Below are 72,089 nucleotides of genomic sequence, written 5' to 3'. Positions count from 1 at the left end.
TTGTGATTCGTGCTAACGTTTGAGAACCACTCCATAAAGGTTATGAATGAAGACATGATTTGGGTGGCTAAAAATCAGTACAAGAACAGAAAGACACAAGGAACCATAATACAAGTAAAATTCTGATTAATGCAATGAAAGAGATCAATAAAGCGCAAAGAGGAAATAATGGAAGGAAAGATTAATTTAGAGTGGTCACTCTGGGAATTTGAGCAGGGCTTTAAAGAACGGGTAGACAGGCGAAAATGAGGTAAAGTGGTGGGCAGGAGGAGGTGAAGAGTGTCATGAAAGTAGCTCTATTGTGCTGGAGTGCAGGAGGATTGAAAGATATGAGGGATATCAGACTGAGGACATGAACTGGAGCCAAGCGGAGGGGGAGAATGTATTCTGTGCACAATTGGGAAGTTTTTAACAATGTTTCCAGAGAGAGGATAACAAGTTTTAACAATGTTTCCAGAGAGAGGATACAGGGTCATAGCTTTGGAAAGAGAAATCTGATGGCAGCCTGGAGAATGGGATGGCAGGGGAGAGAGTGATGGCAGGCAGTTAGGCTCAAAGCCCGAAGCACCCTCCCTGGCCAGAGCCTGTGCTGAGCCCCTTAGAGAAATTGACCTCACACTGTATGTGGGTCTGCGTATTAGGCGTGTAGAATATATACATATAAAAAGTACCTATAAATAATCTCTTCATCTTCTACTACATGGTCCTTTTCAGTTTTCCTTTTAAGAGTGATTAATTTCTGGCCAAAGTGTCTCACGCCTGTGATTCCAGAACTTTTGGAGTCTAAGGTGGGAGGATCGCTTGAGCCCAGGAGTTCGAGACCAGCCTGGGCTCGAACATGGTAAAACTCCATCCCTACAAAAATTAGCAAGGTGTGGTAGCATGCGCCTGTTGTATTAGTCAGTTCTCATGCTGCTAATAAAGATATACCCAAGACTAGGTAATTTATGAAGAAAAGTGGTTTAATTGTGTCACAGTTTCACACGGTTGGGGAGGCCTCACAATCACGGCGGAAGGCAAAAGAGGAGCAAAGTCACGTCTTACATGGTGGCAGGCAAGAGATAGCATGTGCACGGGAACTCCCCTTTATAAAACCATCAGCTCTCATGAGACTTATTCACTACCATGAGAACATCATGGGAAATACCCACCCCTATGATTCAATTATCTCCCACCAGGTCCCTCTCACAGTAAGTGTGAATTATGTGAGCTACAATTCAAGATGAGATTTTGGGTGGGGACACAGCCAAACCATATCACCTGTGGTCCCAGCTACTCAGGGGACTGAGATGGGAGTATCGCTTGGGCCCAGGAGGTAGAGTCCACAGTGAGCTGTAATTGCACCACTGAATTCCAAAAAAAAAAAAAAAAATGAGTGATTTATTTCTAATTGTGAAACTCATGCATCTTGATTAGAAATTCATAAAATTTAGAGAACTTTAAAGATGATAATAGAAATCACTTAAACTTAGACTATTGTTAGCACTCTGATGCAAATCATTTGAAAGATGTGTATGCGTATATGATATATGTATCCCTCTATATGGATCAGACCTTGATACAACTGTTTTTCTTCTTATTCATTGAACATAGTAGGCACTTTTCCATGTAATCAAAATTATCTGAAAGCAGCAATTTTGATGGGTACATAGTGTTCTAGCTCATGGGTATTCTGTAGTTTATATAATACTTCAATGGCCATCCTTCTGCACCCAGCCTTGCCTACAATTCTACATCTGTAGTCATCTCAACAGGTAGATTCCTGCGGATGGAATAAGGCTCAGATCCTAAGAATATATCCTAACCTATTCCAATTTCGTATCATGAGATTGGCCCCTAGGAATGATGCACTATTTCACCCTTTAACTAATGTTTATGAATATATCAAGCTTACCATGACCTCACCAGTGTTAAGCATCATTTAATTTATCTTGATGTATGATTTTTATAGCAATATAATACTGTTAGGACTAATAATAGCACAACACTGGCACTGCCTTTTTAGCATAGCCTGAGAGTGATTTGGCTGACATTTTTAGAATTTAACTAATCCCCCTCAAAACCACTTTTCTGATACAGCCATTGTGAGTCTGTGGGTACCAACTCATGCTGTCAGTAGCTATCAATAAATATCGCAAACTATGAGAGAGTGCAGAGTGAAATGTCTTGGAGACCAAAGGAAAATCCCATGAGAACCAGAAGACAACAAATAAATCTGGCTTCTGGACCTTCAGCAGATTCATTTATTAATTCATCCATTTTAGTAATATACAAGGTGATAAATTTGGAATAACATAAAGGGCTTCATTGATTATGAACAGAACATTGGGTGTGGGTGCAGACAGGATTTTCTTAATGCATGGGAGGTTAAGAATGATCGCTTTTGATGTTAATTGGAAGAATTCTCTATAGGGTAGGTGCTCTCTTGACAAATGAGTTCTCAGTTAATTTCAGGGCATGGTAAGTGAGTGGTACACTCTTTAAGAACAAGTTTTCCTCTCATTTATCAATACTGTGCCCTATAATGCTATATTTAAAATTGCTTTCACTTATGATTACATTCTTATAAAAGTAAATTCAGAGTGAGGTCAAGAATATAACCACTTTGTTTTTAATTAGTAAGGAATAGTTTACAACAACAGAAAACTTGTTATTTCTCTGTGTGTTGAACCGAGAAATTCCTACTAATACACAATTCAGCTCACAGCATCAGCCCTGGAAGGTCTTCTTCACCATTCACAGATTGAATTAGTCAGGATGTTCTCTCTGCTTCTGCAATCCCTTTCATCTGTCTCTGTTATGTCACTAATTGTGTTGCCCTGGAATCAGCTGGTGCCATGTTGCTCTCTCCAACTGAACTGTGAGGCCCTGAAGTCAAAAGTCATGATTCTGTCCATCTCTAGCACACAGGACAGTGCCCATTCTCAATATTTTCTTGCTGAATAAATAGATTAATGAACAGGGACAGCAGTAGTGTGTCTGAAATTTATTCCTTCCAGTGGGTTTTTGGTCTCACTGACTTCAAGAATGAAGTCGTGGACCTTCCAGATGAGTGTTACTGCTCTTAAAGATGGTGGGTCCGGAGTTTGTTTCTTCAGATGTTCAGATGTGTCCGGAGTTTCTTCCTTCTGATGGGTTCCTGGTCTCGCTGACTTCAGGAGTGAAGCTGCAAACCTTCACAGTGAGTGTTACAGCTCTTAAAGGTGGTGCATCTGGAGTTGTTTCTTCCTTCCGGTGGGTTCATGATCTCACTGACTTCAGGAATGAAACCACAGACCCTCGCAGTGAGTGTTACAGCTCATAAAGGCAGTGCAGAGCCAAAGAGTGAGCAACAGCAAGATTTATTGTAAAGAGCGAAAGAACAACGCTTCCACAGCGTGGAAGGCGACCTGAGCAGGTTGCTGCTGCTGGCTTGGGTGGCCAGCTTTTATTCCCTTATTTAGCCCCACCCATGTCCTGCTGATTGGTCCATTTTACAGAGTGCTGATCAGTCCATTTTACAGAGTTCTGACTGGTGTGTTTACAAACCTTTAGCTAGACACAGAGCGCTGATTGGTGCGTTTTTACAGCGTGCTGATTGGTGCATTTACAAACCTTTAGCTAGACACAGAGGGCTGATTGGTGCATTTTTACAGAGTGCTGATTGGTACATTTACAAACCTTTAGCTCAACACAGAGCGCTGATCAGTGCGTTTTTACAGAGTGCTGATTGGTGCGTTTATAATCCTCTAGATAGAAAAGTTCTCGAAGTCTCCACCCAACCCTGAAGCCCAGCTGGCTTCACCTCTCAGTAGCAATGAAGTAGAGGCACACAGAGTCCACTTGGCTTTTAAAAAATCTAAGCAAAAGGACAGTGAAGCTGTGAAGTTAGATGAGAATGGTGGGAAACAAGGAGTGTTTTATTCAAAGTCAGTGGAAATTTATTTCAAGTAAACATAGGAAAGTTAAGAAGAAAGGTGTGTAGAGACTGTCAATTGCCCACCCCAAAACATTTTGGACTTTCTTCCTTTCTAATATAACTCCCATTTATTGAAACAGCACTATGTCCTGATCTTTTGAACTCCATTTCTCTGCCTCCCTTGTACATCAGGGTGGTCATGCGACACTACTCTGCTCAATTCAATGTCAGCAAAGATTATTACATGTTGCTTTCAGGAATGCTCCCCTTAAAGGGTGGCAGTTTCAGTTGGCAGATGCCCTTTGGTTCTGTGATCATCCTCTTCCTTTCTGCCTGAAATGCAGAAGCTGTAGCTAGAGCTCCAGCAACTATCTTGAGAACATAGGAATGAGCATCACAGAGAATGAGCACACACCCTTGCTTCGGTCTATCTAGCTTATAAGTGTGAAAAACATTGTGAGATAAAATTGACAGGCCTTACAATGAAGCTGGGGTATTTTCTGGATCTAGAGGTCAAACAAGAGTGTAGAGACAAAGATAATGCTGAAGTTTTGAGGTTTTAACACCAGGAGGTTTATTTCCATATACAAACAAAATGGCTGAGACAAAGGGGAAGGGATAGGAGAGCTGGCTTACAGAGACAATTGAAGAGTTTTGGCTTTATATACTGAGCTTGAGGAAATCCAGGTGAAGATAACAAGCTTAGGAGAAAAATCATGGTGGCCCAGCTCTTTGGATAGAGGAGATAACTGGAGTAGCAAGAATGGATGGGTTTGCTTAAAGATAAAGGATCAGGCAAAGAGAAGATGATAATGAACAGAACCCTGAGCATGCACCTTAAAGCAACAGAATAGTATTCATCAGAATTCAGAAGAAAACGAAATACAAGAAGAGTGCAGGAGACAGCAAGTCCTAGGATTTTCAACATGGTCAATGGTGCAGAATGGCAAAGGAGAAGAATCAAGTTGACCCTTGGGCAGGTAAAGGGGCCTGTGAAAAATATGGTTTCTGTACCTGGGAGTGGAAAGAGCTGGAGATTCAAAACCCATGAGGAAGTGTTCCCAAGGAGAGTAAGACTTCAAGGATTTTTACTATAAAGGGAGGAAGAGAAATTACCATGTAACTAATACCATAAAAAGGTAGCAGGCTAGTCACTGCCCCCAGAGCAGCCTGAAAACAATTTTTTCATTGGCTGAACAATATGACATTTTAATATTTAATCAAATCTAATAGTTACTAAGTTTCTACATTTAATGTGAATGGGGAATATAAAATAAGCTCCAGATTGCTGGTAGTAAATCTTTGTTTTTAAGACAAGCATCCTGGCCAGACACGGTGGCTTGTGCCTGTAATCCCAGCACTTTTGGAAGCTGAGGTAGGAGGATCAGCTGAGGTGGGAGTTTGAGACCAGCCTGGGCAACATATTGGGACCCTGTTTTTATTTTTAAAAAATTAAAATTAGCCAAGTGTGACGGTATATGCCTGTGGTCTCAGCTATTCAGGAGGCTGAGGTGGGAGAATTGCTTGAGTCCAGAAGGTGGAGGCTGCAGTGAGCCAAGGTCATTCTGCTGCACTCCAGCCTGAGCAACAAAGCAAAACCAATGCTGTCCCAGAAAAGAGAAGGGAAGGGGAGGGGAGGGGAGGGGAGGGGGAAAAACATTCTGTGAAATCACTAAGTCCCTAATATAAGAAGGTTTGTAAACAATATATTGCTATTTTATAATTAAGAGCCCATGGGTTTAATGTTTTAATTCCACAATGATTTTATTATGGCCTTTGCATTTATTTATACCTTTTAACCTTCCTCTCTTAATGGGTGAAAATTGGATGCTAAAAATTGCCAAGGTCAGCATTGCTTCATACTTGGCATTGGCCCAGCAAGCGTTTTCCACCTTCTCCCCTAGATCCTTATATTTAGCCAGATTTACTTGGATCTGACCAAGTAGGCTACTCCAGGCTCATACTGGCACCTCTCCTAAGTCAACTCACCCACTGATTCTATAGCATATACAACTTCATGGAAGGAAGGTTCAGAGAGAACTCGAGGATCTATCCACATTCTCATATGTCTGTATTTGGACTGGCACCGAGAATTATGAGTATATAAAATCACCATGATCATCATTTATACATGTATTAATAGCGAACAATTTTTCTACCATTAACTGTGTGCCAAATATTTTATACACATTACTTGATTTCATTCTGCAACAACACTAACCCCATTTCACAGATTATAAAATTGATTGTCAAAGATTTTTAGTGACCCATATAAGGCCACAGAGCTAGAAAACAGAGGGGCAGAAATTTGAACCTAGATGTGTTGCATTGCAAAGTTCAAATTTCCAATCACTGGGATTTATTGACTTTCATATTATCATGGACACTTCAATTTTAGAAGTAGTTTTATAATTTTGCTCCTCATAATGACCCAATTAAAATGGGTATAATTAGTTTTCATTTGTATTATTAATTTTACTCACAGGTAACAACTGAGACTCAGAAATATGCCCTAGACATTCAGCTAGTCATGAACCAAGTCAACATTCAAGCCCAGATATCCCACTCCAAATTCTAATCCCCTTCTTTTAACTACTTTACACTAGAATGTAAAATATGTTTATTAAGTCTAGTCTCTGCTGTGGTGGTCAGACACCTATACTACAACCATTTGGATTGATTATTTTCTTTGTTCTTAGTTATCTATTTTAAAAACACCATCCTCCAAAGGTTTCTAAAATCCTGTAATCCATATTAGAGATGGATCCACCAGATCATTTGGAACAAGGCTTTGGGGTCGATCATTTTTAGAACCAAAAGCAGAGCAAACCATTTTTGGTTTACTATTTTGAGGTTCTGAAATGTTCAGTTGCGTTTGTTCCCTTTGGTCTGCAGCCAGGAACAGAGGCAGAAGGGCTCAAATACCAAATGAAAGGGTGTTCTCACAGTGTTTCTGGCCAGGACCACAGTGGAAATATCGGAAAGCTCACGAGCAAAAGCTGTTCTTCTGAGATTTTTATCTCAGAAACCTGTAAAAGCAAGATTCTTGCAAAAATATATATATTTTTTTCCTCTAGGTAGTTATCTGAAGCAAATTCTTACTGTGAACTCTGCCAGACCTGACTTTCCACATCACATCTCTCCATCCCTACCCATGATGTCTATTCATCCATCCCAAGACCATGTGTCTATGTCTGTGTCCTCTTCTGCTTGAATGACTAGGTGATTCTTTTACAAATACACCTCAGAGGTACACTTTGCTATTTTGCTTTTCATTCCCAGAAGGACACATTAGAAGCCATTTATTCTACTTTCTTTAAGAGTACAGACCAGGCAAATGAGGTCACCAAAAAATCTACATGATTATATTCAACTTCCCAAAAGCTCTTAAATTGTTGACTTAAGAGAAATAGTGCTATCCTCAAGACTCCTCAAATTTTTTACTGCATCCATATCCATTTCTACCACCTATTTTTGATTATTAGATTAATATAGCTTGAAGCATAGCATTTCTAAATTTTATCACATTCCACAGGTTTCAAGGGTAAAGTAGGAGCTCTCAAAATGTAATTGTCTTCCCTTTATTTAACAGCCATGGACTTGTGAATTTCTACTCTTTATGCATGAATTTTATTTCTAAATTAATAGTTTATTTTTTTCTAGATCATTTGTGTCCTACCCTCATAACTACTTCAGTTAAAGTAAAAACTACAGTATGTAAATAGAATCATGCTCAATATGAGAGTCCATTTAAACTAGCAGTTCAAGAAAAGAGCAGACATCCTTCAAGATGACCAGAAAGGCTGGGTCTCAGTCAGACCAAAAACAAGCAGGAAATTCCTTGAGGGAGGTTATAGAAAGGTAGGACATTAGTTAGAGATTGTAAACAGGAGTGTTCACTAAAGCATGTTCCATCGAACATCAATAAATAATTGCCACTTGAAGAAAGAATTGGGTAGTTAAATAACTTTGAGAAACACTGAGTTCAACGAACTTAGCCAGTTCCTTTTTGTCAGGTTCTTTCAGAAACTTTAAGGAGCTAATGGTCCCATTAACAGTCTGGAAGGGAGTATAATGTGCAGCTGCCAAATATGATTGATGGTACACAGTTTTTCCACAGACCATCTCATGGGGTTATTGCTCCTTAGAATTCACTTTGGGGAGCTCTGAACTAGAACAACCATGGCCCATTGGAAGAAAAATAAGTGACCCTTTTCTGAGCATTGCACTGGTGTCTTAAGTATATCATTGTATTTAGTCTTCACAACAGTCCTGTACACTGAATAGAAAATGTTGTTTCTATTTTACAAATGAGGACACTCAAGTGCGAGGGATTTATTAGTAGTTATTGACCCCTGCTGATTTTAAGCAATATGGAAACCAATCTCTGACCTACTGAGCTAAAATTTCAGGAGGATGATCCAGGTGTATATGTGCATATATAACACTCAACAGAGGTTTTTGTCATATAGCAGTGTTTGGGGAACTATTGGAAGAAACTATTTCCCCATGGCCTTGTAATTTTTTTTTTTTTTTTTTTTTTTTTTTTTTTTTTTTTTTTTGAGACAGTCTTTCTCTGTCTCCCAGGCTGGAGTGCAGTGGCGCGATCTCGGCTCACTGCAACCTCCACCTCCCAGGTTCAAGTGATTCTGGTGCGTCAGCCTCCCGAGTAGCTGGGATTACAGGTGTGAGCCGAGACTTTGAATTCTATCTTCTGACTCCCAACTGCAGTGTTCTTTTTACTATAATATGCCACCCATGAATGATTCTCTGCTGCTGGATGTCTCTAGATAAAAATCTGGAAATTGTCAGAAGATACACACTGGCTGATTGGTACCCTTTCACCTTCACTGTTCAAGGTGGAACAGTGATCTCTAAGATAGCAGGTAAACAACACAACTCTTTAGAAATAAAAGTCAACACATTAAATTGCACATACTTCTCGTGAAACCACCTAGAGACATATGTCTTATAAGCATTGCATAAGGTATTGTCAGATTTGAATGCTTTCCTTACCATGATCAAATGGAGGCATTGTTGCATTTCTCCAGAGAATTATATATGGATTTCGAATGTTGGGTGACTGGTCCTTAAAAATCTAAATTAAACTATGTTCTCAAATATAAAATAAGCCCTTTTCTTTGGTCTCTCTAAAATCCATGAAAACTTTCCTTTTCACATACAATGGTGAGTTTTCCAGATCTGCCTGCCTGCCCTTTCATTCTGATTGTGAATGTTCCGGTTCAACTCCCATTTCTGCAATAAAACTGCTTGTTAAAAAAAAAAAATTGTCAGCAACTATTAACCCCTTTGCTTCTGCTTCCTGTGGTCACAGATAGCAACTGGACAGACTCCTGATCTGAACACTGAGTTTGTCCAATTAAAGTGCCTCAGGTACTAATTCATAGGGGGTAGAGGGTATATTATTTTGTTTCTAAAGCAATATTTCTATCCTGCAGACATTTTACATTAATCTCCTTAGGCTACTTACTCTTTCCTGGTGTCTCTGTTAATAAGAAAACTTAGGCAGGTCTTGACCAGATAGAATGCCACCTCGTTTAGGCCACTCAATGGTAGATGAACACACTTCTCAGTTATTCCCTGAACTTTGGAATGAAGCAAGCAAACACCCAAACCTTGAAAAAATGTCTCCCTTTGCTCTCAAATGGACTAAGAAAATTACTTAGAAAGGAGCAAAGGAAAATTCAAAGAGAAATGAGCTTGTGCTGTTATATTTACAGGCAAAATGGCTGTTTTGGGATACATTGTGCATCTTTTGGTAATACACAGAGTACTCACTCAGTTGAGCCTAATGGCTCTTCGAAAGCCATTAAGGTGTACTAAGTAAATACATCTTTTTTGGTATGTGTGCTCATTTGAAAAACACTTTATTTTACTTAGAATGCATTCTTTCATGTCAGAAGCTACTGCCCCAGAAGTGGCCCCCTGTTTGGGTTGGGCAGTTTACTGAATAGGGAAGGGAGGTAAAGCCTTGTGGAAGAGGGTTTCTGCTGCACCTGGGAAAGCTCTGGTTAGCAGCTGATGTTCGTTTTCAAAAAATGCAAATAAATGCTTTGGAGGTGATTCACATCATCTAAGAGCTGCAAGCAATTCCTGAAGAGAAGGAGCTAAGAATATTCTTGAGTTAAGAAAAACCCCTTCATGACATCAAATATCAAATGCCTCATCAATATGGGAGAGGAAAACTTTTGAGATGGTGTGTCGGTGGGCAGGGGGGTGTTTACTGTTAACCAACAAATGGGGAAGGAGAACCACATTACATGGTTTTAGTGAACCAAATAAGAATAATTGTTTAACTAGAGATTATTTGTCAAACCTACTTATTCTCTCAATGAGGGACAGGAAATCTGGAGTGCTAAATTGACTTGCCCACTATCCCAGAGCTACTAAGGAGCAAAGTGAAAGCTTATTTCTGTCTTATCATCCCCATGGTCACTCCATGGTAGGCCTTCTGCATGTACCAGGAGAAGTGGTCAATGCAGCTCCCTTTAACAAAATTTCACCAAGGTATACGAAAACCCACAGTCAGCCCTGTTCTTAAGAGACCCACAGTTTGATTTCATTGAATGCCTAAACTTGGACCATAACCCTCATTCATATCCATGTATTCCCTATCTTGGATGGTGGCACTACGTCAGGTACCATACTCCAGAACTGAGAGTCAGCCTGGATTCTCTCTCTTCCTTCTGCACCTGAGCTCACCCCTATCTGCTACCAACCACCCAGCTCTCCCACTGTTCTGCGTCCCAGTGAACCTCACCTCCTTCAAGCCCTTACAACCTGGCCCTGGACCACAGACTACGTTACCCATTTCCTAATGGGCTTTACCACCCTACTTGTTATTCTTCACACAGGTTTGAGCAGAGGCATTTCAGCTGTGCCCAAGCCATCGTTTGTCCTTCTGCATAAAGCTTAAGCAATTTGACCTGGGAAAGAAAACACCCATGACCTGGCCACTGCTTGCCTCTCCAATGGCATCACTCTCATTACCCACTACCGCTGGCTCTGTGCAGCATAACATTGATTGCTGGTACTTTCTTACCTCCCACCCACCCACACACACACACTCCACACACATACACACACCATGTGGCTTCATCTCCCTATGATTTTCCTGCCTCACTGCCTGGAATGCACTCTTACTCTAGTCTCCCCCACCTAGTCCACCTAGATAACTTCAACTCATTCCCTAAGGCTTGACATACATACCATCACCACCACTTCTGCTGGAAAACTTCCTGTGTCATCTGACACCCCACACTCACCGATGAGGTGATCCTCCCCATTGTTCCCATAAGGCACTTCATCCTACATTTCTGTGTTTAGTTCTCTGCATGTGATCTTCACCATGGAAGAGGGTGAAGTAACTCTTTGAAATTCAGAATCATGTTTTATTTATCTTTGTATTCTAAATGCCTATCATGGGGCCAAGAGTTTAATGGTGCTCGGACTTTGTTGAATAAATGGAGAAATAAAGCATTCATATCCCAGATAATTCCATTTTCCAAAAGTATGGTACAGTATGGAATCTCATTTTAATGTAAGTGTAAAAATTTCAACCTTTGATTTCTTTATTTTTAGGAATTGCAAGCATGTACATTTTTACTTAGTTGACACATAATATCAAAGGATATTAAGCATTTTAAGTGGGACTCTTAATAATACTGTATTGGCCTCTAGTTGCAAATAAGCTAATCTTTTCTAATTTGAAGTATTATCAGAATGAAGGATGAAGGCAGTGGAAGTAAACTATCTTTTTTTTTTTTAATGGAGTCTTGCTCTGTCACCCAGACTGGAATGCAATGGCGCGATGAGCTTGGCTCACTGCAACCTCCACCTCCAGGTTTCAAGCAATTCTCCTGCCTCAGCCACCTGAGTAGCTGAGATTACAGGAGCCTGCCACCACACCTGGCTAATTTTGTATTTTTCGTAGAGACAGGGTTTCACCATGTTGGCCAGGCCAGTCTTGAACTCTTGACCTCAGGCGATCCACCCGCCTCGGCCTCCCAAAGTGCTGGGATTACAGGTGTGAGCCACCACACCTGGCCAGAAAACCATCTTATCTTGAGTACCCACTACTTGCTAGGAGTTATAATCTCTACTTTTCAGGTAAAGAAATACAGTTACATAGAGGTCAAATAACTTAAATATAGCAGAGTCAGGATTAGAACTCAGATCCATCTGAATCAAAATCTATGTCCCTCTGACTGCACCAAGTTACCTCATGCAAGAATACCATCATATTACATTTAGATTTTATACAACTCATCTAAGAATGCATGAAGAATTTTTAAATGTTTAATACGTGAGAGATTCACAACTTTGCTTATAAAGTATTATATTGAAGTGAATTTCATTATTTTAAATAGCTTGTGTTTGATTTCTTTAGAGAAAAGAAACAAATAATCAAAATAAAGATATAAAAATCCTTGGCTCTGAGCATTGCTCACCCCTTTAAAGGCTACACACCATGGCCTCTGGCTCACAGAAAGCCCAAATGAATTCTATTTTCCCTTCTCCCTCATCCAGCAGAGCACAGCTTTGCAATCCTCCTTCCATTATTACCCCTTATTTCTTTTACCAACCCCATCTCATTTTAAAATATCATTTTTATGAAGGGTAATGTTACATGGTAGAAAACTGTAAAAAATTAATGGATAGAGTTGGTATGAGGAAAATGCATTATTTCAATAGTTTTATTACTTTTGCCCATTACGCATTTACAAGTCTTGTTGTTTATACGGGTATGTTTTATAGATGGCTCTATTCAAAACATATTACTTTAACACTTTGATCATTGAGAAATTTAAATCAACAGTCGGCTTGCTTTTCCAGAGGAAGAACTCTTTTGAAATATTTACCTAGATTGTTGTTAATATTCTTATTCTTTTGTAAAAAAAAATTATTAGAACCTCTCACAGAGGGTCATATAAAAATTATCTTAAGGTTGAACAAATGTCATTAGCCCATTCATTTAGCTCCTGAAAGCTCAACAACAAATATCTATTAGAACATCTATTGTTTTCAAATTCCTGGGCTCAAGAGATCCCCCCGCCTTGGCCTCCCAACATGCTGCGATTACAGTTATGAGCCACCGTGCCCAGCCACATCTATTGTTCTCAGTATTTTATTTTGTTTGTCACTGACTCAAGTGCCTAGAACAGTGCCTGGTGCTGGTATGTGCTTTCAAAATACATGTCCAGTGAGAAAATGCTGTCTAGTAATCTGACCTGTTATCTAGTGATATCTTTTTCTGTGTTCACATTTTCATTCTATCACTTAGACAATCAGTTAAACTCTGACTAAATGAAGCAAAAGACCTGGAAGGATATGGAGCAGCTCAGAGAACCCAAAATCTGGATACTCAGATCATGACAGAACAAAGATGAAAACCAGATAGCTTCAGAGCTCCAGGTAGCAGGAATGAATAAATAGCCTCTTCAAGGTTCTGCTCACGGGAAGAATCTGTTCCAAGCATATTCCCGCTTTTGTGTCTCACCACTCAGAATTCAGCTTCCCAGAAGGGAAAGCCTGAGTGGCTGAGCTTGAGCTATTCCCCCTGCTTAAGACTGGAAGGTGGATAGGGATTGTACTTGGCAAAGCACCACATAAACCATGTAGACTGAGACCAAGAAGGGATGCCTCCTCGAGAATATCCAGGTATTCCTCTTGAATGACAAACAAAATTGACAAATATCCACCAAGTCTCTGACAGCATTTGGATGGATTCGAATTGCATCTTCTAACAAAGTGATGAAATTCTTATGCGTTAATTTTGCATGCTGAGGTCTCAAATTTCATTTTCTATATAAAATAGCCAGCAGTTTTATACAATATTATCTAATTGCATGCTTCCTCTCCCATTCTATTTCCCATGCCCACTCAGTCCAAAGAAATAGAAAACTGAATAATAAATTAAATACAAAGAGTGAGTTAATAGTAAGGGAGTCTGAAGAAGTTGATTTTGGATGAGTAAAACCTTAAAATCATTATATTGTAAGCCTAAGGTATAAAATTATCAACTATACTAATACTAATTAATAAACAATGATGTTTATGAGAGTCTTTTTTAAATGGGTGGGTCTCCATAAAGAAAATCTACATGACAGATCTTATGCTCAGGTAAACACAAAAATGGGCAAATTGTTTGAAGAACCCATAAAATGAGATTTAAGGCAAACTGAGAAAAACACTTCAGTGGGAGGGATGAAGGAAGAAAGCAGTTGGTTCCTTCTCCTTCATGGTCCAAAATGTTGCTCTTGATACTTCCTCTAACAAGCTATTCTCTCTCTCTTTCACCAGCCAATTCAAATGTCACCTACTCTTAAGACATTTCCTTTAATATATTCCTCATTTCAGTCAGCCAAGCCTTCTGTCCTATTCCTATAGTATTTTCTAAATGCAAGTATTGCAGCTTTATTTCATTGGCTTTTTCTCTTAATCTGCCATATTAGTACATTATATTTATTGAGGATTTATTGTGTGCTAGACATATAAGTGTTTTATCACACTTAGAAGTATTATAATAAGTAGGCCAGGCACTGTGGCTCATGCCTGTAATACCAGCACTTGGGGACGCCAAGGTGGGAGGATCACTTGAGGTCAGGAGTTCAAGACCAGCCTGGTCAACAAGGTGAAAACCCATCTCTACTAAAAATACAAAAACTATTAGCTGGGCATGGTGCTGGGTGCCTGTAATCCCAGCTACTCAGCAGGCTGAGGCGGGAGAATTGCTTGAGTCCAGGAGGCAGAGGTTGCAGTGAGCCGAGATTGCTCCTCTGCACTCCAGCTGGGGTAACAGAGCAAGACTCCATCTCAAAAAAAAAGAAAAAAAGAAGTATTATAAGTAAAACTATGTTTTATGTCTGTATTTATAAATATCATAAATATTTTGTATTTTATAGTTAATTTTAAGTATTATATTATCACCCCAACAACCCTTTGTAGTTGGTCTTCTGGTTGTCTTTATTTTATAGACCAGAGAGATTAAGTGCAATCATGAGTCACTTAATGATTGGGAAACATTCTGAGACAGGCATTGTTACGTGATTTTGTTGTCATTGTGTGAACATCAAAAAGTATAGTTATACAAACCTAGATGGCATAGCCTACAATACACCTAGGCTACGTGATATGGCTTACTGCATCTAGGCTACAAATCTATACAGGCTAATATTTGTACATATTTGTGCAGATTTGTACACAAACCTGTACAAATATTTCTGTACTGAATGACGTAACCTATGGTCACACCATGCTATTTGTGTATCTAAACATACCTAAACATATAAAAGGTATGGTAAAAATATGGTACCATTATAACCTAAAGGGACCACTGTCTTTTTTTTTTTCTTTTTGTTTTGTTTGGCTTTGTTTTGTTTTTGAGACGGAGTCTCACTCTTGTCACCTGGGCTGGAGTGCAGTGGTGTGATCTTGGCTCACTGCAACCTCTGCCTCCCAGGTTTAAGTGATTCTCCTGCCTCAGCCTCCCAAGCAGGGGAGATTGCAGGTGCCTGCCACCACGCCCAGGTAATGTTTTTTGTATTTTCAGTAGAGCCCTGGGGTTTCACCATGTTGGCCAGGCTGATCTCCAACTCCCGACCTCAGATGATCCGCATATAATCTTCAACTGCCAGGTGCAGTGGCTCACACCTGTAATCTCAGCACTTTAGGAGGCCAGGGCCAGAGGATCACTACAGCCTAAGAGTTCAAGACTCATCTAGGCAACATAGGGAGACCTTGTCTCTACAAAAAATAAAATAAAAAAGTTAGCCAGGTGTGGTGATGCATATTTGTGGTCCCAGCTACTCGAGGGGCTGAGGTGGGAGAACCACTTGAGCCTGGGAGGTTGAGGCTGCAGAGAGCTGTGATGCACTCCAGCCTAGAAGTCAGAGTGAGACCTTGTCTGGAAAATAAAAACAGAAAGATGATCCTCAGTGTTAATAGTTCCCAACCTGCTGATGTCTTTAACTCAGTCAGCCTCCTCTTTACCCTCCTGTTTACTCACAGAGCCACAGCAAGCACATTACCTAGGCAGAAAATATTAATGTAGATGCAAGCCTCAGGAGAACATTTTCCTGGGTTTCCACTGCTATCTCATGAGTTCCAAACTTATGGCCAGCCCTACTCAGCTTGTTGGATTATCTTGAAATCCCAAGACTCCCCCATTTCTTTCACAGAAAAATGCAGTAAAATACTATTTTATTTTATTTTTTAATCTACATTTTATTCTTTCAACCAAAATAATATTTTAACAGAAGTGGTATAATAGTCAGTACAATCTCTACCAGTCATTAGCCATGTTCTTGGTTGAATTTCTAAAACTGAAACTGGACTGTAAGTGCCTTGAGGGCAGGACCCAAGAACCATTTTTCTTTGTCTTTGTGTTCCTTCTGAGCCTAGCACAAGGGCACAAGATATTTTAAGGAGCCTATCGGATAAAGCCATTTGAGCTACATTTTGATGCAAATGAAATATCAAACAGTTTGGGGGCTTTTTATAAAAACTATTAAGTCACAAGTGCAACGGTCAACATCAACTCTACTGTATCTGGTAATCACAGATGTACCACCTCAGGCTCCTTAGAAAGGGCCATCAGTCAGACTGGGTGTTGTGGCTCATGCCTGTAATTCCAGCACTTTGGGAGGCCGAGGCAGGTGGATCACTTGAGGTCACGAGTTTGAGACCAGCCTGGCCAACATGGTGAAACCTCATCTCTACTAAAAATACAAAAAAAAAAAAAAAAAGCTGGGCATGATGGTGGGCACCTGTAATCCCAGCTACTCAGGAGGCTGAGGCGGGAGAATAGCTTGAGCCTGCAAGGCAGAAGTTGCAGTTAGCTAAGATCGCACCACTGCACTATAGCCTGGACAACAGAGCTGGGACTCTGTCTCAAAAAAAAAAAAAAAAAAAAAGAAAGAAAGAAAGGGCCATGAGTCATCAGGAGACACGTGCTTGCTCATTCTCTGATACTTCACTGGTATCTTGAAAAGCGTGCATCCCAGATTCACAAATGTCATCCTTAAAGTTAAAATGCCCCTTATGCTTGGCATATCATAATCCCCAGGGAGAAAGGGGACCCACTTTGAAAAGCAGATAGATCATTACAGAATTAAAAATAAAAATAAAAAATGTTTTTCTGAATGCAAACTACAAAAATTCAAGCTCGATTTTATTTTTTTGGTTACAACAGATGATTCTACAAATTGTCAGGGATAGGGAGAAAGCTTGAGATTTTTGTTTCCCCAAAGAAAGCTGGATTCAAAAGTAGTTGAGAAATCCTGATATAGAAGATGGGTAACTGCTTTCTATAGACTTTGGAGTTATTTAGCCTTCCTCAATTGGTTTGTAATTGAGTAGCATGCCCCATAGAAGTTAAATTCTAAATGTACTATTGAATTGACCCTTGAAAATCCCTTAAACCAGCAGTAGCATATAGGATGTGTGGACATGTGCATCATGGAGAAGAGTACTGTGTTGTATACAACTGAGAACCACCACCCATGCAGCAAGATGCTCTCATCACCAGTAGGGAAGGATGGGCAATGTTGCTAAGAGTAGCTGATGGTATAGAAGATCCAAACCCTCATCCAATACTTCTCACTCCCAGGAAAAGAGCAGAAACTTATGCGATAAAATGGAGAGTAGAATTATTAACTACCCTAGTTAATTTTTTACATATACATATAGATGTATATGTGTGTATATTTGCCAAGGGCAAATATGTGAATTTTCTGAAGTTAAGCTCAGGATGCAATTCCAGTGTATATGCAGGAGGGGAAGGAGCTAGAAGGATAGTTGAACCCAATTATGATCCCTTGTCTCACTTTCTATCAACATTTAAGATCTTCAATTAAATTTATATCTCCTCTGTCAGTTGTATAAATATAAAGCCCCTTTACAATGAAGGTGGTCAAGAGAACTAATTGTCCTATAAAGATATTGTCCTTCTTAATAGACTTTATGAAATCATTGTATTTTTCCAATGCAAGCTTATTTTCCAATACACCCACATAAAATCCAATCAATATGGATCCTATTAAAACTGAAAACTATCCAAAAAATTATCCAAAATCAAGATAAGTGTTAGGGACAGACCAAGGCTCAAAAATGCAGCTAAGATCAGGACTCTCCACTGTACACATTACTCGTGATTTTTGTTTTTAAGGAGCAACTGTATATTTCGAGTGGGTCAGCCACATGTCAGTGTCACTTAGTATGTGCTCAATAAATACTTGTCAAATAAAGGTTTGACAGATCAGATCTCTTCAAGAATGCTTTAAACTTGACTGCAAATTTAATGCAAGAGTCCATTTGCAATCTAGATGCTATTGTTTTAAGAACTTCAATGATATTTTTTATCTCCATAACTTACCAATATTGAAAAAAAGTATCTCAAATAAGAAGTTTTAATTTTAGCCTTCTGCAAATTGAGCAAGAAATACTATTGCTCATTGCACTATAATACATCAAAAAATAGAGTTATTTGACATGACATATCCTCTTTCACCATGATGACCTCCCACCTTTACTGTGGTACTGTCATTTTTAGGTGACACCTGCTTTGCTTGCAACCAACAGCTCTGTGTGTGCCATGCTGCAGCAGATGGCTTGAGGCATGATGTGTTAATGGCAGTGATTACTTTATGAATAGTGACAGCTGATCAGAGACATAATAAAACAATAGTGGCTGCCATCCTGGAAAAGGTGCTAAATAGGGGTGACATGCTTAGTGAGGACTATTCCTCTCTCTTGAAACTCATTATCAATTCCAAAGGGACACAGGGGCCAGCCAGGCAATGGCAGGCTCAGACACATTAGAGAGAACCGAACCAGCACAAAGATTTCCCTCTGAGTTAATTGGAGTTGGGGAGGGTGTACAGCTTTTAATGTGCAAGCCATTTGGGTAAATGTGAATGTGTCTTCCCGATTTTACTCCTCATACACTATCTTCTGAGATTGTGGCCTGATACTCACCACTTTTAAGAAGTCTGGTTCCTATCACTCTTCTTCATGGATCACAGCCTTGAGCCAGGGTAGAAATCATCATGTTAGACTATGAGGAAATCAACTTGTGTGTCTTGTGAAATTATATTTCTAAGGACAAGTGGTTTTCTGAACAAATTTCTAACTGGAATTCATAACTCTAGGAAAAGTTAATAGTGAAGGGAATCACAGCCAGGTTTCCGTTAAGGGTTATTCATTCATTCCACAAACTGGACACTGGAGAATGAAGCAAATAAAGTGAAGGCCTCACCTTCAAGGGTGAATTATCTCATAAGAAAGACATATGTAAGCAGTTATAATCCAGAGTGACGAGTTATGATTATCTTCCATATTGAGTATAAGATTAGTCTGAGGTTTGAGAAAACAATGATATTTTACGTATATGTATTTTATGTGTGTGTGTGCGTGTGTGTGTGTGTATATATATATATATAGAGAGAGAGAGAGAGAGTGTCTCGCTCAGTAGCCCAGGCTGGAGGGCAGTGGTGTGATCTTGGCTCACTGCAACCTCCACCTCCCGGGGTTCAGGCAATTGTCCTACCTCAGCTTCCAAAGTAGCTGGGACTACAGGCACGTGCCATCATGCCTAGCTAAATTTTGTAGTTTTAATAGAGATGGGATTTCACCATGTTGGAACAGGCTGGTCTTAAACTCCTGACCTCAAGTGATCCACCCACCTTGGCCTCCCAAAGTGCTGGGATTACAGGCGTGAGCCACCATACGTGGCCTAAATGTACATAAAATTACCTAATAAAATAAACCTTCAATATTCCATTGAGTTTACCCAATCCTTGTGATTTATCCTAGATTACCAAGATACCTACTTAAACTACAGAGCCTTTTACTAATTCAAAGGAACATGAGGTCTTCTGTGGTTCATCTGTTCTGTTGAAGCTTCTGGTAGGTCTTGCTCTTGTTTTTAGTTATTTACTCACGTGCAAAAACCTAATATACATGAGGGCATCTAAATAACCTAAAGCAAAAAATACTGTACACAAATATTTTCCACTGTCTTTGATGAGGAGGGATGAGAAGAAACATTCAAATGGATTTAAAGGCATATCTTCTCTGCAGAATAAGTAAGTATGCCCATCTCCATTGGGCTCCCCTGAGCTCATGATCCACAGCCTGGAAAGGCCAGCTAGTATCATGTGAAATGAATAGGCATCTCTTCCATATGTGCAATCTGCCACCAGTATTCTCTTTATAAGTCTCAGGACCAAAACTAAATGAGAATATTGCAATGACTTCATCCCGCCCATTACAGTATCTCCCTAGAGTGACTATTAGAGAATTACTGTATTATGTCTGCCCTGGAGACATTGGAAGGTCCTGATATAATTCAGTGATTTTACTTAACCCAGTAATTAGTTTACACAGTTTTATGAAGATTTTACTGCTTTAAAGATGACAGTTTTTCTTCTCACAATTAGTTCTGATAGCCAGTCACTTCATTTTATGGTTTGTGAGAGACTGGATATATTGGTTAAAAGATCTTCATTTAAGAATATGGAAAAACATCTCCTTTTACTAACTGAATATGGTTTGGTACATTCTCCCTTTTTTGTTAATTTTCTTTTTTTTTTTTTTTTTTTTGGCCCATATACCATGTGGGATTGTTTACAAGGCAAAGGAAAATGTAGTGGTTTTTTTTGTTTTTAAATGTAGTCTAGATGTATAGCTGACTCTTATTAAGAATAATAGGAGTCTTGCATATAAAATGCAGGAAAGTGATTTAATAACTTCCAAGGCTTTGAAAACGTTACACACACACATCTGTAACAAGTGACAAAAACACCCTGGACCGTTAATTCAGTGACTAAATTATTAGTTGTGCACCTTCTATGTTCCTCACACTGTCCTAGGCATTGAGGCACAGCAGGGAAAACAAAACAAATGTCCTTCCTTCTTGAAATGGGTGTTCTAGAGGAGGGAAGAAAACAATGAACAAAAATAAATAAATACAAATAGAGGAAAGAATGATGAAGGGATCAAGGAAAGCTGGGAGAGAGAGTACAATTGGGAAGAGATCTGAAACAGGTGAGGGAAGAAGCCGTGCAAAACATGGAGAGGAATGTTCCAGAAAGAGGGACTAGCTTGTGTGAAGGCCCCGCAGTGAAAAACTGCTGAAGAGCTCCAGGCAATGCGGTCCTAGCATGGTGAATAAATACCTAAGATTGCCTTGCAACCTGGTTTCATTGATTTATTGATATTAATAAATGAGAGTACCAAGCGGCTGGTCCCAGGGAACTCCTGCATCACTTCAGCTACATATATGAGCGTGTGTAAAATTTCTCAGACACAGCAATGAAAAAGACACCGATAGGAAAAATGGCCGGGCCCGGTGGCTTCCACCTGTAATCCTAGCACTTCGGACAGCCAAGGCAGAAGGATCACTTGAACTGAGAAGTTTGAAACCATCCTGGGCAACATGGCAACCTGTCTCCACTAAAAATACAAAAATTAGCCAGGCATGGTGGGGTGTTCCTGCAGTCCCAGCTACTCAGGAAGCTGAAGTGAGAGGATCATCTGAACCCAGTAGGTGAAGATTGCAGTGAGCCCAGATCCTGCCGCTGCACTCCAGCTCGGGTGACAGAGCAGGACCTTGTCTCAAAACAGTAAATAAATAAATAGCATATTTTTACATGGTTCCTTAGGTACACAAGTGTAGCTACTTTACCTCATCTTTTTTTTTTTGGTCTGGATTCTCCATCTTCTTCTGTTGGCTATTCTTCCACCAAGACAAAAAAGTAGCAGAACTGAAAGGATACTGCTTTGGCTTGTTGACACCCACTTCTGACTCTGGGATTAAACTGAGTTTGCTTACTAAGAACCCTTCCTGACCATCAAGCAATGCAGTTCCAGGATCAGAGGTCATCCTCTTCCAATCTTTGACTTCCACCCGGAGTTGTAGATAACCCTTCAGGAAAACATGTGGTGAAAGTAGTTTTGCTCTGTGAGCCAACAGAAAATTGGCCCTTGAGATGACTTTTAACGGGATTTTGTAAGCCATGAGCAGAACAGCATGGGTTCCAACCAGGCATGGAATTCAGAGTTGTAATAGAAAACATTTATTTGGCTTCAGCTAAACATCCTAACACATGTTAGCATTTGCTGCCAATATGCTTCCTAATTAAGAACAACATAAAATCATAGGAAATCCTGCATCCTGTCTTCATGCACTTCTCATGTATCTTTAGTGCCCTGGCCTTCTTTCTCAAGCACATACACACTCACACACAATACAGGTTGATTCAAAAGTCCTGTTTGGCCAACCATGAACTGTACTGTCATTAACAAGATTAATGTACATTCCAGAAGGTACCACCAAGCGTTTTTTCTTCCTTCTTAAACAAATGCTGCTATTAAAAACTAATTTTTAAAACGCTACTAAGGCATCCCCCAAATAAAGGACCAGCAACATTTCATTGGTAAAGTATTATCTGTAACTGATGTGAAACTTCAAAGAATATATGTGTGTGTGTAGAAGATATATATATATATCTTCTCTCTAGGATTGCCTAAACTATTGGCCGTGTTTGGATGAACAGATTCAACATGATAAAATATACAAACATGACCAACAGTCCTCCTTTAAGATGAAGGACAGACTAGGATCCGGTTTTCCTCTTAGTTCCCCTCCTTTAATCCATGCTAATTTCATCTGAAAATATTTAAAGATATACCTGTGAGTGCTGAATTATCACCCCCTCATGACTAACAAATGAACATTACATGATTACTGCACAGGTGAAAATGTATTTGATACTTCTGATTATGGCTAGAATTGTACGAGTTAATCTTAGAATCCCCTGATTTCTCAGTGATCCTACATAGCCAAACTAATTGCTTCTATTCTCCACCATCAGGCAGAAATTATTAAAAAAAAAAAAAAAAAAAAAAAAAGCAGAGGGAAACCAATCACTCAGGCACATTGTATGTTAAGTTTCTCCCGCTAGTTCCATCTGATTTTTTTTTTCATGCACTGGAATAGACTCTTAAACAACACGTAGAAATAAAACCTGGGTCTGAAAAGTTATCTTCAAACATTTTCCTTAAGCCTGTTTAATGATTTTCAGAACTATTAATTTTTTTCAAATGAAATGCACATGCTCTGTTGCTTCTTTCCTGAGCATGGCTTTTCATTCCCCCTCATCTTTTTCCCCCTTCCAAATCTATTTATTGCTTGTTGTTCTTGGCTCTTTCTCACTTTCCATTTTTCATGATTAGTTCTTTATGATCGTGTGTTTCCTTTTCTTCTCCCCGCCGTGGCTGCCAGCCCAGTTGTTCTCTCCGGGCCCTCGAGTTTCCCTTCGCTAATGAAACAAGAGCTGCCTCCCTCCCTGGCTTTTGCCATCCAGCTGTTTCCTTTTTAAAATATAAACTCATCTTTATTCAGTGAAGTTCCTGGGCAAACCTGACTCCTTTTGCAGAAGAGTTGATAATAACCTGAGGGATTAAAAAGGTTTTAATAGGAACACATATCTGGAAAACTTGGGAGTGGGTGGAAGGAGGGTAAATAGAAAATGAAATTCATTTTTGAAAGATTCTGGGGAAAAAAGAACAACAACAACAACAAACATTTTCCTTAATGTTTTAATCCTCCTCGGCAGCTCATGGTGGCAGCCTGGCCTTGAGCATTCTCCTGGAAGTCCATCCACCCCTTCCCGGCAACTTTCACCTCCTACCTTGTCTGCTTAACATTTCTTGGCCTCTGTGAAAGTAGCCTAGCTAACACCACAAACCTGGATTGTATATGATTAGGTGGTGAAAGGGTGCCAACCTGAAGTGCAGCCTGCCAAGTCAAGTCAATTTACTGTGATGCTTTGACTGTGCAAGCAGGTCTTAATCCCTCTTTAATCTCCCGTGTGCCCTTGACATCATGGAAATTACTGGCAAAGCTAATGTCATCAGATGAACCCTGGTAACTCTTTCAGAGAAGGTTCCCTGAACAAAATAACCTGTTTACTTCTTAGGCTTTCAAATCCCCCAAATATTTCAAGAAAAAATGAATTAGCCCACAGCTATCATCTTACCAAAACAGAGTGGCTAATTCTTGCTCAGTATTACAACTGATAAGACCTCATGTGACTTGGAATTTATAGTCTACCCAAGCATCAGTTGAGTGTGTTATAGTTAAGAATTGATTGATTAGATAAAGGGGTTTCCTAGTAGCTCTGGCTGCTCTGACTTTTAGGGAAAGTTTTTCCTTTAAATCTGAGAATCCCTTCCTTTTCTGAAAACAGTTGTTCTGATATAAAATTTCCAATGGAATCATTTTTCACCAGAAAACTAAAGAAACAAAAGCAAAAAGAAAACAAACAGAAAGGAAACAAGAAAAAGAAATTTAAAAAGCATATATCGGGTGATATAATCTCACCTGAAAACAATTATCAAGCAAGATAAAAATCAGCATCTCCATTGGACAGAAATGGGATTATAATAACCTGATATATGGTAGTTCTTCACCGTTTACAAAACACTTTCCTACATATATAGAGAGAGAAAAAGAATGTATCTCTCTGTAATATATATCTAACATATATACTATAGAAAATAGAAATATATAGAATATAAATATAGAGAGAAAATAGAAAATATATAGAAAGAATATAGATGATTAGATAGATAGATAGATAGATAGACAGATAGCAGGGAGACAGAAAGTTAGAGTTCTTTGATGACAAGCCTCAAATGTCCCAAAATAAAGATTTTCTTAGAACTCAGCTCAAATCAGAATGTGTATCCTGGCTACTTGCAGCATGAGGGTTCCCTACTATGGGGATTTCTCAGAAGGTTCTCCTGTCTTAGAAGGAAAAGAGCCTGAGAGGAGAGATCTGATCTTGACTACCATATTTTATTCTCCAATCAACTCTGATAAAAATAATTCCAGAATCTCCTCAATAAGGAAGAGCCACACCCACTTCCTGTCCTTATGCATGGTTTCAGACCTAGTGTCTATGAGCCCAAGAAGAATCCCTGAGTCCTACCAGGAAAGGAAGGCAGGAAGATCTTGGGTCCTGAAAAATGAAATGCACTTTGTTTTGATATGAATACATGCCCCACCATGCATGCCAACTGATATCATAGCTCAGAATTCTTCCTGACCCCTGGTTTCCGTTGCCTGGCTGACCTTTCAACATCCCCTGTGCCTGCTGTTTCCCTCCCTGGCTCGGACTCACAACACATCTCATTGCCACCATTGGACTCTGAGACATTGTCCCCAAGGTAGATCCCAACCTCTGGATTCTGTTTGTCCCTCTGCCCTCCAGAGAAATATTGGCCTGAGGTTCCTTGTGGCCTTACCTGTCCACAGTTCCTCCCAATCTCGTCATCAGGCCAGGAGCAGGGCAAGATATGAGTCCCAGGGACTGTGTGCTCACAGCAGCTGTGCCCAAAGATTAAGCTATGAGAAGTCAGGCAGGCTGGGAAAAGTGAACTGCTAACCTCTCTAGTTGCACTCCAAACTTTGACCTCTGTAAATCCAACCAAGAAAAGTATGGTGAGAGCTCTAAAACTTGCTTCCAGCAACTCCTCCTTGGAATTTATCAAGGGAAATGAATTTAACCAAAAGGTACTTCTCAGTCGTCTCTGTGTCATCAATGACAATATTTGATTTTCTGTTTTTAGGTTGAGAATAATCTTTAAATACACTAATGTGTAATTTAAGATTGATCTTCCCAAAGTTAAAAAAAAAAATGTCACTACTCATTGTTGCCAGGTCATTCTTCTTTATTAGCAACAAGAAAAAAATAGAGAAGGGCTTGATACATTAACACAGGTGGATTTACCATGAAGCTAATGAAGCTTGAGCTTCGACTCCTATGCAGATCCAATGTCTTGGGAGGGACCCTAGCAAATTTTATTTCACTTTTATTACATATATATACACACACACACACACACACACACACACACACTCTCTCTCTTATATATTTTTAAAAGCCCTAAAAATTGTGTAATCTTCAGGCTCCACAAAACCTGGACCCCACCCCCAAGTAAATCACGCATTTGTGCCAAGTGAAGGTTAAATGATGTTCCAGCATGCTGTGAGGACCAATGCAGTAGTTTAAAGAGAAGTGTTAAGGAATTGTCTTATACATTACGAGGAAATATAGGCTTACTAAAATCAAAACATCATCAGCATACCTGTTGGAACAACATTAATACTGTGAGTGGCAATTAAATGTTAGCAAACCATATCCATCACGTTAAGTCAATGTTGTTAATATGAATGCTGAGTTTGTCATTTTGTTTGAAATCAATTTGTAAATTTGTTTTGGATTTGCAATTGTATAAAAACCATAAATTTTAGGAATATATGCCTGCTTTCAAGTTTGTATATGCTCTAGGAATATTGGACTATGAAGTCATTTAAATTCAGGAAAAGGAAAGAAGGAAGGAAGGAAGGGAGTGAGGGAGAAAGGGAGGGAGGAAGGAAGGAAAGAAAGAAAATAATTCAATCAAGAAACCCCCTATGACAATGACTTTGTAGCCCAAGGATGCAAGATTTCTAAGCCACCTCTAGGTCTAACTTTCCAAATCTGGCCTAATCTGTCTTCAATGCACTATGCACCCAATTGTGTGTACAGAGCACTATGCTTGAGTCTGTGAAAATTGGTTTATTATTTTCTTTAGCTGCCAAGAAAGATGAGAGTGAGAACACACATTCTCAAGGTAAAAACACACATATCTAAATAAAAATAATCTCATTTATGTAATCATTACAAATGTTTATAGCATTTCAGATAATATGTGAAGGCTGGTAAGGTGCTCAAGATTATGTTTTTCTTTAAGATTAAACTAACTTTGGGAATTTTTGCCACATTAGTGCCAGAAAATGTTTCATCCTCCGTATTCCAGTTGGCATGCTCTTGAACCAACTCCCTCTGCAGTTTAACTTCAGAACTACTCTGGGGAAACTAACTAATTTTTAATATTGGGCTAAGCAAAACATAATTAGGAAGGCAAATTTCTTGCAGGAGGGGGTGTGAAGTCACACGGGATATTCCTAAGCCAATTTATATGATTTTGCAGCAACCATTGTTTGAGTTTTCCACCGTATCTCTCGCCTTTACAGGTAATCATGAGTTGCTTGTAATTAAATAATCTCAGGTAACTGATAGCAAGACCATCCCCCTGAGAACTGCTTCTCAGGTCTTGTAATAAGGCTAGATTTTTATATTCACTACCATTTTTGCTGCTCTGCTTCAAACACGAGCAGATATAAGAACTTCTCTCTTTTTGATCTGGTAGGGAGAAATATTCTGATTTATATCTATAACTACCTCTGAACTCAACAGCTGAATTTTGCTTTCTTGACTACTTTATCCCATCCCTAAATGAACGGGCCCAGAAATGAAAGGGCGTTGGGCTATTATCGATTCAAAGAATATTAGAACTCTAGAGGACCTGAGCAATGATCTTGTCCAGCTGGGTCCCAAAGAGGTTCAATAAGATTGTAAGTATCCCTTTGTTTACTTTGAGAACAACCTTGTTAGGCCCTCCATACCCAAATGTTTATTTCTAAATTTGATTTTCCTAAAAATTATTGAATACCTTATTTATTTAAGGTATTAAACTAACAACTATATCATTCAAGGAAATATACTTCTTATTCATATACTGTTGATTTTTTCAGAAAGAATATTTATCAATCTTCCCAGAGATGCAATTCTTGATTCCTACCTATCTCAATAAGGGAATAGGTGTGAAAAAGAAAAATGACGATGCACTAAAATGTCCTGCAATTTTAAACTCCACTCATAGAAGAAGAATTTTGTGTTGAGATTTGGTCAAATTACTTACCCTCTTGTAAGTCAATAATTTCCATTTGGGATCATTGGCTGACATCTACCTGTTTACCCAGGATTTAAATTCAAAGATGCAAAATCAAATAGGCCTTAGGTTTACCATACAAAATAAGAAAAAAATGATCACTGAGAGCTAGTTACATGACACTCAATTCTATCCTGCTGTTTTGTTTCCTGACACAGGTCTATCTCGCTGATCTCTGCCCCACATCCATAACCCCGTATCTAGGACATAAGCAGAGCCAAATCTGCAGGAATTATTATAAATAAAAGGAGTTTTGAGTTTTCTTTTTTAAAAAAAAAAGAAAAGAAAAGAAAAAAGAGTAAAGCTACAGTTCCAGGAAATCTGAATGTAAATTACAGTGTAAATGAGTTTCTCATTATTCCTTTTTTAAGGATAGCACTCCACTTAAATTGTAGATTTAGATGTAGATGTTTTACACACACACACACACACACACACACACACACACACACACACGTATATGAGTACGGACATTGTGGGAGGGGGGTGTATTTCATGCCTTTCTCCTAGAAGGTCAAAGTGCTGTAACATAAGAATTTTAAAATCATAAAATGCCGGTGCAGCAGGGAAGAGTATAGGAGGCATAGTGTATAAGCAACTAAAAGCGGGGAGAGAAAGAGAACAAGATTCAAATCTGTTTCAACCACTTAGCAACTATGTGATTTTGGGCAAGACCCTGTTGTTATTTGCTGCCGAAAGATAATAAATGACACAGAGTTTATTATTGCTATCACCATATGAGTTAACTTGGAGTTATTCAGGCTTTGTCTGTGCCACTTCAAAATAAAGGTTTGCGATGTGCAACAGGTGGTCAGGCAATAGCCTGTTCTATCTTCATGGTACTTTGCAACTGTTTTGAAAATTTTTTTTCTAAACAGACTCTTTTCTAAGGCCTATATTATCATCTCCTTAACCCACCCTCCCCCGAACCCCCTCTCTACACACACAATTCACCATTTAATTGCCTTGTTGCTTTAGCTTCCTGGAGACACAGCCACAGAGTTAAATATAGCTCTGTCCTTCCCAACAAGCAATCCTTTAAAGGAGCTAAATTGCCTTGCTTTTTCACTTCTTACCAAAACTTGATCTCAAGCTTTATAAAAGAGAAAAACTAAAGGCCTTCTACCATAGAATGTTTAGCAATTGACAGGTTGTCCATTGCTTGAGAGGTTTTGTGTACTGCCACTTAATCCTTGTTTCAGTTACAACCCCTGTAGGGAAATTTGAGTCCTGTACACGAGTTCTTCATTTATTTCTGAGCCAAGATAATTCTAGGATTACCATTTAGAAAATTGGGAGAACAGACTTTTGCACAGTTACCAGGCAGACGGTATTGAAAAAAAGGGGCATGTAGACTACCTTTTTGGTGACAAGGTTAGGGATAGGTATTGTGGTTAAATCCCATTAGCAAGAACATTACACTCATTAAGTGAATGCCAGAATGTGAACCAGGAAGCCTTCCTCTTCCCCACCCTGCCCCGCCCCCATTTCTTCTTCTCCTCCTAATGGCATGCCCCTTCAACACCGGGGATTCCCTGCCCAGGAAATGCCTCTCCAGAGTAAATCACAGAGTACTCCCATGCCAAGTCCCTCCAAAGCCAGAGCGCCCTGCCTAGGACACATGCCATTCTCCAAAAATCTACCAGTAGACACGATTCATAAGCCGTCTCTCTCTTATTTCTTGGGTGACCTTTAGGGTTCAGAAAGTATTCCTTTGTGTTAAAGCAAACACAAACTATTCTGCCAGCATAGTTCAAGAATTTAAAGATTCTATTAATCTGATGTCTTAATTGTTATTGAGAAGAGGAAACAGGAGTGCCTTTGTTTCCCGAATGACCACATGCTTCTAAAAAGTGGCCCACAGTGTTGGAGTTTGCATCTCAAGTTGCAGGCAGCTCTGTATGAAGTGGAACTTCAGTGTAACTAATTCCCAGACATTAAAAGGGGTAGGGAAAGAACAGAAAGCTGGACAAACCCGAAGCGGGCTGCAGCAGGGCAAACTGAAGGAGCCCTGCTCCTGGACCTCCCTGCATTCCAAAGACCAGTTTAAAATAATGATGATAAATGTGGATTTCACTACACAACATATGCATGTAAGAAACCTGCACTTGTACCCCCTAAATCTGTACAAATAAAAATAAAATTTCAAAGAAATCCAGATAGAGGGATTGCTAATAAATACTACCTCGGAACAGCAGTTCATGAGACATTTCACAGTATCCTCTCTCACTTTGGATATTCACATGAAAAAAATACATTTTATTTGATAGGTCAAAATGGGAAAGATAAATAATTAAATGTGTCTTTCAAAACTAAAGGTGCTAAGCAGGACATACCAAATAGAAAAACACACACTCACGCAATGCTGAACAACAACATGCAATCAAAGGAGAAAGAAAAAAACTCACATGGATGAGAATATAAAAATCATTGTTATTCAATAATAGCATTCTGTGTGCCTACTCTGTGCAAGGCATTGAGAGTTCAGGCATAGGAAAAAGAAGTAAGATTTAGCTCCTGTCTCCCAAGCATTTACCTTCTATTAGGAAAGAATAAATCAAGTATAGAAATATCTATGATACAGGCTGAATACGATAAATGCCCCAAGAGGAAGAGCACATCTAGCTTGGCTGAGAAAGAGGTATATGGAACTAAAAATAGCTCCATGGACAGGGTAGCATTTGAAATGGACCTCAAAAAAACAGTAAAAAAAAAAAAAAAAAAAAAAAAAAAAAAAAAAAAAAAAAAAAGATTTTAGAGGAAAATAAGCAATATTCTGTATTAAGCATAGGATATTTAGGAGTTTAGTGGAAGATAAACAAAAAGACACTGTGGGTGGCTTGAAAAAAGAGTGGTTTACCCTGGATTCAGGAGAAAACTAGTTACTGACTGTTTTTGAGCCCTGAAATAATGTGATCAGAGATGATTATTATGAAGAAGAATACAGTGGTATGCAAAGCTACGTAGGATTATTTTTTGGAGCAGGGACCCTGGTTTAAGGAGGAGCCACTCACTCATTCCTTCATTCAACAGAAATTAATTGAATACTTACTGTGTGCCAATCCACAGTCCAATGTAATCTACCTGGGATGCAAAGCTTATCGTTTATGAACTATACATTTTAAAAGCAGAATCTATAGGACTTGGGAACTTACAGAAGAAAGTGAGAAAGTGAGGTGGACTCCAAGTTTTGGGGCCAAAAACAATGGCAGAATGGGATGGGGTGGGTTAGGTACGGAAATAGAAAAGTCAGGACAGGAAATGGTTGGAAGGTGCAGACAGAGCTGGAGTGGGTGCAGGTGTTGATTTGTACTTCACTCTCACTCTGCACTCGCCTGCAGAGTGCAGCCAGCAGCTGGAAGAGATTGACAGGAGATGGCAGAGGAAAGAGGAAAAGAGAAGTCAGAGCTTAAAGAATGCCCATATCAAAAAAAGAAAAGCCTTAAGGAGACAGAGGGAAAGACAGCCTGAAAGGAGAAGTTGATGTTTTTTGAGTTTCCTAGAACAGAGGTCTCCAACCCCGGCCTGTGGACCAGTACCAATCCGTGGCCTGTTAGGAACCGGGCCCCAGAAGGAGGTGAGCAGTGGGCGAGGGAGCATTACTTTGGATCATGCTTCCTGTCAGATCAGCAGTGGCATTAGATTCTCATAGGAGCCGACCCCTATTGTGAACTGCTCACACCAGGGATCTAGGTTAGGTGCTCCTTATGAGAATCTAATGTCTGATGATCTGAGGTGGAATAGTGTCATCCCAAAATGATCCCCACAACCCTGTCCATGGAAAAATCATTTTCCACAAAACCGGTTCCTGGTGCCAAAAAGGATGGAGACCACTGTTCTAGAAGACAGTAAGGGTTAAAGAGTGAGCAATTTAAAATTTTCAACTATTGCTGATAAAAGTGTAAAAGTCCAAAAAAAAAATCTATGTTGCCAAGTTCAAAGTGTTAGGAATTGATCCAGGTGGTCCCACTTCAGCAGATATAATACGGCAGTCTCCCCTTGTCCTTGAGGGACACCCTGGAAGACCCTGGGTGGATTCCTGAAACTGAAGACAGCACCAAGCCCTATACATACTGTGCATGGATTTCTCTTTCCTTCTTCGCAATTTTGTGGATAATATATTCATTCTTATTGTAGATCTCAGCAACCTCAGGATACTTTTTCTTTTCTTATTAAGTCCAGAACTTTCACCTTTTCATTTAGAGGAAGCACTTTGCGGCTTCTCTTTGGTATATCTGAATTGCCAGCATCACTATACTTGTACTTTGGGGCCATTACCATGCAAAATAAGAAATACTTGAACACAAGCACTGTGACACTGTGATAGTCAATATGGTAACAGAGATGGCTCCTAAGTGACTACGGGGAGGGGTGGGCATACAGCGTGGATCCGCTAGACAAAGGGTACAATTCACAGGCCAGGTGAGACAGAGCAGGATGGCAGAAGATTTCATCTATTCAGAACAGTGTGAAATTTAAAACTTAGGAATTGTTTATTTCTGGAATTTTCTACTGAATATTTTTAGACTGCGATTGACCACAGGTAGCTGAAACCGTGGAAAGCAAAACTGCGGATAAAGGGGACTGCTGTACTAGGAATCGGCCAAAATTTATAAAGCATTTTTTTTCTTTCCCCCTTCCTCCTAGGAGGAGGAAGTACCAAATTATAGTAGTCTTTATAGAGAAGTGCTTCATAAATAACTGCCAACAGCAAACAATGTATTATCCCTGTGGGTCAATCACTTCTTGGAGGTTAAAAGATCATACACGCATCTTCCCTACCATTTCTAGATTTGTATTAATAAATAAGCCAAGTCAGTGAACTCTCTCACACACCTGCTATTGCTTTATATCTTCCTGAAGCAAAAGTTAGAAAGAAAGAAAGAAAGAAAGAAAGAAAGAAAGAAAGAAAGAAAGAAAGAAAGAAAGAAAGAAAGAAAGAAAGAAAGGAAGGAAGGAAGGAAGGAAGGAAGGAAGGAAGGAAGGAAGGAAGGAAGGAAGGAAGGAAGGAGAGAAAGAAAGGGAAAGAAGGAGTTTGATTGTTTGATAGGAACATACCACCCTTGAGACTTCCCCTCATGAAACATGGATGCAGAGTTTTGGCCGAAATTAAAATTGCTAAGCTGTGTTTGAGGTTGGCAGAGGAAGTGGTACAGAATTTACTAAGACAGGCTGGGAGTGGAAAAAAATTATAACCCAGGTGCCTCACCTTTTCCTCCACTGGTTGCTTTTCCCCCTATGCACTGACGCCTGGGAGCTTATTTACTGAGTCAATTAACAAAAGATAACCTCCCATTGTGCAACCATCAATAAATCAATCGTGTTAATACTATCTTGGAATGTCCCCGACTATTGACTTTCATATTGTTTACATTAGCCACTTGAGAAAGCCAGAACCCTTGAGTCAGCCTGTTTGGGCGTTAATGGATTCTGGAGTAGCCATTACTACATATAAGTCTCTTTACAAAATATTTAAGTTTCTCGGAGGTTGACCTGCTTTCTGAACATTGGCGGTGCACTCTCCTCCCTCCCCACACGATCCTGCAGCACCAAGCTTGATGAATACTTAGGAAGGCAAACCATCATGATCAGTAATGGAGCAGTCACTTAGGGTACACCTACTTCTTTGTGATTTGAATAATCTATTTCCACCCACCCCAGCCCCACACTGTCAACCACCTTCAACAATCCGGGGAATCAAGTTAATCTTCAATTATGTGAAAGAATTTCAGGAACGAGTGCAGCTCAAGTTACCAAGTAACTTACTGTTGTGAAAAGATTCATACTGCAAGCTGCCTAAATGCAGGGCTTTTAATGATGTTCCCCGCCAACAAGGTAAGAAAAATCTTTCCAGGCAGTGATAATCTCTACATAGGGAACCTCCAAAACTTCTCAAGCTATCTTTAAAATGAATGCAACAAAACAAAATCTTTCTATATTTTCTCCGTATATATTATAAAAAATAAGGTTGAATATCATAATCATAATTATAAAGTTGGGTTTAGTGGGGTTTTTTTTTTTGGTGTCGTTAGCATTTCCTTCTTAATGGCATCAGAAATACTTAGAGAACAGGTTTTCTCTTGGAAGTCACAACTGCTCTGCTTCCAGTCCTAGGTAGTTTGCTAAAGCGCTCTATGCAGAGGGATTAAAAAGGAAGGTTGGGGGGCAGGGAGGTGGGACACCAGTCCAGGGACTACAGAAGGTTCAGATTTCAGTGCTGGCTGCAGACCTGAGCAAAGTTCACTGCTCCCTTTTCACGACATGCTACATACTTTTCAAGTTCCCACTTGCTTCTTAGAGAGGAAAAAATGTGGCCTCCGAGTTCAGGTTGCTAGGGACAAGCTGAGCCAATTTAACCATGCATTCCTTTTCTAAAAGATAGGCTGGGTTGTTGTTGTTTTTTCACTGCAAATACCAGAAAGTCTTGATCCTCCCTACTCTAAACAAATACTTTTGCTACAACTTTGAAGTCATCTATCTCCCACGGTGAAAAACCAAGGATTGCATTCAGTAGCCTTTTCCTGCCTAAGTTTAGACAGAATTGAATAGTATTCTACTTTGTAGCACATCCTCTTATCAGACACCGGGCTTCGTTTTTCCTCTTGATAATGATGGGTATTTAAAATGCATATGACTATTGGATAATACAACTCCCAATGTTCTAAGGCTTTTTTATTTTTTTTTGCTTTGGCCTCATGATATATATGTCTACTTTGGGTGTTTTGAAGAGAGTGAAGGAAACAGACAGGACTTTGAAAGGAAAAACAGACATCTAATTGGCTGTCTCTTGCCGACCCTCCAGTGACCCTGCACTGAATACCTCTAATGGACATGTGTGATCTTGGAGCCTCTACTGCAATAAACAAGTTTTAGACTTTCAACTTGTTTTTGCAGCAGAATTCTTTATTCTTCTTAAAATTGATTTAAAAAAAAATTGAGTGAGCAAGGCATTAGCATAGGTATTTTACACAAAAGGGTGAAATGGTTTTCTAATTTTATAGATATAATATTTTTTAAAAGAATTCGGCTTCATTATGAATTTAGTTCATGTTAGTGTGTCATTTTACATACTCTAAAAAGTGGAGTTTTTTTTTAATATGGAAAGCAAGTATTTACCTTCAAAGCAGTAGTTACTAAATTCAAAAAGTTCAGAAAGTCAGTTAGGAGGCAATAATCTTAACTCCAAAAATTAATAACTCTCATGACATTGTTTATGTGAAACCTTGGAACTTCCTGTGCTTTGAGTCAAGCTAGAAAATAGTAAGAGTCAACTCAAATCCTTTATGCTTCAAAAAACACATGAGACTGTTGAACAGGCTACATTAAGTAATGTGGGGGTTAATGGGGAAAGCCCCCATTTCTACTTTTGTCAAAAGACTAGGATACTCAGCCCCATCAGAGAGCTTTGCATTTCCCCTGCCACCTTAACTTCATGGGAACTGCCAGGGTACACTACCTCCTTTCTTTTCTTTCCCTTTTCACTATCTAGCATTTCTTCCCTTCAATTGTTCTTTCTTCACGTCCATGTTGACCTTTTTTTTTTTAACTTATCATCTAGGATCAATCAAGGCCTGCCTTGATGTTGCTCTGTGTCCTAACAGCAATTCTTCCTGGAATTGTCTGTTCACATGGATGTCTAAATGTTTAAGCACCCATGTAAATACTACGGTATCACTTTCTCATCAGCAGGGCTTTTGTGAGTTACAGAAAGACTGAGACCAATGCCACCATTTGAAATTCCAATATGTGAAATAATAAAGACATCCCCTAACAGGATTTTTTAATGAATTAGGCTTTATTATTTGATATTTACAGTGTTTTCTGAGAGTGTTCAATATAATAGAGGTAGTATTCCAGTTATTATATATATTTATTTGGAAATAATCCCAAAACTCTACATTATAGGCATGAAGATGGGGCTTGCTTCCATCTGGCCCTCCTGCCACCTTCAGCAACACGCCCCACATCCAATCCTGCTTACAGTCGAAGATGAATCTGGCATAATACAAAGAGCACTGGACCGGAAGCATGAAGTTTCTCTTATCTGTGCCTTGGTTTTCTCAAGTGGAAAACAGAAATGTTGACATAAATAATCCCACAGGTCTCTGCTAGTACCATTTTGTGATTTTATATCGTGCTTACCACACCTAGAAACAGGGGCCATCATTCCAGCCAGCTAACAGAGAAAAATAAGATAAATAATCAGGCTTGGGAAAATACATTTCGTAGACCAAGTAAACAAAGACAACAATCTGGTATAAGTGTTATAACTGGGGGATGAGGGATTGCAAATGGAGATCCACCACAGTCAACTCTACTTGAATTCCCCTGTTCTCGACAGGCAGCAGCAATCATAATGGACTTGGAGCACCAGTCCCACAACATCACAGGACATCCAGACATAATTGCATTAATACTGGAACAACTATCTGGTTATTCAGCATTGCCCAATATGTGAATAAAGCTCCTAGGAAAAATTAATGCTTGCTTGATGCTTTGACACATTTCCCTTTACAAAGCAAAGATCCCTACTCCTCTCACTTTCTCACATGTAGCATTACAACTAGTCAGCATCCACATGAGGCCTTATAATTAATCAGATCTACTGAGAGGTAGGTCCAAGATCCAGGGTAAGGAGAGATCAAGCAGAAACAAAATACACAGCCATTGCTCTGTATCTTCAGGAGATTGGTTCCAGAATCCCCTTCAATGCCAAAATCTGCAGATGCTCAAGTCTCTTATATAAGATGGTATAGTGTTTGCATATAACCTACTCATATCCTCCTGTATACTTTAAATCATCTCTAGATCACTTACAATACTTAATACAATGTGAGTGCTATGTAAATGGTTATCATACTGTATTTTTATTTGTATTCATTTTATTGCTGTATTATTACTTCTTCTTTTTTTTTTTAACAATTATTTTTAATCTGTGGTTACTTGAAGCTGCAGATGCAGAACCCAGGGATATGGAGGCCCAACTGTACTTTTACCTTATTATGTAGGCTATGCTAATATTAATGACTAGAATGTTATATTATTTCTTCTCAGATTTCAATAACAGTTGAGCCTCAGGGTCAAAGTATCAGGCACTAAATTGAAGAGAATGCTGATGATTAGGACAGGAAAGCAACTTAAGCATCTATTAGTCCAGCCTACTATGAAAAGTAGGAATTCCTTCAACAAAATTCTCACACATGCCTATCCAACTTCCCAATAATTAAAGCAATAACAACAGTAATGATAATAATAAACACATATTTCACACTTACTGTGTGCCAGACACTGTCCTAAGTATATTGAGTACTGATTGTGAATCAGCACTGTTCCTAAGACTTCATAGACACTTAACTTATTGAATCTTGAAAATGCCTCTAGGAGGCAGGATCTATTATTGCTCTTATTTGATAGATGAATCAATGGAAACAGAAAAGAGTTAACTAGCTTGCCAGAGGTCACAAAGTTAGACTGAGAAGAGCTGGACAATTGCACTAAACAGACTAGCCCTGTAGCCTGTCCTGCTAATCCTATGCTACCAATAGGGGCAAAGGACAGAGACAAAGTAGGGGATTAGAATCCATTTCAACACTACTTTAATTAATAGAAAGATCTTCAGTTTTCTGAGCAAAAGCTGCCTCCTTTAGTCTTCATATTACCCACTAGTTCTAAACAGAATAATTATTCCTTCTTCCATTTGACAGTGCTTTTTTATCAAAGATTGACAAACTATGGCTTGTAGGCCAAATCTGGCCCACCATCTGTTTTTATATGGGCCATGAGCTAAGAACGGATTTCAAGTTTTCAAATGGTTGGGAAAAATATCAAAAGAAGAATAATATTTTGTGACACATGAAAATCACATGAAATTTAAATCTCAGTGTCTATAAATGAAGTCTTATTGGAACACAATCATACTTCACTTACATATTGTCTGTGGCTGCTTTTACTTTACTATAAGTCGGAATTAAGTACTTGAAAAAAGACCACATGGCCCAGTAAAGCCTAAAATATTTACTATCTGGCCCATTGCTAGAATGTGTGCTGATTCTTGCCTTAAATAGTAGAAGGTGGTTCTCATGTCCTTTCCTAAAAGTGCTCTTTTTTATAGTAAAATACCTCAGGTCCCCCCAGCCACCACCATCTCATTATCCCAGAAACTCTCCTCTGGCATTCTTTGGTGCATATTCTCTCTCTCTCAAAATTCTCCTCAGTGGTATATGGCTATGATGGAATACTACTCAACAATAAAAAGGAACAAACTACAGTACAGACACACAACAACATAATGAATCTCCAAACCACTATTCTCAGTGAAAAAGCCCTGCACGTCTTTTTCTCACTGCATAATTGTATCTACAGGAAATCCTAAAATGGGTAAAATTAATCTAGGGTGAAAAATTATATATCAAAATAATGGTTGTCTTTGGGAAAATGGGGCAAGGATTGGTGGAATGGGCATGAGAGAACAATTTGGGATGCTAGAAGCATCCCAGATCTTGAGAGTTGTTTGGGTTACATAGTTGTATATATTTGCCAAAATCCACCAAAATGTACATAGTTTGAACATTATACTGTATCCACCTCAAAAACAAACCTTGTAAGTAAATATTGCATTCTAGTTAATGATCTGCATACTGAAAAGTTTAGTGGTAACGGTATCAAGGCACGCAACTCATGTGAAATGCGTCGGAAAATCAAGATGGTTGGATGATTGGGTGGAGGGAAGGACAGATGGCAAGAGATGTGAAAAAGCAAGAGAAGTAAAGTGTTCATTGTCGAAAGTGGGTGATGGATACCTGGATGTTCACTATCTAATTCTTTCACCTCCTACATTTAAGTCTTGTCACAACAAAATTTCCTTCTAAAATAACATTTTCAAAGTAAAATTTTTATGATAAATGGGACAGACAGATAAAGGTAATGTCTGGCATGAAACAAAGTACTCTAAAAGTTGCACAAAGCAACATCATTATTTCCCTTCCTTTGTCCATTTTTATGTTAGCATTTATTTTCCTTTGATGTATCTGATTGGACCCTGAAATATCTACCTTAAACGTATCCAAAAAGACATCTTGGGTATAACCATTGGTACTAGTGATAAGAATTTATTCTATAATGGAATCTAATTCCATGGCAAGAGGCCAACTGTCATTTCTTTGTTTAAATTTTATGATAAGAGATGCATACAGTGAAAGACACAGAAACAGACCAAGTCAGATGCCTCCACCAAATCCACTTGTGGAAAACTGTAAATTCCACAAGTGAGTTTACACTCTTGTCTCATGAATGTGTAGAAAGAAGAATGCATTTGTTTGTTTGATTATAGCTGAATTTCTGCCTTTGTAACCCCACCAGTAGGTGGTCATGTATTTCTCATACTGAGGTTCACTACCACTTCACAAACAATATGCTCAACACTGTTGCAAGCATCAGATGAGTGTGTGTGCATGACAAAAACTCGAAAAAGTCCTCAAAATATGCAGCCTAATCTCTGGATTAACTGTTTCTTTAAAGGGCCTCTGCAGTGTATAATCTGCAGACTGGTTCTGTTGCTTTTATGCAATGCCAATATTATTAGTAGCAATAATACAATCACGCTTCAACTATTTGGAGGTCAATTAGCTGGAAAGTTCTGCCTTCTGAATGGAAGCTAAGAAACAAGTAAGTAAGCAAGAAAAATTCTGCGGGCAGTCAAAATAGCTGCAAAAGCTTCAGGGTGCCAAGCTCATATATTTGCTCATGGGAGAGTCTCTAAAGCCAATGCTCAAAATCCTATGATGCTTATTTATGCAAAATTCTAACAAGCCTGGGTTTTCAGCTCATAATCTAACAGAGGTCGCATATAGGCAGGCACGGTGAAAGCACCAAGAATCGGAAGAGTTATTAGTCATCATTCAAAAATCAGAAAGGACTACAATTTGGGAGGAGGGAATTCAGGGGTGGAAAAGTCCACCTTAATGCTACCAAGTTAGCATTTTATAAACTATGTTCCTAAAATTATAGTTCCACAAGATATTAAAGAAGGATTTTTAAAAATAAAAAAGAGGACTGGGAATGGTGGCTCACACCTGTAATCCCAACACTTTGAGAGGCCAGTGCAGGAGGATTGCCTGAGCCCAGGAGTTCTAGACCAGCCTGGATGGCATAGTGAGACCCCCTCTATACTAAAAATCAGAAAAATCAGATGGGTGTGGTGGCATGCGCCTGTGACCCCAGCTAGTCAGGGAGCTCAGGTGGGAGGATCACTTGAGCCCAGGAGGTCGAGACTGCAGTGAGCCATGATCGTGCCACTGCACTCCAGCCTGGGTGACAGAACAAGACCCTGTCTCAAAAAATTTAAAAAAGAAAATAAAAAGTTAGAGGAGGTGCTATCCTCAGATATGTTTAGAAAATACTGGTCTAATAGTGCTTCAATATTTCTATTGTGATTCTAGCAAGTTCTAGAAAGAACATTGATTTTGTGGTTGTTCTTCCTTTCCTCACTCCACATTTGTTCTTTTATTTTGGCTGAAACTTACAGATTTTTTTTTTTTTCTTCTCATCATAATGATGTCCATCAGTCTGCCTGAATCTTCTGGTCTGGGTGTGGCTCTGACTTTTCAAACACCCTTCTTAAGCAGGTGTTTCCTCTCCTATCCCAAACATTATATCCTCTTTAGTTTGTGTTGTACAGATTCCAGGCCACATTTCTACTTTTTGAGGACAGCTTCCAAATCATCCACATGTTCACTTTCTTTTCCACTTCCCTCAGTTTTCACTTCCTACTTCCTTTCCCCATCTTTTTCCTCTTCAGATTGTATGCCAGGCATTCTTTGCCTATACTCTGCTTTGAAATCCTTCCTGCATTTCCTCTCTATCTCATAGCTTTGCAATTTTTGCTACTCTTGCTCCCTTCCTGCATATTTCTTTTATATCATGAATCCCAACTACCTCTCCTCTCCTGCCAAATCAAATGCATAAGCTGAAAGCCACCTGAAAATCCCCCTTCTCTTCCCATCTGTGCAACCCCACTAGTTGACCTTCAACATGCATTTCTCCTAAGTGAACCCACCAGCATGCATGGGGAAAAGGGATATTAGTTCATTCCTCTTCCCTGGCAACCCTTGAGTATAGGACTATGAGCCCCCCTGACAAATAATGTCCTCCATGCCATTAACATTGGATTTTGAGTCAGTAGAACTGTGTTCCATCTGAAACTCTGCTTCTTATTTACTTGGCTCAGTCACTTAATTTTTTTGAACCTCAGTTTTCACATCTATAAAAGGGCAGTAAGCCCTGATTTATCCCACGGGGTTGAGTGGAGCCAATGAGGCCATGTTTGTGCAAGCTCTTCACCAGGTGGTAGATGTGACAATTTTATTCTTTCACTTGAAAATTTCATTTATATTTGAAGCCCTGGGAGTAGAGCTTCATTCTCTTTTTTTATCTTCCTAGAGATGAGGTCTCATTTTGTCACCCAGGCTGGAGTGCCGTGGTGTGATGACTGCAGTCTCAACCTCCTGGGCTCAAGAGATCTTCCGGCCTAAGCTTCCCAGGTAGCTGAGACTACAGGCTCACACCACCATTTCTGGCTCATTCTCTTTAATAGTCTCAAATTCTTCTGGTTCTACCAGGTTTTTGTTTATTCTTTACATATACCAACTGAGTTCTCCAGTTTGATCAGATCACAGACTTGGCTGTACTAACAGCAAAGTGGTTAAGTGCATGATCACCATTCTCCACATTCTGGCTGAAAACTTGACTCCATCATTTAGCAGGTGCAGGACATTGGGAAAGTCCACTTATCCTGGACTTCCTGTTTCCTTATCTTTTTTTTTTTTTTTTTTTTTTTTGAGGCAGAGTTTCACTGTTGTTGCCCAGGGTGGATTGCAATGACAATCTCCCCTCATTGCAACCTCCGCCTCCCAGGTTCAAGTGATTCTCCTGCCTCAGCCTCCTGAGTAGCTGGGATTACAGACATGCGCCACCACCTCCAGCTAATTTTGTATTGTTAGTAGAGACGGAGTTTCTCCATGTTGGTCAGGCTGGTCTTGAACTCCTGACCTCAGGTGATCCACCCGTCTCGGCCTCCCAAAGTGCTGAGATTACAGGTGTGAGCCACCACGCCCAGCCCCTTGTCTTTAAAATGGGGCGACTTCTGTAGTGAGTATGGCCACTAAGGAAGGTCATTGTGATGATTATGAGTCCAAAGGAGTGAGATCTTAGCCCACATGATTATTAGCCCTGCCTCTCTGCCCCTGCTTTAGTTTTCTTCCTTGGTTCCTCCATTCTCCATCTCTTGCTCTTGTCTGTCTCTTCCTGTCATCCCACGGTGGTGCAAGCTGGTGCTCCCTGCACATCCAGTAAAATCTCAGGGGAAAAGTTCAGCCTTTGCAGCCTCCCGAGGGGCTGTTCTCCTTGGGCTGCTGCTGGCTTTGTGGCTCCTCCTTCCTCCCCTGGATTCTTTCCTGGCATCCTCCCGTGTTTTCACTGTCTTTCTGATTAGAGAGTATGTCAGTGGGACAGGATAATTTACTGATATATTAATTTGTGTTTTTATCTCAGCATTTGCCCTCTGCTCTACAAAGGAAGCCAGGCCTCTCTTTTCCCCTGCCTCGAGGGAGGTTTGTTTTAAAAGTCCAAAGCCAAGACACCTGGCTTTTGTTTCCTCAAAGCTCAAGCTGTGGGAGGAGATAATGCCAGCAGGGAGGAAGAGGGGAGAAGCTCGGGCCTTTGAGAGGAGGGAGAGAGTCAGGGAGACAGAGGGAGATTTTGATAGATAGAAAGGGGGTGAAGGCCAGAGAAGCAGGCCACTTACAGAGACAGGCCCCTAGTGGCTACTTCTCAGTGAGGATGGCTGTCAGGTGAGCGTGGACCACTGGCCCCTAATCGCAGACTGACAGATGCAGCAAACGCTCCAGCCAATGTTTCCAGCACCCAACACACTTGCGGGCAGCAGAGCCACAAGAGGGAAGCTCAGGTATGTAGGGACAGTGGCAAGCAGAAGAGACAGGGACAGCTAAAACTATAAATCAGAACGTCTAATGTTTGCTGCCCACTCGGAATGTGCTAAGCACCATTCTAGGATCTTGGCAAATATTAGAATGGTCACTCCTCAAGACAACCCTCCATCCCCACATTCACAGCAGAGGAAACAGGAACACAGAAGTAAATTTTCCAAGATCACAGAACTGGGACATGGTAAAGCCAGATACATAGAAATATTGAGAGTCCACCAATTTATTGCAAAATGCTAAGAATGAAATACTGCATAGGCCAAAAAATAATACAGCAACTGAAAACACAGACCCCTCTGAGTGCCACTGGAAGCGAAACCACAGCAAGGCCTGGACTCTTTCTAGGCTTCACTAGCTCTGTAACTGCTGTTCAATTGTATTTTGATCATGGGAATATTATCTTTCTTCAGATAAATCAGAGGTGTGTATGTTCAGAGCATAAGGAATAGCCTAGAATTCCCCAGTTCCCCTTTCAGTTCTCTGGCTTCCTCATTTACCCTGTGAACACTACCTGACCTTGCTACTTCCTATTTACTTTTCTCATCTGTAAAATGGGTATAAGGAATCACCTAGGCTAGCATTTATGATCACTGAGGACCTGTTCCATAATTAGGAGCTGCTATTATCATTGTCATCCCCATGTCCAGTCCTGCTTAGTCCTACAGCCTACCCAGCACCCAGGCTGCCTTTACTGAGTATCTCTGTAGGTCAGACACAGTGCTGGGTGCTGAGTCCTGTCTCTGAATGCATCCCCCGTCTGGTTGGAGGAGAGACCCATGAGAAGATCTTTAGTGCAATATGATAAGTGCTACAAATAGAATAATCCCAGTATCCCACAGGGGCCTAGGATGAGGCCCCTAGCCACACTGCAGGCTGGGAATGAGGGCAGATTTCCTGCAGAAGTTAATGGCCCGAATCTTCACAAACAACAGTAACCTCCACTGCCTCACAGTGGGGAGTGGGCCAGAGCCTCCCTCCTCCCTCTTCCAGCCCTCAAAAAATGGCTCTTGAGCCTGAACACACTCCTAACACTGCCCCAGCAGCTAATTTGAGAGTTCTGAGCTACGCATAACTTGCATCATTCTGGGCCACAGACCAAGCCAGCAGCGAAGAAGCCAAGAGCATTCAGGGCTGCCGACACATTCCATAAACCCAAATTTCCAGTGATGCCTTGAGTAAGATGTACACAGGAAATTTTCCATGTGTCAATTAAGCTCATTGAGCATGTGACATAAAAAGGAAATGTAAATGTGGGATTCTGATTGGCAAAGTTCAAAAGCCTGTGATTTTGATACCCAGATATAGATCTGCAAGCTATTAAGAGTACTTGACTTCCAACATCCAGAGGTTGTGAAGAAATGCCTGGCACATCAGAGGAAAAAAATGCAGCGCTGAATAGCAGTCTTGGGAAAATACTTAGTTCCCAGAGTAAAATGTACACGTTAAATGAGTTCAAGAAGCAACTCAACTGTTCTACTTCTCTATCATTTCAAAATCCCCTAATAGATATTCAATTTTCAAAGAAAATAATGTTGCATTTTGACCGTTTTCCCCTCTAGATGCCCTAGACAGACGTGAGGTTGCAATACTAACCTTGACTTTGAATTGCTTTTCAGTTCATGTCATTGTAAACTTAGCATAAAACCCTGTGCTTCCCCAGAAAGTATGTATCTTGTTGCTAGCACAATGATTGAGTCCACTTGTCTATTCCAGGACACGAGAGGATCTAACTAAGTCAGAACACCCCACGTCTAGCCCATATATCTATTTATTACCGAATTCACCGGGAAAGACAAGCTGAGTTATCATTTAGCTGAGAAAACCTGAGAGGCATTTATGTGCATGAAGTACAGCACAGACAGAGCCATCAAGGCAGGCTTGAAGGAAACACATTACACACTCAGCCTACGCAAATCCCCTCGCCACTGCCAGTGGAGCCGAATGAATGGTGCAGGCGACAAGAGCGGCCCTAGGATGCTTGTCTTCTCCCCAGCCCCCATCCCAACCCTCAACGATTATGAATACAATCATTTGTGACAGATTGCTCCCCAGTCTTCCGCCTTAAATTCTATATGATAAATTCAACACGAAGTGACAGTCACAGCAAGTGTTCAGAGCTCTACCTAAAAAAACTAATTTTACTGAAGTTAGAACTCGATGAACAAGAAAATGTGAATGTACACCTAAGGTGTATCTCAAAACTTTAATCTCTATGAATGCCATCATGGTAATTTATGGCTGGGATGATATTAATATTTTAAAATATTTCGCTAAAGAAGCACTGTGAGACTTTAAAGTTGTATTGTTATGCAAAGATGATAATATTTCAATGGGTCCTTCCCAGTGCTGGTATGTTAATGGGGCAAGAAAAAGAAAACAGCTGCTTTTGTTACCCAAGCAGCAGACATAATAAGACTGTCCTGTGGTTAATTTCTAGGAAAACGCTCTTCTTCCTTTTTTATTATTTGGGGGTGAAAAAATGTCTTGGGCTACTATTGTCTGTTTAAATTAGGCAAATGCAATTAAGAAGAGTCAAATGTACACAGGCTCCAATGATGGGTAAAATTAAGGTCACCAGTTGCAGCCCTAATCCAAGCTGCGTTGCTTAATCTCAGCTTTAGCCATTACAATTGTGTGGAATGGAAATGTCTTGCTCGTGTTGGGGTTAATGTAGACTGACTGGGTAGCCAGAGATAAATCCTGCAGGCCTGCTTGAATGTGCAAGTGCTTAACACTGACATTTTGAAAAAGTAAAATTGGGTTTCATTCCCCAGGATTAGGTCAGAGTCCTTTCCTTGTCCCCGCCCCTGCCCCGACCCCGCCTCTCCAAACTAAGCAGAGAAGCAGAAGAACATTTTTTCTTGCCAATTTTTTTTTTTTCCTTTTACCCTCAGGGATCCTTTGCATTTGCCATTTGTGTACATTTCTTGCTCATTCCAAACAGGAAAGTTCTGTTGCCTCACAAAAAAAATAGTAGTTGTCTTCCTTTTCATATTCATAAAGGTTATATTTGTGTTGCTTGATATTATTTTACCTTGTTAAGGAGTTGTTTCAGGTACTCAGTAGATATAGAGAAAACATTTAGCATATAAAAACAAAAAGTTGACATTTACAGCCAGGAGCTAGGTACGCAATTGCAAAGGTCATCAATGAGTAAACAGATATTAATGGTTAGCCGGATAACTGGTACATAAACAGGTCACATTAATAATTAACACCAGGAAAAACTAGCACTTCCAACCAAGCTCAGGAAAGTGGGTGCCAGAGGAAACCCCCCAAAAATATAAGAAAACCCCAGTGGTGATTTCTGATTGTTAGAGAGTGAAAAAATTACTTCTTCTTTTTTATGTTTCTCATATTCTCACCAAAAAACAGTTCTGAGACAGTCATGATAAAAAGTAAGTGCAATGATGGAGGAAAATTTTCTGGATGACCACTGATTTGATAAATTTTACTTAGTCTAACATTTGTGGTTCTTTTGTTTTCCTTCCATGGCAATGTGTAAAATCACTCAGGAAATGTATTTTATCACTAACCTGCAAAGCCTCTCTAAAAGTATTGGCTTCCTTGTTGAGTTATTAAGTCCATGCCTTGTTCTAAAACTTCTGCGCTAAGAGGGTTACATTTTGTACCCGCTGATTGGCATTCACCCAGTTGTTTAATGGGAAAAGGTCAAGTCCAAGCTGTAGACTCGAAGGCAAATGTGTTGGGGGTGTGGCAGGGAATCCTGATGAGTGAAGTGGGTGCCCCAGGGACCACGAGGAACCCGGGAGTGAATGTGCCTTAGCCCCACAGAAAGCCCCTAAGAGCCACAGCATCATATCTTTTGATTTTTTAAAGAAGCCGTATTTTGTGTGAAATCTCTAGATTTATAACTCATGGGCCAAACAATACGTTATCTACTGCAGGCCACACCAGACCAGTTTAAATCTCCCGTTTAAATTAAAAACAAATAAATAAACAAACAAAAAAGGACACCTGAAAATTTGCCAAGGAAGAAGAAAGCGTGAGTGTATCTTTACAATTTATTCTACGGTTTCTCTTCTCCTTTAAATACACAGTTCACTATAGGATTGTCCTAAAGAGAAAGCTAATAAAATAAGACAATAGACTTCATAGAGATCTGGAATATCTGCAAGGACCTGAAACGGATCCTTAGAAGTCTGTAGATGAAAGTCAGATGAGATACTTTTATACACATAGCCTAATGGTTTACAGATGAGTGAGTAGCACTGCTTTCAAATATAATGTGAAGAAACCAATTTTTAAATAAATGTGTAGCTTGACTATCAAGCCCACAGGAGATATTGTGACTTACCCAACCTGAAAATCAAATTATTTAAGGTTGGTTATACTAATAACAGCCTCTAACCAACTGCTAAGGTGGACTATAAACCCAGACTAGCCACAGGCAGCAAATGAGATGGGTTCGAGAGGATATGGAAATAAATAAGATACAAGTCTTGTTTGCTAGTTAAATGTGGGGTAGACTTCAACAGATGTGAACTACAAAGTGTGTATGGGAACTTGTTTCTTGTTGAAGGAGGGCTGTTGGCCAAATGTCCTCATAACCTGGTGCCTCTCCACTTCTCCACAGTCACATCCCCACCACATGGTACCTTGTCACCACTGACAATAGCCCCAGAGAGCCATGCTTTCTCCTGTCTCCCAGACTCTCTTCACCTCAAGTATCTCCATGTCACCTTTACTTTCGCGTGTCCCTTTTGAATCCCATAAAGTTCAACTAAGTTCAAGTGTCCCCTCCCCTCTTCCAGAAGGCCTCATCTAAGCCCTCCAGGGGGCCTCTCCCTTGTGTTCCCTCAAATACCTCTGTCAACCTCTGGGCCAGCCCCGACTTCTCACTATAATCATGGGCGCAAGTGCCTATCAACTCACAGGACTGCAAATTCCTTGCTCAAGGCAGAGGCTACTGCTTTCATCTTCAAACCCCCACCACCCAGCCCTGTGCTTGCAAAACAGCATATTAATGCTGGACAAATGCATAAATGAAGGAAATGAATGGGCCTCTAAGTGATAATGCTTAGAAAAGAGACTCTGATAAGTGAAATATAAATGCGTAAATCTGCTACAGCTTTTTTTTTTACTTCGTCTAAATCTTTGCACATGTTTGCTGCAATTACATCTGTGACAGCAAGTTTTATTCTGAACGGATCTTATTAATAAAAGTAATAAAATATCAAACAATTCAGGTCTTTGGCTTTTTAATCTACAAAGGGGAGATTGATAGCGCCTGCCTTGCTAGGCTGAGAGGGTGGTTGAGAGGACTACCTGAAATGATGTATGTAATCATGTACAAGAGTGAGTCCCAACTGCAATCTGCACTGAGGGAGTGGCCCCCCTGAGAGCTGCCATCTCTACTCATCTCTGACTGTCTGGCTCTATTAAAATACTCTGCCTACGTCTATGACCCAATCTTTGTATGAGCAAGCCTCTGCCTCTAGTCTTAGGATCCCCAGACCTAGCACAACATCGGCGCATAGCAAGTGTTCACTAAGTGTTTGTAATATGAGGATGTACATGACAAACATCATGGTCGTTTCATTCATTCAAACTGCACAAGGCACCATTAAACAGGACAAAACGTGAAGGCAAAAAGGGGGAAACAGAAATGATTGAGAGGCTAACATTTACAAGGCACCCTATATACCTGATTTTGTTTACTTCCTAGGCTATTTCATGTCACCTGTGAAATAGCTAATGTTGTCCTTATTTTGTATGGAAGGGCTCTGAGCATTAATAAGTTGGTATTATGCCAATGAATGACTGGTCAATAACAGGCAGAGCCAGGGTTTGAACCCAATACATCACAGCACATCTCTGTGATAAAACTCTTACACTCCAGGCACTGACAGTCTGCAGCACATCTGACCTCACAGAGTCAATAACATCTAGAGATGAACAAAAACTCAGGGCACGTCTATTCAACCCCCAGATCACCGAGGAGGAAACTGAGGTTCAAAGGGAAGTATATGAATGAGGCCAGAGACAGTCAGTAAAAAAGTATGTTAGTAAAAAGCTCTTTTTTTTGTTGTTTTTTTTTGTTTTGTTTTGTTTTGTTTTTTTGAGACGGAGTCTCACTCTGTTGCCCAGGCTGGAGTGCAGTGGCACAATCTTGGCTCACGGCAAGCTCCGCCTCCCAGGCTACATTCTCCTGCCTCAGCCTCCTGAGTAGCTGGGACTACAGGCACCCACCACCAGGCCCGGCTAATTATTTGTATTTTTAGTAGAGATGGGGTTTCACCGTGTTAACCAGGATGGTATCGATCTCCTGACCTCATGATCGGCCCGCCTCGGCCTCCCAAAGTGCTGGGATTACAGGCGTGAGCCAGTGTGCCCAGCCGTAAAAAGCTCTTATGATTCACACTCACAAGTTAAGTCATATTTCTATACCATTTCCATCACATTTACATGTGACAGTTCATGTTAAGTGTAATAAAATATTAAATAATTCAGATTTTCAGCTTTTTAATCTACAAAGGAATTTTTAAATAATTGTACTTTGTTTCATCGAATGGCCTTTACAAAAATAGCATATATTTTCAGTTCACAAAGAATTACATCTTACATAACTAAACAAAGTTTCTCTCTCCTCACAAAATACCAGTGACCTCTTTCTTAAACAACAGGCCAAGACTACTGACTGAAACCCTGGCAGAGACAGTATAACTCAACTGAGAAAGGCCTCATAAACAAATAACTAAAGTAATAATTAAACACTAGGAAAGAGCAAAGATATTTGCTCTTTAAAAATCAAACGAAAAATAAAGTAAAATAAAATAAAATAAAACCTCTGTGAACATTGCTTCGGTCATCTTTAAAAGCTTTCCCAAATTCCAAATGGCTCTGTTGTTAGCGATTCTTAATGCATGAGCTAGTCATTTAAGGATAAATCTTTCAGTAATTCAAAACAAGGACTCTTCAGTAAATAGTTGAAATTAAGGGGGGAGTTCGAGTCATCTGGTTTCCATTAGGATGATAAAATAGTTCACTCGAAACCTTTTACAATATGCTTTGTTACCGGGAGGTGTCTGTGCATCTCACTCCATCACTAGCCATTTGACACAACATAAAAAGCTTCAAAAGCCATGTTAGGCCTCTTAATCAAAAACTAATTGTAATAGATATTGGGGAGTGTTAACACGGTGACCGCTAGGTTGTAGCTGTGGTATGGAAGCTGCAGTGAACATTAAACACAACCCCGGGTTGATAGGGCTTATCTCAATTTCAGAGCTAAGTGCTAAGTACTACAGGCCAGTATCTCCTTGCTATGGCTTTGTACCACTTTTGGAGTTAATTGCCCCAGAAGGCTACATCTTCTTAATGAAATTTATAACATTGTCAGAGAACTTGGAAGATACTGCTGCAGTTTAGCAGACTTCACAGAAAACAGAGACATAAACAGAAGGGAAAAGAAAATACATACTTGGAGCCTAATGCATCTGCAGCCCGGGCAGAGGTGGTGCAGAACTCCCCAGGCACAGAGGCATTTGCAGCACATTAACTCTTTCAAGCCTATAATGGAACAGTCATTGCACTCTAATGGAAAGGTAATAATTGGTATCACAGGGCCAGTGGTAGACATTCAATAAATACTTAATGATGAGTTTTGCATGGCTAGAATTAGCAGCAAGCAAGAACTGGCATCTTTTTTGTGTGGTTCCTGTGCCTAACCTAGTGCCTAAGATATGACTGGTGCTCAGGAAATCGTTTCTGAAAAATTGATGAATGAATAAATGATCTTACTAGAGTGCAGTACTTGATAATTTTCAGAGTGCTTTCATGTTTGATTCCCACAACCATCCACTTGAGGTCTAGGGTTTTATTAATAACCAATCCTGGTCTCGAACAGGCACTTCATAGTTCCCTTTCCAGTCTTCTTTGCTTCAGATGGACTAGAGCGACGTTCTGTACTACCACGTTTTTAAATGACTAAGGAGGATTTCAAAACTTAAAGACTACCAGCGATTTTAGATCGGTGACTGGATCCTGGAACACACACATACACAAAACAATTAGAAGAAAAACTGGTGAAATCTGATAAAGTCTGGAGTTTAGTTAATAGTATTATGCTTAATTGTAGTTGATTTCTTGGAATCATGGCTGTGGGTAAGAAGTTAACTTAAGGGCAAGCTGGGTGAAAAGTGTATAGGACTTCTCTGTACTATTTTGAATTTTTCTGTAACTCTAAAATTATTTAAAAATAAAAACAATTTGATAATAACTAATTTACCTTTAAAATTATATGTATTAACATATTGTAGCGTATTGTATTCACATTATGGTGCCAAATTGGCACTGGGATAATTATAAGTAAATACTCCTGGAGAAAAGCAAAGTATAATTTTTCAACTAACCCCTTAGAAAAACATTTGCAGGTGTGTAAAGGCAACATAATTTCTTTTTCCAATTTATAAGTATTATTTTTTGAGACAGGGTCCAGTTCTGTCACCCAGGCTGAGTGCACTGGTATGAGCATGGCTCACTGCTCCCTTGATCCCCCACCCCACCCCACCCCACCGGGCTCAAGCAATCCTCCCATCTCAGCCTCTGGAGCAACTGGCACCATAGGCACATGCCACCATGCCCAACTGATTTTTGGATTTTTGTAGAAATAGAGTCTTGTTATGTTACCCAGGCTGGTCTTGAACTCCTGGGCTCAAGCAATTCTCCTGCCTCGGCCTCCCAAAGTGCTAGGATTATAGGTGTGAGCCACCACACCCGGCCATCCAATGTGTATTTCCTTACAGTGTTTTTGTATCCTGATAAAGTAGAGTTGTTTTGTAATTAACACATACAAGTGAAATTTTTACCACTGTTTTCGTATTTATAAAATTATTAACATTAAAAATAATTTAAAATTATTATTATTATTAATTTTTAGTATAGACAGGGTTTCATCACGTTGGCCAGGATGGTCTCAGTCTTTTGACCTCGTGATCTGCCCGCCTCAGCCTCCCAAAGTGCTGGGATTACAGGCATGAGTCACCGTAATTAATTTTTAAATGAATAATTTGTTTTAGAAAGAAAGACAAACAGCACACAGGGAATTAAAGGAAAAGGCTAATCCTGATGACAGAACAACCCATGTGATTTTTTTTTTTTTGAGACGGAGCTCACTGCAAGCTCCGCCTCCCAGGTTCATGCCATTCTCCTGCCTCAGCCTCCCAAGTAGCTGGGACTACAGGCGCCTGCCACCACGCCTGGCTGATTTTTTGTGTTTTTAGTAGAGACAGGGTTTCACTGTGTTAGTCAGGATGGTCTCGATCTCCTGACCTCGTGATCCGCCCACCTTGGCCTCCCAAAGCGCTGGGATTACAGGTGGAGCCACCACGCCCAGTGGTCCATGTGAGTTTTTGCAGATGATTCCCAAACTTAAATTTCTCACTTGGACATCTGTCCTGAGCTCCAATCCAAACATTCACAGCACCGGTCAACTTGAAGAGCTCAGCATAATCTCCAACCAGTTTCCCCTTCAGTCACTCTGCTATATTCTGACCTTGGCTAATGTCTACTATACTCACCTCTCTTCTGTTCCCCCCGGCCACACCCTTCCACCTACTGAAGTTCTCCACCTAACCATCCAGGGGGTGGCTGAGGTCACCTTCCTCCTCTACGTCTTCTTCCAGCACTCCTTTGCTCCCCTCAACTTGAACTACACTTCCACAAAAGTCCATTTCAAACTCCGCTCTTGCGTTTCAAATTGTGTTTTCTGTTAGCTATTTATGCAGACAACTCCTACTTGAAACTTCCAGAGGATCAGGACTGGTCATATGTGTCCTGATACCCTCAGAGTTTTTCATTTGGAACCATCTGAACATAGATTCATGGGAAGGAACAATAAATCTTAAAATATATATATCATGGCACCAAAGATGTTATTCTATAAGTGAGAAGATTGGTTTGACTGCTTTTAAAGTGGCAAAAATAACAATGGCCAATATCTGGTAGAGAATGTATTTCTCTCTGGCATTAGAGTGATTCTGTAGGCTCACTCATCAAGTGGCCCAGCATCCCAGCTCCTGACATTGTTGCTCTTAACGACCAGTTCAAAGATGGCAGCCAGGCACCTTGGCTCATTCCTGTAATCCTATCATTTTGGGAGGTTGAGGTGGGAGGATTGCTTGAGCCTGGGAGGGGAATGCACACCATTGCATGTGCAATATTTTTAGCATTAAAAATAATTTAAAATTATTTAATTTTGTAAAAGAATAATTTGTTTCAGAAAGAAAGACAAACAGCACACAGAGAATTAAAGTAGAAGGCTAATCCTGATTATAGAACAACCCATGTGATTTTGAAGTTTTTTGCAGTGGCTGGCTGCCACTGCATGCCAGCCTGGGGAGTCAGGGTGAGACCCTGTCTCAAAAAAACAAAAATAAAAACAAAACAATGGCTCAACTCCTCATGTGCACACTTCAGCCTGCCTAAAATGGGAAGGAGGACATAGAGAGCCAGCAATTTTCTTTTAAGGGTACAACAGAGCAATTTCACAAGACATTTTTTTCTTACCCTATAGGCCAGAATTCAGTCAAATGAGTAGACCTACCTGAAGCTGGGAAAAAAGTCCAGTAAATGGCCTTACACTCATCTAAAACAGATACGAGAAAATGAGATATTAGTGGGTATTATGAACCCCTGCCTCTGTTTTTTTACCTTATAAAAACTTATCTACCAAGATGTTTATTTTATAGACATTTTCCTACAAAGCATATTACTAGATTTTATAACAGCATTGAGATATAATTTGCATATCATAAAATGTATCCCCTTAAAGTGTACAATTCAGCAGTTTTTAGTAAATCCACAGTTACACAAACATCACCACTATCTAATTTCAGAACATTTTCAACACCTCGAAAATAAATCCCTTGTCCATTAGCAATCACTCCCTATTCTTCCCTCTCCCTGCTCCTGACAACTGCTAATTTACCTTCTGTCTCCATGAACTTGCTTGCATTAGACATTTCACAGAAATGGAATCATACAATGCAGGGGTTTTGGTGCCTGTCTTCTTTCATCCAGCATAACGTTTTCAAGGTTTATCTATGTCGTAGCATGCATTAATTCTGTACTTCATTCACTTTTATGACCAAATAATATCCATTGTATGGGTATATTGCATTTTGTTTTTCAAATCATCAGTTGATGAACATCTGGGCAACTTCCACTTTTTGACTATTATGAGTAATGCAGCTAAGACCATTCTTGAAGAAGTTTTTCTGTGGACATATGTTTTCAACTCTTCCGGGTTTATACTAATCATGGAATTACTAGATCATATGGTAATTCTATCTTTAACATTTTGAGAAACAACCAAACTGTTTTCTATAGAGGTTGTAGCATTTCACCATTCCACCAATAATATATGAGGGTTCCAATTCCTCTGCATGCTCACCAACACTTGTTATTGTCTGTCTTTTTAAATTTCAGCCATTCTAATGGGTGTGTCAGGAGTCTCATTGTGGTTTTGATTTGCATTTTCCTAGAGACTAATGATATTGACCATCTTTTCATGTACTTATGCTCACCTGTATATCTTCTTCAGAAAAAAATGCTTATTCAAATCCTTTGCCCATTTTTAATTACATATTTGTCTTTTTATTATTCAGGGGTTTTTTTTGTTTTTTGTTTGTTTTTTGAGATGGAGTTTAGCTCTTGTCGCCCAGGCTGGAGTGCAATGGCACAATCTCAGCTCACCACAACCTCCACCTCCTGGGTTCAAGCTATTCTCCTGCCTCATCCTCCCGAGTAGCTGGGATTACAGCCACACACCACCACACCTGGCTAATTTTGTATTTTTAGTAGAGGCGAGGTTTTTTCCATGATGGTCAGGCTGGTCTCGAACTCCCAAACTCAGGTGATCCTCCCACCTTGGCCTCCCAAGGTGCTGGAATTACAGGCGTGAGCCACCGCACCTGGCCTGTTATTCAGTTGTAAGAGCACTTTATACAAAGTGCTTGATACAAATCTCTTCTTAGATATACGACTTGAAAATATTCTGTCACATTCACTGGCTTGTGTTTTCCTTTCTTTTTTTTCGAACTAGGGTCTCACTCTGTCACCCAGGCTGAAATGCATCGTGTGATCACAGCTCACTGCAGCCTCAGGTGATCCTTCAACCTCAGCCTCCCAGGTAGCTGGGACAACAGGTGCACACCACCGTGCCTAGCTAATTTTTTGTATTTTTTTTTTTTTTTGCAGAGAGGGCATTTCGCCATGTTGCCCATGGTCTCCAACTCCTGGGCTCAAGCAAGCAGCCCTCCTCAGCCTACCTAAGTGCTGGGATTACAGGCATGATCCACATGCCAATCTGTTTTTACCTTTTTGGTGGTGTTCTAAAGCACAGCAGTTTTTTTGTTATCCTTAATAAAGTCAAATTAGGCCAGGTACAGTGGCTCGTTCTTAGGTCTATGATCCATTTTGAGGTAATTTTTGGATATGATACAGGATAGAGTGTCTAAATTTACTCTTGCAAGTGGATTTCTAATTGTTCTGGCATCATATTGGGGGATTATTCTTTCCTCCATTGACTTGCCACCCTAGTCAAAAATTAATTCACTGAACATGTAAGGGTTATTTCTGAACCTTCCATTTTGTTCCATTGATCTAAATTTCTATCCTTATGCCAGAACCACACTGTCTTAATTACTGTACCTAAATTTTCAAGTTGAGAAATGTTAGTCCCCTAATTTTGTTCTTTTTCAAGGTTTTTTGTTTTGTCTATTCTCGATCCCTTGAATTTCTATTTAAATTTTAGGATCAACTAGTTATTTAATGCAGAGGGGGAAGCAACTAAGATTTTGAAAGGGAATGTCTTCAATCTGTGGACCATTTAGGGAAGTATTGCCATCTGAACTATGTCAAGTCTTCCAAATCATGAACATGGGATATTTTGCCAATTATTTAGGTCTTTTAAAATTTCTTTCAAAAATGTTGGGCAGTTGTTAGTGTAAACATTTTGCTCTTTTTTGTTAAATTTATTCATAAATATTTTATTCTTTTTGATACTGTTAAAATAGAATTGTTGTCTTAATTTCATTTTCAACTTGTTCATTGCTAGTGTATAAAAATAGAATTTATTGATTTTATTACATACTGATATATTGATCTTGTATTCTGCAACCTTGCTAAACTCAACTATTAGCACTAATGAATTTTTAATAAATTCCTTGAGATTTTCTGTGAACAAGATAATGTCATCTTCAAAGAGAGTTTTATTTCTCTCTTGTCAGGCTGGGTACATATATGTTTTAATTTTAAAGTCTTTCAGATGGATTGACCCTTTTATTATTATAAAATGTCTATCTTTGTCTTTAGTAACAATTTTTGTCTTGAAGTCTATTTCATCTTCAAGAAAGCCACTCCAGTTCTCCTTTGGTTACTGTTTGCCTAGTTTGTTTCCATCCCTTAACTTTCAATGAATTTGTGTCTTTGAATCTAAAGTGTGTCTCTTGTAGACAGCATAGAGCTGGATTATGTTTTTTGTCCATTTTGCCAATCTCTGTATTTTTACTGGAGTGGTTAATCCATTTCTATTAAGTAATTACAAATAAGGCAAGTTTATATCTCCCACTTTGCTATTTGTTTTCTATATATCTTATACCATATTTGATTCCTCTATTCATCCATTATTGCCTTATTTTATACATATTGCGTAGTATATTGTTTTAATATCCTTGCTGCTTGTTTTACCATTTTTTAAATTTTCTTAGTCGTTGCCCCATATATTATGATCAACATCCCAATTTAGAACAATCTAGTTCAAATTATTACCAACTTAATTTCAATAGTACTAAAATTTTGTTTTGATATAGCTTCATTTCTTCTCTCTCCTTTGTGCAATTTTGTCAATTAACTTGTATCTTTACACAGTGTAAGCCCATAGACACAGTTTTATAATTCTTGCTTTAGGAAGTAGGTATTTAAATAAAAGAATAAAGGATTTACAAACAAAATACATTTGTACTATATTTTTTATTTACTTATGTAGTACATTTACCAGTTACTCTCTAATGTCCTTTCATTTCAGCCTGAAGGACTCTCTCTTTAGTAGTTCTTGTAGGGCAGGTCTGCTAGTAGCAATCTCTCAGTTTTTCCTACTCTGGAAATGATTTTATTTACCCTTTATATTTGGAGAAAAGTTTCATTTAATATAGAAGTCTTGATGAATAGTCTTTCTATCATCCTTTTGAATATGTAAACGGTAGCCTTTTGATATTCATGGGTTTTTATCAGAAGTCAATTGTTAAATCTTACTGTGGACTCTATGATTCTTCTGTTGCTTTCAAGATTTTCTCTGTCTTGATAGTTTATAATGTATCCAGGTGTGGATCAATTTGTGTTAATTTTACTTGGAGTTTTTAAAATTTTTAAATGTACAAGTTCACGTTTTTTATCAAGTTTGGGAAGTTTTCAGCCATTATTTTCTCAAATATACTTTCAACCTTTCTTCTCTCCTCTTCTGTGATTATTGCATATATTTTAGTACACTAGATAGTGTCCCATAGATTCATTTTTATTCATTTCTTTTTCCTTTTTCTTCCTGATACTAGATAATCTCAGTTGAACTATCTTTAGGATCACTGATTCTTTCTTCTGTCGGTTAGCATCTGCTGTTGGGCAACTCTAGCAAATTTTTATTTCAATTATTGTATTTTTTGATTTTAGATTTCTATTTTTCTTTTTGATAATTTCTATCTATTCATTGAAATTCTCTATTTGGTGAAGTATTATTTTCATGCTTTCATTTAGTTCTCTAAATATGTTTTTCTTTCCTTTTTTAAAATTATTCATAGTAGCTGACTTAAAGTTTTTGCATAGTAATTCCAACATCTGGACTTCTTCAAGTACCATTTTTATTTACTTTACTTTTTCCTGTTTCCTTGTGTATCTCATACATATTTATTGAAAACTGGACATATATATAATATAAAATATAAATATAAAATAAAATTATAAAAAATATATATAATTATATAATGTGGCTACTCTGGAAAGAAGATTCTTTCAAGGTTTGTTATTGTTGAAGTTTATTGTTGTTGCTGCTGTTTGTTCAGTGACTTTTCCAAATTAATTCTGTAACATTTGTATTCTTTGTCATGTATAGCCACTAAAGTCTCCGTTTAGAAACTCTGTGCTTAGCTAATGCTTAGACAAAGGGTTTTTTTTTCTTTTTCTTTTTTTTTGAGACAAGGTACAAATACAGTTCACATCAACCTCAACTTCCTGGGCTCAGGTGATCCTCCTGCCTAGCCTTCCAAGTAGATGGGATCACAGGGGCATACCACCACACCCAGCATTTTTTTTTTTTTTTTTTTTTTTAAGACACAGGATCTCACCAAGTTGTCCAGGCTCATCTCACAGTCCTAAGCTCAAGTGATCCTCCTGCCTTGGCCTCCCAAAGGGTAGGATTGTTGTCATGAGCCACCATACCTAGCCCAGAGATTTTCTTAAATGACATGAAACAATGAGTCCCCTAGGCTTTGGTAAGAAGTTCTGGAAGAGGAAAGGGCATCTACAATGCTTAGTCAGGTCATTGAGAATTCTGCCTCTGCCTTCACTTCCTGCTTACACAGAACCTTCAGGTCAGTCACAGATGAGTGCTCAGAATCTCCTCAGATTTTTCTGGAGCAGGTGCATAGCCCTGAACTTGCATGTGGAATTCCAGATTCCTGGGAATATGTTGGAGCTTTTCAAACCCTTCTATGGTCATACCATTCTTTAGTTTTTCCTTTTTAAATGTTTTGCTCAGCCTCTTGGTAGCCTCGTCTGTTCATATCACCTCAGGTAGCTGCCACATTAAATAATTGCCATTGACTGTTTTCAACAAATAGTTTAGCAAAAGGCTATTTGTACAGAGTTAAGTCTGAGTCATATCAAAGACAAACTGTGAAACATGTCAAACAGTGGCAGTTTTCTGGAGATGGAACTTCTCCCCTTCAGTAGTTGCTAGGCTGCTTACTTTCAGGGCTACCATATTTATGAGGCTGTTAGTTTTCAATGTTACTACAGAACTGGAGAGAGGTGGAATGGGACTAGGGCAAGTTAAAACATCACGACACTTATTATTCTTACCAAGATTCAGCTACCTTTCTTGAATCAACACTCTTCAGATTACTGAAAACCTTTGATTAATTTTCAGAATTCTGAAAAAGTTGCTTTAAGCTATTTTTCCAGTGCTCTTATTGCTTTTATGAGGAAGTGGTGTTTTTTTAAAAATGTCCTCATTCTATCATTCCGAAAGTGCTTTCTCACGTCTTTGTATTTTAAGCTAAATAAGCTTATACCTTCAGAGTTTGTCATCATAGCATGAGTTGGGTCAAAATATAACTATGGTACTGGGCACAATGGTTCACATCTGTAATCCAAGTGCTTGAGGCCAGGAGTTTGAGACCAGCCTGGGTAACAAAGTGAGAGCTTCATCTTTACAAAAAAACTTTTTTTAATTAGCCAGGTATGGTGGTGCACACCTGTAGTCCCAGCTACTTCGGAGGCTAAGCCAGGAGGATCACCTGAACCTAGGAGTTTAAAGTTACAATGAGCACTGTGATCACACCATGGCACTCCAGCCTGGGCAACAGAGTGAGACCTTGCCTTTTAAAGAATAATAATTTTATATTTATATATACACACACACACACACACACACATAACTATATATATAGCTATATAGATAACTACATATATATATAACTATATATATATGTAACTATGGCAAGGGATTTTTTTTTCAAAGTCCAAAATAGTTGTTAATCAAACCCAGGAGTGAGTCACCTCAGAGATTCTCTTATAAAAATCACTTTAAAAGCAAAACCTTAACTTCATCAGTATGCCAATGCTGATCCTCCAAATATTTGAATTTCAACAAATATTTATGAATTTCATTCTACATGCAAGCATCTGTGTTAGCTGAAATGGAAAATCCAAAGACATGATACATGAGGTCTTCTCTAAGAAGATTTAAAGAACACACACATCCCAAAAGCTAAATTATAAGACAAAGATACATGCCTCTCATTCATCCATATGCAACACTAACTCAGAGATAAAGTAGGACCATAGTAATGATAAAAATTTATATTCCTTCCCTCTTACCTGTGATTTGCAGAAACTCCAGTTCCCATCATCATAGTCTTTTCTATTTCCACAAGCAGTCCTGAGTTCAAGAGGTATCTTAGAGAGGCTGCTTAGCTCCATGGCTGTCTCAGATCTAGAGTAGTTAAAGGATAATGTCCAAGCCAGTCCTGTTTAGAGGACGTTTCATGGGCTGTATAGCAAGAGCCTGAGCTCCATAAATGAAAAATCCATTTTCATCTCTTCTCCAAGCAGAAAGTGGTTTTTCTTCCCAAAAACTCACTTTTCACACTACCTCCTGTGGGCTTTGAATTCAAGCAGAGAAAGATCTTATTGCCATTTTCTATTAGCCTCAAGACTTCAGACATTATTTATCACTTAATGTCTAACATGTAAAATGGAAATAATAAAGCCTACCTACCACTTGGGGCTATAGGAATTAAATGAGATAACACATTTACGCTGTTTGGCTCACAGATAACTTTCCATAAATGTTTATTCTTCTTCTCAAAGCATGAATCCCTTCTTTTGGAAGATCACCAGGAGATGAACCTCATCCTGAGGGGTCTGCAGGTATATGAAGGGAGCTCCTTTGTATTGCTCCATTTATTTATTTGAGACAGGCTTTTACGCTGTCACCCAGGCTGGAGCACTTTGGTGCTATCACATCTCACTGCAGCCTTGACCTCTCCAGGCTCAGGGGATCTACCAACCTTAGCCTCCCCAGTAACAACCATGCCTGATGATGATGATGATTATTATTATTATTATTTTGGTAGAGACAAGGTTTCTCCAAGTTGCCCAGGCTGATCTCAAACTCGTGAGCTCAAGTGATCTTCCCACTACAGCCTCCCAAAGTGCTGGGATTACTGGTGTGAGTCACTGCTCTGGATCCTGCATTGCTCTTATCCCAACTCAAGTATCACCTCCCCAGAGAGGCCTTCCCTGACCACTCATCCAAAATAAATTCTCATTTAGTTGCTCTCTTTCCCATTACTAAGATGGCCAATCATCCCAGTTTGCCTGGGACTGAGCGCTTACCTGAGACACAAGATTTTCTGTGCTAACACCAGGGCAGCCCTGGGCAAACTAGGAAAAGCTGGTCAACCTACCATCATCCTGCTTTGGTGTTCGTTTGGGAGGTTTTTGGCATAGTTTTTGCCTTATCTGATATAACTCAGTTTACATTTTTTGTTGTTTCCTCATTTCCTTCAAGCTAAAATGTGAATCCCTTAAGGTTCAGACTGGATTTTGTCTGTGTGGTTTACAGCTGTGTTCAGATGCCCGTAACATTACATGACACACAATAGTCACTACATGCTATTAATATTCATGGAAAAACTGAATGAATTGCTCATTCATTAATTGATTCATTTTCTAAAATACTCACCTTTCTATTCTCCCAGTTTAATAACCTAAACACATAGGTGATGCCAACTTTTGTATGACACCACAATTAATAAAAAGGCATTTTGCATGGCTGTGATGACTGGGTTATAAGCACTTGAACCTCTGTGGTAGGGAGAACTTCAGACAGCTGTGTTCTTTTTCTTCTGATCCCAAACAATATAATTAAAAAGGATTCACTGAAATGTAGACGTTTCTACCATTTACCCTGGAATGTTGGCTCTACCAAATATAACCCAGTCTGTAAATACAAGATTAGTGTCTGTGAAGAGAAAGCTCTGCTTCTATAAAACGGCATTCAAAGGGAAATCTCCACCTTTTCTTCTTCTTACAGAAGCAGGAGCATTACTCATAAGACCCATAATTACTTTAAATATTCCACAAGGATATCAGAGCTACAAATGTTAAAACACAATCTGAGACCGCATCTTTGGACTCTACAATGAGCCAGATAAAGATGGTGCCCTTTTCTCCACTATCAGTTTACTACATAAATGAGAAGACATAAAGTAGTTTTAGATTTAATTAAAGTAATTGACTGGATTGCATTTTGTAGTCCTGATCGTCATTAACATTCTTGACCTCTCTGTCACATAGATGTGCAGGAGAATTTTTCCGATGGATATTTATTATGAATATTATCATCAATAAGCACCATCAACATATTAAAATTAATTTTAACTTCTTTATGGGAGACTGAAAGCACAACCAGCTTTTGAAAACCATCCGCTCTAAATCATTTTTTATCGATTCAACATGACTAAACCTCAAGTACAACTAATAGGGAATTTTATGTGTGTGTAGGCAAGTTTCTATATATATAAAATATTTAATGTTATTTCATCTCTAACTCTGGTTACATTAATCATGTAACCATATTTTCCAGAGCCTAAGGATTCACTTGCTATTTTAAGCACTTACTGTGCAGTCCTCACGCTGGCTGGCTTGTTTCATGTCCACATGGTTATGCAGCGACACATGGACATTTGGTCTTATTTTGACTGCCCGCAAAGGGCTTAATAAAAGACAGGCTTTGGTGCATCAAAAGAACTTAGTCCACAGGTGTTCTGAGCGTGGCTAACTTGTATGTAGAACAAACAATTAAGCTCTGGAATTTGAGACTCTAAATTGTATCAGTTGAGCACCTGTTCTGAAGAGAGGAAAACACCTTTCATTACATTACCCGAGGGCATGACAGGCTCTGGGCTGTGTAGAGTTACAGCAGATCCTAGTCTGGCATGCTAGCTGAGATGCTGCCACTCCTTCTGTTAATGCTGCCAAGGACTTCGAGTTGAACATTTTTAGAGAATACCTCCGTCTCTGTCTCCATCTCCATTTCCATCCATGTGCCTCTCCATATCCCTTTCCACACGTACCACTTTACTGAGCACCTACTACAAGCCAGACAAAGTGCTAAAGATTTTAAACATGGTACATGTAATCCCTCCCAATCACCCTGCAAGACTTAGTACCGAAAGTCATGTCAGTTTTAGTGGGGAAATCAGGATTCAAAGCCAGGTGGGTTGGACACCAGAACCTGTAGTCTTGATCATCATGCTATCCGGTGGGCAGCCTCCAGGTTTTCACAGGCTCCAGGGTGTCTTCTGGCCTCCTTTCTGGCTCTTCCTTCAGGTCTTAGATCTTCAGCCTTCCTACGTCTCTATTTTCGGTCATCTTCTTTCTCACTCTAAGGTGCTCCCTGATAATGCCATGCCCTCCCATTATGGCCCCAGTCACCATCCAGAAGCCACCAGCTTTAAAACCTCTCCAGGGGCCCGGGCGTGGTGGCCCACGCCTGTAATCCCAGCTACTCGGGAGGTGAAGGCAGGAGAATCACTTGAACCCCGGAAGCGAAGGTTGCAGTAAGCTGAGATCGTGCCATTGCATGCCAGCCTGGGTAACAAGAAAGAAACTCTGTCAAAACAAACAAACAAACAAACAAAAACCTCTCCAGGGAGGTTCTACTTCAACTGACTGCTCCCATCTGCACTGGAGAGACTCTCTCTCGGACTGCCCCAATGTTGTCCTTCCAGAACTGACCTAAGTGATCGTCTTTCTCAGCAAGCCTACTCCTCTTCCAGCGTGGCCAGCCTGGAAATGACAGCACCCGTCAGTCACCTGAGCTCCTCCCTCTTCCTCTTCCTCTGGATCTACTTCACTCTCCTCAACCCATTCTCCACCTGGCACTGCCAGAGTAATCTTCCAAAAACACAAATGTAGTGCCTCTCCTTCAAGCCCACCAATGGCTTTTGAATTCCTTTGCAAAAAGACTTGTTGACTTGGCCAGAAAATCTGGCATGTTTTTTAGCTAACTTCAACCCAGTCTTTTTCTTTATCTCAGCTTCCTTCTCTTGCCTATCAGGTGACATGATCCTTTACCTTTTGAGAATTTCCTTAGCCCACGTACTTCCCAGATTCTCCTTCACGCCTGTGCTCAAATGTCATTGTAACAGAAAGGATTTCCCTGACGTTCCCAACTCTCTGTCTTCCATGTCCTGCTTTAATTTTTTCACAGCACTTACCACCTTTTGGTATGTAATATATTATTTCATTCCCTTGTTTGATTTCTCTCTTCTCCCATCAGAATTCGGCTCCATTGCAACAAGGATGTCTGTGTTTTGTACACTGTTGTATAACAACGGCCATATAACTGTGCCCAGTAAATAGTAGTCACTCAATAAACATTTAGTGAATAAACAGAAGTTCTTTTTCCTTGATTTGTATATATTTATCATGCAAAATATAAAAGGACTCTTGACATTTTATTTTGCTGAACTATTTTATTGTAAACAATCACGTGGATTCAAGCGAAATTTAACCTAAATCAACTAAAGGGCTGAATCTGCCCAGTCACTGACTTACACCTACAAGTCCCCTGATGTCCAGGTCAGGTATACCAGGTGGACAAGCCAGCCACAGGGAGGGACCAAGTACGTCTTCATGCAAGACACAGCACTTGGCCAGGTGTGGTGACTCATGCCTGTAATTCCAGCACTTTGGGAGGCTGAGGCAGGCAGATCACTTAAGGCCAGGAGTTCAAGACCAGCCTGGACAACATGGTAAAACCCTGTCTCTACTAAAAAAATTAAAACGATTTTTAAAAATTAGCTGGCCATGGTGGTGCATGCCTGTAATTCCAGAAACTCGGGAGGCTAAGGCAGGAGAATCGCTTGAACCCAGGAGGTGGAGGTTGCAATGAGCCAGGATCACACCATTGCACTCCAGAGCGAGACTCTGTTGCCAGAAAAAGAAAAAAAAAAAAAAAGACACAGCACTTATATTGAACCAGAAGTCAGAATGCTCTGGACTATGTGTTTGCATGTGAAATTCACTATTACAGTCTGGATGGACAAGAATATCCAGTGAATGTGGCAGTCACAGCAACAGGCTCTCTGTCTCTGGGATGAAGACCATTCTTTGCTAGACAATGAATATATCTAACATACCTCTCTCTGCCTTTGCAAAGAGTGAGGGAGCCTCTTTGGATGCCAAAATATTCAGAATATTGAGGAATTTTGATTGCCCAGAATATTGGGCATGTATAATCACTATAACAAAAAAAAAGGGACCTTTTTCGTAACAGTCTTAGTCACTGATGTGATAATAATAATAATGACAGCATCTGACATGTATGGATTGCTTACAATGTGTCAGACACTGTACATAGTCTCATTTACTCTTCACAACACCTCTAAGAGGTGGAGAGTTCATTGTCCCCATTTTACAGATAAAGAAAGCTAAAGCTTAGTGAAGTTGGGTAATTTGCCCAAAGTCATGCAGCTGGTTAACCAAAATGTGACTGAAATAACCGTCTTGATCCAAAGCTCATATTTCTTCATGATTTTGCCTTCCAACCTGAAAATTAGAACCATCAATCCCTTCAAGAAACTTTAAAGCTGGTTTTCGCATAGTAAAGATGAAAAGAATGCCATTATAAACATAAATGGTGAAAGGAACAATATAAAGTAGTAGTAAACGAACACCAAATAGCCCAGCTAAAAAAGTGCCTCAAGAGTTAGAGGAAAAACTATGTCAATCTGAGTTAGAATCATCAGAGTGGGCTTCATAAAGGAGGTGACATCTCAGTTGGATGAGCTTGGAAAGATAGCAGGGATAATGATGATTTTTCCCAAAGGGAGAATCCAAAAGGCCATCCAAACTGGGCATTCAAAAGGGAGAAACAGCATAAACAGAGCCATAGCAAGAGAAGTTCAAAGAGGTTAAACTGGGAACTGGGGCAGTGTTTTCTAAACTGTTCAACCAAGTAACCATGATTAGGTGCAGAAAAGGGTTTAACACTGATCATGCTTGGGAAGTGTTGAGTTAATCACATTTTTGCAGGACTTCTTGGAGCCTTTAGTGAGGCTAAGTACATTAAGTGCCTCATGAAGAGTGAGGATATTATACTTCGGGTTTGTTTTCCTGATGTATTTGACTAATAGACTCCCCTGCCTCTTTTTTTTTTTTTTTTTTTTTTTTTTGAGATGGAGTCTCATTCTGTCGCCCAGGCTGGAGTGCAGTGGCATGATCTTGGCTCACTGTAACCTCCGCCTCCCAGGTTCAAGTGATTCTTGTGCTTCAGTATCCTGAGTAGTTGGGACTACAGGCACGCACCACCATGTCCACCTAAATTTTTATATATTTTTTAGAAAAGACAAGGTTTCACCATGTTGGCCAAGCTGGTCTCAAACCCCTGACCTTATGTGATCCACCTGCCTTGGCCTCCCAAAGTGCTGGGATTACAGGTGTAAGCTATCAAACTCAGCCAATTTTTTTTTAAATGGGGAAACTGTAAACATCTCATTAAACTGACAATCCATTGAATGAGTTTAAGAAGTGATGTTTTGCAAACTTTATGGCCAATAACATATAGAAGACCAACAGGAACCATTCCATGGATGACCTGAGTTGCTCCGGTAAGGTGGTCTGGCACTGTGGCCCTAGGGCCCTGGTGGAAGTTCTGGATAGGGCCATGCCATGAGCAATTGTTTGAGAAAATTTGTCTGGCAGGAAAGACAAGCATCAGACCCCGGCCAACTAATGAAACTACGGTGCGATCCAGTGGAAGGTGGTGAGGGTCCAAACTAAACTGAAAAATGTGGTCTCTTCATCCTTTTCCATTTCTGCAGTTCATCAACACAACAGCTTTCATACCTTAGTCAATTTTCTGAGGTCATTAGAAAACTGCATCTACATGGTCAGCAGGGAGAAACTGGGCATCCGAAAAAATCCCATGAAGATGCAGGAGGAAAACAAACGAACAAACAAACAAACAAACAAAAAACCTAGAAACTAGTCTGCCTGATCATACAATTTCCCTACTTAAAAGTTTTCATTGTGGGAGGCCAAGGGAGGCAGATCACTTGAGGTCAGGAGTTCGAAACCAGCCTGGCCAACGTAGTAAACCCTCCCTTTACTGAAAAAAAATACAATTAGCAGGGCATGCTAGCATAAGCCTATAGTTCCAGCTACTTGGGAGGCTGTGGCAGGAGAATCACTTGAACCCAGGAGGTGGAGGTTGCAGTGAGCTGAGATCGCACCACTGCAGTCCAGCCTGAGCAGCAGAGCGAGACTCCATTTCAAAATACAATGAAAAGAAAAAATTTTTTAAAGTAGTCAATGGGTCCTCCTTTCCTCTAATATTAAAAATAAAATATTTTCCCCGGCCTCCAAGGGCCCGTATGATCTGGCCATTGACCACCTCTTCTCTGCATCTCACACTCTGCTCACATTCCCACTGTATAGCAAGTCCTTGGGCACTTCATTTGACTGTAAGCTCCATGAGGTCAGGGGCTGTCTGCTTTTGTTTATCTCATAACTAGCACATAGTAGGAGCTCAATAACTATTTTAAGTGAATGGGTGGATGGACAGCTTATTCACAGGAACACCTGTGATTTGTTTTAGAATGCTTTCTAGCAGATTCCACCAAAGTCCAGTTCTATCCCCCAATATCAAGATTAACAAGTTTTAAAATAAAACTTAGCAACTATACATGTAGCCCTTTCTGTTTGACTTTATATCTCACATGACCTCTCCTGTGTCTGTGAATCAGAGCTTTCAGCTGGCTGGGATTCTATTTGTCATTTCTCAGCAGGCAGAAACCCAAGGGCCACAATCTCTGGTTGCTTTATTCTTTTTCCTCTTCACAGATCACCCCAAGGGAGACACCATCTACTATCTTCCTCACGTAAACCTACAGCATCTTGATTTACCTTTCTGACTGCAAACACCTGTTGAATTATGAAACATAATTAGTCCATTTCTACCTGGAATTCTTAGCCAAAATTTTAGGTTCAATTCAATTAGCAAAAATAATACAAAATACCTATTCCCACTCAATTCTAGATTAATTGAAATCTTTCTGTTGAGTTGTTTATGCAGGTAAAACTACACCACTGGCTTTGGATATTTAAAAAAACAAAAAACAAAAAAACACTCGAGATATTCAAAGCCTTCCATATGTTGCCTAAACTACCATTTTTTTCTCATTTCCCACAATATCCACCAAGAAATTTACAGTTCAGCCACTGTAATTTCTTTTTGTTTTTGTTAAAACAGAGTCTTTCTCTGTCGCCCAGGCTTGAGTATAGTGGCATCATCTCCGCTCACTGCAACCTCTGCCTCCCAGGTTCAATTCTTGTGCCTCAGCCTCCCAAGTAGCTGGGATTACAAGCGTGCATCATCATGCCCAGCTAATTTTTGTATTTTTAGTAGAGACAGGGTTCTGCCATGTTGGCCAGGCTGGTCTCGAATTCCTGGCCTCAAGTGATCTGCCCACCTCAGCCTCCCAAAGTGCTGAGATTACAGGCATAAGACACCATGCCTGGCCCGAGCCACTATAATTTCTAATCAATTTCAATATTCAGAAGTATTTTTACCACTGATTTCCATTTTCCAAGCTCTTACGACCTTATGGGGCTGCTTATGAACTTCTCTTCTTCCTTAGGCCAGGCAATTCAATGTTTCAAACTGAGTAGTTTCAGACACTGATTTTTGTCTTAAAATGGGAGTCAAGAACATTTTATTCCTTTATTTATTTATTTATTTTTTGTTTGAGACAGGGTCTTGCTCAGTTGCCCAGGCTAGAGTGCAGTGGCTTGATCTCAGCTCACTGCAACCTCCACCTTCCAGGTTCAAGTGATCCTCCCACCTCAGGTTCTTGAGTAGCTAGGACTACAGGCACATGCTGCCATTATATTTATTATATATATTAAATATATAATATATTATAAATATATATACAAATTACATATTGTGTGTGTGTGTGTGTGTGTGTGTGTATATATATATATATTAGAGATGGGGTTCCACTCTGTTGTCTAGGCTGGTCTCAAACTGTGGGGCTCAAGCAATCCACCCACCTCAGCCTTACAAAGTTCTGGAATTACAGGCCTGAGCCACTGCACCCAGCCTTACTGTCACTCTTTCTAAAACACATCTGTGAGAAAGACAAATGGACCCTTTGAGTCTCCTTGAGAAATCAATTGAACCCTTGTTATGCCAGATGAGCCCAAGGACATAGTTTTGAAGCCTGGATCTGAGCACTGTGCTGGGCCTGGAAACACTTCACTGCTTTACTTGAGAAGGCAATCTCTCCGATGACTGAGCCCCAGGCACATCCAGGAGGCTTCGTAGCAAAACACCAACAGCTAGAAAAGGTTGTCCTACAACTTTAGATTAGCACCAAGGCCAGAAGTGGGAAGAGGTTGTCTCCAAACACCTTCAGCCATCTGAGTAGCTCTTTCAGCTTGGTTTGTGCTGCTTTGTCCTGGGGACTGTCTAAAATGAAGGACCTATTTGGCTGCCCTCTGCTTTCCCTCTGACTCCGTGAAACACCCGGAATGTTCTCCGAGATGCCTGGAGGTAAATTAAAAGTTCCATTCATTTATGTATGCCGCCCGTCAGCACTCAGTCAACATCAGCACATACCTTTGGACATTGCCCAGATAAGTTGTATTTGATCTAGTGACCTAAAGGTGAATTGTAGGTTAGACTTAATTACACTCATGAGCCAAGTGCAAGTCAGTAACAAACCTTTCTATTTCACTCCGAAATACCGTGAAACCCCTTAAGGGAGTCCACTGATTATACCAAAGAGGTTTGTATGAACCAACTAGGGTAAATAATTAGACTGTATTTTTAATTAATATTGCAATGCCTTCCAGCACAATGATATTTAAGATGATGACGGTATTGGAGATAAGTAGAGAAACAGTCTTGCAGTTGAAATCGGGAAGAATGAAGGAAGTTTTGTTAGATTGACAAAAATACACTATAATTCTAGCAATCTTGTGTCAAAAGTTTCTAGTGTGTTTAAAGGAAGTTTTCAATTTAGTAAATGCTCTGTTTGCCACAGTGAATATATGCAGAAAAATAAATACAGAGAAAATGAAAGACAGGTAGTATGCATTTTTTTAGTCAACTGAACTTTATGGGAATAATAACAATTAACACAGATTTCATAATGGGCACCATTTCAACTTTTGTTTTATTAAGCTTCGTAAAAATATAGGCTTTTGAAAAAAGCCAGTTCAATTAAAGCATGAACTTTTCATTATTTTTTAACGCATTTGAGCTATTTTTAATTGATAGAAGTGTTACGTATTTTGCCAACCTAGGAGTTTTTCACACTTCTTTAATTCAAACCAGCTTGATTTTTGCAATTCAAATAGACACATTATTATTTGGTATTACCTGGAAACCAAATAAAGTAACAGTGAAACTTATTAAATAGATCACAATGCATACATTATTTCCTAAAGAAATTCATTTTATACTTTCAGAACGAAGTAAATAGTTTTATCTTGTTTAACCCTAGCTAAGCCTCATAACTCCTTAATGAGAAAGACACTAATAGTCTACAAATAATATTTTACAAATGAAAAAACCCAAGCATTAAAAAGTTATATATCTTGCCCTAGGTCACATAGTAAGTGAAAGGTCAGAATCCTAACATTGGTATTCTGACCACTTGTAATATCTTCTCTAGGCTTACGATAATAACAAAATTAAACAAGGGATACATCTTTTTATTTTTCCCTTGTTTATTTGTTTGCTTGCTTTTTCTTTACCCAGTATTGCTGTGCTAGGCACATGTTAGTATCTCAATGAATAATTGGTGTTCAGCTTCCCATTAAGCACAGCTCTCTATAACCTGCATTGTTAAACATTTACAGTCAAACAACATGATGTTAATTATGATGACCCTAAGACATTGCGAGATAATAGAGTCACTTGAAGCATCACAGAAAGATAAGGATAAGTTCATTTGTTCCCTGAACTGCAGATTATTGATAGGGACCAGAGGCAGGGAAACTCTGGGGAGAAGAGGGCAGGTCCCAAGCAAGGATCCCACCTTCAAGCTGCAAAGCCTAATACCGCAGCAGAAAGTGGGAGTAAAAATCCATGTTGTCCCATTTGAATGTTGCCTTTTCCAAAACCACCCATGGTCCACCCCATCCCCCATCCTATGCCCTTAAAAACCCCAGGCTCAACCAGCAAAGAGAGGAAAAGCAGCTGGATGTCGGAGACTATGGTTGGACACTGGAGAGAAGCAGCTTGACTTCAGAGGGACAGCTTGACAGCATAGCCTTGGAGCGAGTCCAGCTGGCGATGACCAGACTCCAGGGGAAGTTCACCTTCCTGCTCTTTCCCCTTTTCAGCTCCCCTTCCAGCTAAGAGCCACTCTCATCATCAACAAAATCCTCCACATTTACCATTTCCAATTCGTTCATGCGACCTCATTACTCCAGGATGCCAGACAAGAATTCAGATGCCACGAGTGCAGGTACGAAAGGCTGTCACATTGACCTTCCACTGGGCTGTTAACACTTAAGTGATCCACAGATGGGAAAGCTAAAAGAGCATGGTAGCACTTCTTCTGAAGCTTCAGAGGTAGTGGGCACTCCCCTAGATGCTGCTGCAGGGCCCGCACAAAGTTTAGCTCTTGCCAGTGCCCAAAAGCACTCACCCTGGCTCCTGCACCCACTCACCCATTCACCTGTTCTCCCCCTCCAACAAGGGGTGAAATGCAGCAGGACCGAGAGAGTGGAGTCCACCCCTGCCAGCGCCAAAGTGGCCGGCTAGTTCTAGCACCCATGAACTCCAGTTCCCGCCCATGAAGGGGTCAGGGAAATACTTTGCTTCATTAGTATCACCAGTTGCTGCTGGCTATGAGTTGACCATCTTTATCTGTATGTCCCAAATTAAATTGTTTTTCATCTTCCACCCAACACTTCTCTGTCCAAGCTTCCCAACTAGAAACTTGGGATTCACCTTCAAGTATTTTTATTCTCTCATTCACCATCCGTGTTGTTATAGAGTAACCATTCTACCTCCTAAGTATCTCTCAATTCTATCTCTTCCCTTCCATTTTCACTGCCTTAATTTTGACCCTCATTTTCCTTTGCCTAGAAAATTTTAACAGCTTCATTATAGGTTGCCTTGAGTCTAGTTTCTCACCGTTGGAGTTTTTCTTCCCAGGTGCCCAGTGTTACCTTTCTGAAATAGAAAACACTCACTTTCTCAAGACTGCTGGCAGCTGCCTCTACCCTAAGGCAGCATTTTCTATGTTGAGATCCATGAAACCCTGTGTGCACTATGAAAAGAGAAAGACAAATAGGTACAGGGCAAGCTCTTGAAAATATGTGATGCAGAGTAGCATATTAAAGACTCTGAGAAGTTCTACCAGAAAGCTAACCCCAGGTAACTGGCTTACCCCAATGTTTGCCACATTACTTGGCCTCAGAAGCTCCCTGTATTTCCAGTCAACACCAATCAGCACCTCAAGGAACCAGTATTCTTCTAAGCATAGTTTGAGAAAACA

General features: G+C 39.7%; 2 long non-coding RNA genes across 4 annotated transcripts; one reads left to right on the top strand and one right to left on the bottom strand.

Moving 5' to 3' along the window:
* Nucleotides 1–33,394: 33,394 nt before the first annotated feature.
* On the top strand, nucleotides 33,395–36,244 carry LOC101026441. Its single transcript, XR_649458.4, has 2 exons — nucleotides 33,395–33,598; nucleotides 35,669–36,244. It is a non-coding gene; the product is annotated as an uncharacterized LOC101026441 (long non-coding RNA).
* Nucleotides 35,540–64,310, bottom strand: LOC103886056. Of its 3 annotated transcripts, none has more exons than XR_001904612.3 (5): nucleotides 62,185–64,310; nucleotides 59,878–60,161; nucleotides 53,330–53,371; nucleotides 50,527–50,769; nucleotides 35,540–35,939 (listed from the first exon to the last, which is right to left on the bottom strand). It is a non-coding gene; the product is annotated as an uncharacterized LOC103886056 (long non-coding RNA). The 3 variants fall into 3 exon arrangements; XR_001904613.3 differs by having other exon boundaries at nucleotides 62,447–64,310; XR_649457.4 differs by lacking the exon at nucleotides 62,185–64,310 and having other exon boundaries at nucleotides 59,878–60,547.
* Nucleotides 64,311–72,089: the final 7,779 nt, after the last annotated feature.

This window comes from Papio anubis, chromosome 7, assembly GCF_008728515.1.
Source record: "Papio anubis isolate 15944 chromosome 7, Panubis1.0, whole genome shotgun sequence".
NCBI lineage: Eukaryota > Metazoa > Chordata > Mammalia > Primates > Cercopithecidae > Papio > Papio anubis.
This window is presented reverse-complemented; position numbering and strand designations above follow the sequence as displayed.